The sequence below is a fragment of the Schistocerca americana genome, chromosome 4 (assembly GCF_021461395.2).
Source record: "Schistocerca americana isolate TAMUIC-IGC-003095 chromosome 4, iqSchAmer2.1, whole genome shotgun sequence".
Taxonomy (NCBI): Eukaryota; Metazoa; Arthropoda; class Insecta; order Orthoptera; family Acrididae; genus Schistocerca; species Schistocerca americana.
In genome coordinates, this window is record NC_060122.1 from 739,676,628 (window position 1) to 739,748,716 (window position 72,089).

Consider the following 72,089-nt stretch of genomic DNA (forward strand, 5'->3'; position numbering starts at 1 on the left):
CAGACACACTACAGGAACCTATGACTAATGAACAGTTACAACACACTTAATGAAGTGTGTGTATTGTATAAAGTTCCTCTTCATCAGCACGACAACTTTGCATACTTTGTTTACATAATAATATATCTGCAAATGGCAGCTGACGATGAGTAATTTGAAAGCAGGCTCAAATGTGGAACAAATATTTCAAGAAAATAAACTGCACTTGGTTGTTTTGTGAAATATGTTTCAGGAAATATGTGTCAAAAGTGGGAGATCGGTTGTTTCAGTTCGACACACATTCCTGGCACAGTTGCTTGAGTCATGGTGACATATTTTGTAGAAATAAGTTAAAATTAAATCAATAACATTAGCTGCTGATGGGCCTTGGCATACATCAGCGGGGACTGTTGAAAATATGTGCCCCGATCGGGACTCGAATCCGGGATGTGTTGCTCACATGGCAGGCGCTCTATCCATCTGAGCCACCGAGGGCGCAGAAAATAGTGCGTCTGCAGGGATTTGCCGGCAGCAATCTCCCCGTGCGACCCACATTCTCAACTTGTAGTCCACGCACTACATTCGTAGTGCCCCTGCCATTATACCCATTACTCGCAGCAGACAATCCATGTCCGAAAGAACTGATGCCATCTTCATATCGTTTAAGGCTAACCGGCTGATCACCTTCGTCAGTGCGGATGCACAAGATTTTCCTGAACTCTCACGGGACTCAGTGGATTGTCTGCCGCGAGTTAATGGTGGCAGGGGCACTATGAATGTAGTGCGTGGACTATAAGATGAGAATGTGGGTCTCACGGGGAGTGTGCCGGCGATAAATCCCTGCAGTCGCACTATCCTCTGTGCCGTTGGTGGCTCAGGTGGATAGAGCGTCTGCCATGTAAGCGGGAAATCCCCGGTTCGAGTCCCGGCCGCGGTACACATTTTCAACTGTCACCGTTGATGTACATCAAAGCCTGTCAGCAGCTAATGGTATTGATTTAACTTCAGTTTCATTATAGAGACCTGGACGGTCACCAATGGTATCTGTTTTTTCGGACATGTCTTATTCATATATTTCGTAGAGTCTTGTACTGTAGGAAGCAAAGGAGAGGATGTTATTATGGATGGCCGGTATCCTCTTTCTACAACACAAATGCACACGAGGATTAACATGATTCTTTACTTACATCAACAGACAGCTGCTACTTAACTTTAATAGAGTCCATGTGTTGTGGTACAAGCTCATCCGTGATAGTACTATTGCAGAAAATGTCAATAATACTTACATGCAAACTTTAATCTCGCTGCTAGTCTCAACCTGATCGCTATGCACTCGAGTGTGAGCTAGGGACTGAACCTTCCGGTCAGCGGCGGCGGCCTAAATACTTGCTGTCGACAGGGCGTTGGCAGCGTGTTGCTTGTCGGTGTATCTCTGGCCTCTCTCGTGATAGGCGCACTTGATCCACCGCCTATTATCGATCTTCACACTCCATCTTTGCCGACCGTCGAGCTGGCGACAGCCAGCGCAAGCAGATAGTTTGTTCCCATGGTTCTTTTGTTTGCAGCAGGAACCAGTGTAAATATGTTTTTATATATTTGGTCTGTAAGATACTCCATTGAGTTACATTGTTATATAGCCTATGTTATGAATGAGTGCACAGCCACTGCAAATTTCTCATAATAAGCTGTTATGTACTTTTCTCTAGCAGTCTTTTGTATTTATGTGCTTGACAAATTTATATCGTAGATATGGTTTATATGTAATATAAATGATTTCACTCTCTCATAAATAATTTACTTTACATAAGCACACATCTTGTGCCATTCAGAGGTGGGGTAGGATTGGGGGGGGGGGGGGCAGGGGGAGGGGACAGAGAGTACCGTAGGGCTCAGATCGAATCCACTCGACACTTCCGACAAGGTGAATACCAGAATGTTACCTACGTCCCCCCCCTCTACCCCCCCCCCCCCAAGTTACGTGATTCACAACTGTTCTGTCCAGAATACATATGTACCCCTTGAAGACAACGAAAAAAGGACACGTAGATCCATGGTGGAGCTTCTCTTCACCGGAAGGAACTTCGCTGTCAGTTATTGGTAACCATATCAAACATAAAACCTGCATTCATGTTCTGTAAGAAAACCTCAGACATCATGCCTCAAAGCAAATGTAGACAATTACGCGTCAGAGAGCGTACAGCTGTAAAGAATTAATTCTGTCATTTGCCCGCAGAAACACAGTAGCGTATTGTCTACATAAGAGGACGCAGAGAACAAAGATACCAGATCTTGAATAACCAGCAGAGGAATGCAATATCGATAAGGGAACCAATAGTCAGAATTTTTTCACAACGGATTGCTGATATTTGGAAATATATGGTTCGGTGAAGAACTTTGTTTTCTTAGCATGCGTTATTTCAGCTGACAGTGGTCGATGACCCCTGTTACGGAGAAGTACTGCTGAGCTCACACCAAGATTATCAAAGCTCACTTTTCCTGGTGTACAGCAAGTAGTAGGCTCCCGTTTATTATGCGGTGGCAGTATAAAATTAGAACCAATGTCAGTGATACCGACAATGAAACACTGCAAAGTACGTAATTACAACAAAAATTCCGTTAAGATGCGAATGTTGATCGGTGTTCGTTCAGAATTTAGCTATGTACCAAAACGAATTTTCTTATTTCCTTACTTATTCTTTGTCTGTTCACGAATTGCACGCTCCTCAGATATAAATCTGTATGCAGAGTATATTTCGTTACTCGCTGATGTATCCACCATTTGTGGTGTAATACGGAAATTAATATGTGCGTTTGGTTGGTGATGACGTGGAACACCGACCTACCACAAAATTCATTTTCTTTCGTTATTAATAACTTTTTGAATCGACAGTCCTGTATCATATGTTACTCTTTTCCTTACATTAACTGAAATGGCATTTTTATTTCGTTTGTATACAGTGGTGTTCGATAAGAAGTTAACTGGTCTGAATTCTTGTTTCAGATGTAATTCACTTCTATGCCAGTTAGGGGAGGGACGGTGGTGGCGTAGAACTTTTTATCGCGGCATATGCGCTAGTGTCCTAGGTAAAACCATAAAACACCCTATTCTTTAAAGAATCTAACTCTATGCATAAAATTGCTCCAAGCGTCTGATCACAAATTGATCAATGTGTTAAGAATTAAACATTAAGTATGCAAGCGAGAAAGAGATTAGAAAAGTTTAATTTACGTTTAAAGGTTTTATCAAACAATGCATGAGTATAGTCTAAGTTATTTGCACTTCGTTTTAAGTAAAAACTGTTTTCCACGCATCTCAATGTTGATGACGTCATAGATACTGAACTACGTGACGTACAATGATTCAGTTTTGCAGGTACATTCGGTGATATATGTGGATACTCCAGAATGAAAGTTTCACTCTGCAGCAGATCATGCGCTGATATGAAACTTCCTGGTAGATTAAAACGGTGTGCCGGATCGAGACTCGATCTGAGGACCTTTGCGCACACTCCGCTGCAGAGTGAAAATCTCATTCAGAATACTAATCGTTACTACAGGAAGCTCTGCTTCCTTCTGGAAATCATGGAAAACAGTCCAGAACCGCTTCCTCGAGCTCTTCACTCAAAAAGTCCATTTCCTTTGCAAAAACAGACATAATGACTGATAGGATAGCCGCAATCAGTGATTTTACAATGTCACTTATAACCCGTCTTGATTGCAAAATTTTTATTCATATGACCGGTTTCGGTTCATTTAGAACCACCTTCAGATCTGATATTTCGGTTACAGGAGTAACCCGTCCAAATACAGCAACTTTCACATGCTGCATCACATCAAGGTTCTAAATGAACCGAAACCGGTCATATGAACAAATATTTTACAATCATGAAGAATTATAAGTAACATTGTAAGTCCATTTCCACTTGACTTCCGTAGTGTTCTGCCACTGTCTGCTTTTACATGGGCTGAAGGCCATTCCATCAAAAAATACACCATTCTAATGTTCACAGACATGATTTGACTCGACCACAGACGCGCGGGATTACCCGAGCGGTCTAGGCGCTGCAGTCCTGGACTGTGCGGCTGATTCCGGCGGAGGTTCGAGTCCTCCCTCGGGGATGGGTGTGTGTGTTTGTCCTTAGGATAATTTAGGTTAAGCAGTGTGTAAGCTTAGGGACTGATGACCGTAGCAGTTAAGTCCCATAAGATTTCACACACATTTGAAAATTTTTTTGACTCGACCATTTCCCAGACTGTACTAATATACTACAACAGTATTGAAAAATAAAGAAATGGTATAAACATTTGGTCACACTCACACCACTCACAATAAATATAAATAAATATTTCTCCATAAATAAAATAAGCGATTATTCTTGCTCAAGTATGCTTGTGATAAAGAACAACATATTGTTAAACTTTATTTAAATAATTATTTAGGACTACTTGTCAGAAACGTCTTTGACACTCTTTTTCAAAGGTGGAGTCAGCTAACACATACAAATTGACCACTTCGTAAATTAACATTTTGTTGTTTTATCAGTTGTGACTAATATTTAAATAAAATTACTGGTAAAATAGTAAACTGTTAATTAAACAAATACCGAAGTATGACAAAATGTGAGATATTCATATTCTGTGTAAATGTGGAAGATACGATGTTCTGACAAATATTTGCAGAATGAAACAGATGTAAAAGACGTAATAAATCAATAAAAATAGTAGGTATAGATACATAGCTTTCAGGGATGACAGCTATAGTGCAGTGCTATCATCTGAGGTACCATTTGTTGAAATTAGATGAAGCAAATAACAGTTGTTAATTCAGAGGTTCATTATGTAAATGTTTATTCGCTGCGAAATATTAACTTCTGTAGTTGTAAAGATATTGAAAATACTATTGTCTCAGTGGATGTGCATCATTTTTCACCCTGCCAATTCTTGGAGCACTGTCTGTCCCCCTAAGTGATCGACGCGTCTGAATTCGCTGTACCGGAACTTTCCACATTTCCAACCCCACCGCTTGTCTCTGCACCTGGCTGGTCCAAATCGGTCACCAAGCCGGGCTGGACACGGCGTACCCTGAGCCCTGGGCCTACTACCACCCAGCTGTGCAACAAATGCACCTTAACTGGTACCATTTCTGGGCGGCCGAATCTATCTCCTATATATGTTTTAACGTTATGACATCTTCTCCTCTGCAGAAGGTCTAAACTGTATGTTATTCAACTGATATCACAAATACATCTTTTCGAACTTTTGAGAATTATCTTATTATCATTTATTAAGTTCTGCATCTGTCCCTGATGAGATTCTATTTCTGAAGCCTTTTGAAGTTAATGCAGAAATTGCTGACAAATTCTCCTGTACCGGAATATAACAATAAGCATCAGAAATTGTAGGTTATTAAACCGAATCTAAGGCTATTGGTATCAGTATTAAGAGAAATATTAGTGGAGGTAATAACTAAAGTATATTGGCGTTTTAAAGCAACCCTATATTTTATATTCTTAAATAGTTATAGTGCTAACAGTAAAAGAGAGGACATCTCCGTGGGCTGTGACAGCGGCATGCACGAAGAAGGCTAAATCAGTGAACAAGATACAATATACAAAAATATGTGCTAAGCTATAATGAACGACTCTGAAAGAGAAGAAGAGAGAAATAAAGGGAAAGAGAGAGAGAGAGAGAGAAAGGGCAGATAAAGGGCAAGCGACAAGGAAGGAAGGTTATAGGAGAAAAATAGTGGGAGAAAAAACTAATATTCCCATCAACGTTCGTTTGGGAAACAAGTATTTATCGATAATAAGGTGACCGACTTATTGTGTTGTTAGATGATAGCTCTGCAGTGTGCTCTTCAGTGCAATAAATAGTGGGTCGACGCCATTGTTAGTGGGAATAAACACCGCGCGGAGTGGCCGTGCGGTTTGAGGCACCGTGTCAGAGACTGCGCGACCCCTCCCGCCGGAGGTTCGAGTCCTCCCTCTGGCATGGGTGTGTGTGTTGTTCTTAATATAAGTTAGTTTAAGTAGTGTGTAAGTCAAGGGACCGATGACCTCAGCAGTTTGGTCCCTTAAGAATTCACACACATTTTAAAATTTGGGAATTAACTTCATCTGAAGTCAACATCAGCTCCTAATTATCTCCATGGCCATTCTGGGAACCATATTCAGCCACATGCCAAGGTTATAGATGCGGAGAGGCAGGAGGACCTTTTGCCCCACACGCTCAGCAGCCAGTGACATGCAATGCAGTAGAGAAGCTGTGATCTGGTGATGTCACAAGGATAATTTAGTATTTAACGCCAACGTAAGTGCCAGATATGATAAAGTATCTGAACTGCCTAAAAGATCAAGAATTTTGTCAACTTTGTTTAAGAACTGGCTCATAAGTACTCACATTTGTAAAATTCGTTTGAAGCTGTATAGTATTCGGCATGGAATATTGGAGCGAGCAGATAGCATATTTCTCTATAAATAATTAGATATCATCAGTTGCTTGTAAAATATAAATAATAAAATAGAAATTCCTAATTTTTGAACGTATGTTTTACTTTAAATACAATCCATCAAATGCGGAAAACGAAAAAGAAAAACAAGTGCTGTTTCACTTCCCAATTGCTTACTATCACCAGCAAATGCTTGTACTGTAGTTAAAAGAGCCTAGTTCTATCTTTGTATGACAATTTATTACTGGCACCAAGAGATGACTGCACTGTAGAAAATTTTGGTTGTTCATCTGTTGTGCTGTGACTTCACACTCTCATCAACAAATGACTGCAATGTAAAAAATTATGACTGCACTGGTAGAAATGATAATTGCTCGTTTCTAAGTATAAGCTGAAACAGAGCTGTAAATTAATTATTTTCCACATCCATAATGCCTCACCGTACTTGCAAGGTGTGCGAAACCTCATATATAATAAAACTTTATTTTTGCTCTAATTCCTGTTGAGGTCTTGCTTGTATTGCGATAAACATACATTTTATTGCATTATAGAAACATTTTACTCTATAGCTGTGACAGTATTTAATTTTTGGAGCTACATTATGCTTGCAAAGTGCGGGATGGCTCACAGTATATGGTAGATAATTTTGTTTATTTCTGAGCTACCGACTATGACAGTGTATTCTGAAATATCACATCAGTCACTGTTACCATCTTTGGTCAGCTCTTTTATGAGTGTGTGTTTTTAGAGTCCTTGTCGTTCTGGAACTTCAGTTATTTATTGTAATAAAGCACCTTATTATGTCCTTCCCTAATAAGACAAATGCATTGTGCATGTGTGGGTGTGTGTGATAGAGCTTTAATTAAATGTTGGTGTGGTTGATTACAGGTCTAATTATTTCCACAAGCCATAGTGATCGACGCGTCTGAATTCGCTGTACCGGAACTTTCCACATTTCCAACCTCACCGCTTGTCTCTGCACCTGGCTGGTCCAAATCGGTCACCAAGCCATAGTTTCACCCCGGGCGTAGTGACCGAGCGGTTCTAGACGCTTCAGTCTGGAACCGCGAGACTGCTACGGTCGCAGGCTCGAATCCTGCCTCTGGCAGGAATGTGTGTGATGTCCTTAGGTTATTTAGGTTTAAGTAGTTCTAAGTTCTAGGGGACTGATGACCTCAGATGTTAAGTCCAATAGTGCCCAGAGCCATTTGAACCATAGTTTCCCAAAATGCATCTTCATAGACTGAATACAGACATTATGTATTTAGACACTGCTGCAATGTAAACATTACATTTTCAGATACACTTTAGTATGATGACATCATATATGTGGTAAAGTAATTGATTTGAACCTTACGACGTTTATTGTTGTACTTAACCTCAACTAGGTTCTAGATAATCAATGTAAATATCATACTTTTCATATTTTCGACATATTTTGAAGACTTTTGGAATATCGTGGCATTATAGATGTGGAAAATAATGTATTTAATACAGTCCGTACAGCTTTTGGAGAGCCTTTCCTCTATATTTCTGATTGCAAATTTTGTCGAAAGTTGTTATTGCACACAGCCACCAGTAGACCTGTCACATTCATAATAATAGGAATAATTGGCAATCAATATCACTGATTGTATTTTTTCTAGTGAATAACATGATGCATTATCTTTGCCCCTCCTAAAATGGTGCTTGAGAACACTTTAAATGCATAAATACTTAATTAGAAGTGTAGTGTAACTTACATTAAGAGTAGCCCTAATTAGCTACATTCAGACTATGAATTTGCTTGCGAGTTGCTTGCTAAGCATAGTATTTTAGCTAACACGCCTTTTCTGGAGTTGTAAACCTACTCAGATTAATTTGATGTCATTGATTCCTTGGCCCTACCTTCTAAAATATCAACCGTTAATGGACACGGAAAACTAGCATTTGAGTACATGCTTTAGAGTTTTGGGCACTAATTTGACGACTATATGTATGTAAGGAAATTAACATTACGACACTTGCACATTCTTTACATTGTATACATAGTTCTGCAGATATTTTAAAATATTGTGACACTTAACAAGCATAGGTGATGTGGAGAAAGGATGGAGAGAATACTGCAGTATTTGATAATCATCATGGATGTTGAAAATAATTAATATGCAACTGTGTTGCGTCTTAAACTGAGCGTTGGTCTTAAAAAGGAACAAATATTGTTTTAAACCAATGGAAACATCGTTTCCTACAGAGCTCATCTGTTGGTGACAGTATGAAATCATGGAATAACATTATTTTCTACAGTGCAAGCCTTTCATGGTGAAATTGTCGTTAAAAGATCGAACTAGACTCCTTTATCCACAATGCAATCATTTGATGGTGACAGTAGGCAACTGTGGCGTGAAACATGACTTGATGTCATTTCGCGTTTTCTAGGTTTGTGGGATAGTATTAATTTAAGGTAAGAGACATGTTCAACAAATATCAATTGCTAATTCATTATTTGTATTTCATAAGCGGCTGCTGATTTTGAATTACGTGTAGAGAAATACGCCATCTATTCGTTCCAGTAATCTAAGGTGAATAATATATAGCTTCGAACGAATTTTGCCAATGTAACTGGTGTGCCAGTCCTTAAAGGAAGTTTTGGGAGTCAGTAATGCAAACACAACTGTCAAAATGTTCGGTATTTTAGGTAATAAACGCATTATATCTACATTTGGCGCTTACATTGACGTAATGTATTAAATTATTCTTGTGACGTCACCAGCTCACAACTTCTCTACTGGGGAGTGCAGTGCCCTTCCCCTGTATTTCCCCCTATCTCTCCCTTCATGCTCTTGTCGCCTGACCAGAAACAGTTCCAAGTATGGCCTTTGTGACAAGGCAAAAGTGACGTGTTGCCCGATTTTTAGTCCCCCAGAAATGGCGGTGACCCACTACTGCAATTTTATGGTACTCACTCAAGAAACGCGGGAAAATTTGTGCTAGAGGCTTGAGGGCTTAATGTAAAATTTCTGAAATACGGGGATCACTCCAAAAAAAATGCACACTATTTTTTTAAAAATACAGTTTTCATTGTGCATGTTCAACCTATTCCCGTGAGTGGCGCCGTCAAAGCATGTCTTCAAGATGGCTGCTACACTTGGCGTTCGTCAGAAGCAACGTGCTGTCATAGAATTCCTGTGCTGTGAAAACGAGACAGTGGGAAACATCCACAAGAGGTTGAAAAAGGTGTATGGAGATGCTGCTGTCGATCGCAGTACAGTTAGTCGGTGGTCAACCAGGTTACGTGATGAAAGCGGGCACGGCAATATTGAGGATTGTCCTCGCAGCGGCAGGCCTCGTACTGCACACACTCCAATGTGCAGAGTTAACGAATTGGTGACTGCTGACAAACGCATCACAGTGAACGAAATATCACGCTATGATGGGATAGGGGAGGGAAGTGGTTGCAGAATACTGGAAGTGTTGGCGTTAAAAAGGTTTGATCCAGGTGGGTTCCCAAGATGCTGACAGTGGCTCACAAAGAAACAAGAAAAACGGTATGCAGAGAACTTTTGGAACAGTACGAGAATGGTGGAGATGAATTTCTTGGAAGAATTGTGACAGGTGATGAAACATGACTCCATCATCTTTAACCAGAGACAAAGAGGCAATCAATGGAGTGGCATCATGCAAATTCATCCAGGAAAAAAAATTCAAAACCACGCCTTCTGCTGGAAAAGTTATGACTACGGTTTTCTTCGATTCCGAAGGAATGTTGCTTGTGGACATCATGCCAAGTGGAACCACCATAAATTCTGATGCATATGTGACGACATTGAAGAAACTTCAAGCTCGGCTGAGTCGTGTTCGACCACATCGGCAAAAGCAGGATGATTTGTTCTTGCACGACAATGCACGGCGCATGTCAGTCAAAAAACCATGGAAGCGTTCGCAAAACTCGGATGGACAACACTGTATCACCCACCTTACAGTCCTGACCTGGCTCCATGTGACTATCATCTCTTTGGGAAACTGAAAGACTCTCTTCGTGGAACAAGGTTTGAAGATGATGACTCCCTTGTGCACACTGCCAAACTGTGGCTCTAACAGGTTGGTCCAGAATTTTACCGTGCGTGTATACAGGCGCTGGTTCCGAGATGGCATAAGGCAATTGAGAGGGATGGAAATTACGTGGAGAAATGAAAATATTGTTCCTAAATGATGTATATACACAGTAAAGCTTTCAAACATGGAGAATAAAAGATGGATTAAAAAAAAACAGTGTGCATTTCTTTTGGAGTGACCCTAGTACATTTACGTATGGAGAAGTGTGGCCATAATGTGATTATATCGAAACTTGTATTGAAGCTATGAAAGGCCGTTGACATATTTGCGGCTTGAGGTTTTGATGGCACGGCACGATGAGAAACAGCTATATTACTTTCCGACCACCAGAAGTCTCGAATAAAGAGTTCTTGTTTAACTTTCCGCGTCAAATTTGGATAAAACCAAAACCTTCCTGTCACTGCCGCCATCAACTTCGTCAGCGGAAAAGTCCGACTATCGTGAAACTCTGTTTCTTTGTTATTTTAAAAGCCACCCACTATTTATAAAATATCGAAAATATCAGGCTGGCAAACCTAGCCAGCTTCGAAAAACTGGTCTCAACAGTTGTTCCCTGTCCCTACTGCAAAGGTGAATTAAGGAAGTCCACTTGAATTCATCAGTGTGTGTGCGTTTGCAATTACATCCACAGTCACACAAACTAGCAAAAATCCATTTTTAGGGAAGGTGGTTAAAAAACATCGAGTGGTCAATTTCAAGTGAAATAAAAACGAAAATAGATATCTTTCACGACCAGTGAGGTCTTGTCGGCCCCCCCCCTCCCCTCCCCACCTGGCATGATAGGAACATGAGTAAACATAGGTACACAAATTAAAATAAATACAAACAAAATGCAATAAAGTATTCTTTTTAAAAATAGCTATTGCTGGACAATATTTAAAGAGTTTTACTTAAGAAGAGGCGACAGTAAACGATATGTATGATTTTTAAACGTTTTTAGGTGTTATTATGTTGCAGGTAAAATATAATCACTGACGGTAACGTGAATGATGCTATGGTGATGCTGGTTTTGCATATAAATGATCAGTGCCACGATGGAGGTGGGTTGGGGGCCCTGTGGAACCACAAGTAGGGACTAGAAGTCATTGAGGTGGATAAAGGCGGAGGGACGGAAGACGATGGGTGGTGTAAGGTGAACCGTTATGATTAGAATTGGAAGGAGAGGTTTATCTCTGCACGGATTTCATCGCTGGGGAGTGGGAGCTGGTCAGAGTTGCAGCGGGATAGGAGGCTTACGGCAAGAGGTGCGTGGAAAGTAGAATACGGTGTAGTGATGGAGCAGGATACCTAGATTGACGATTACTGAGTTTGACACTGGGTTCCAGGATTGAGTTTTGCGATTAATGTATTGGAAGAGAAGAAGAATGTGTGGGAAACAGGTGATCTGGTATAGGATGCGAGTTTGGGACGGCGAAGCGAAGTCAATGTCTTCCCAGAATTTCAAGTGACTGTAGAATTCAGGGGAGGCGAAGATCAAGGCAACACTGGTTGAGTTAGGATGAGATGGACTAGGAGTTTATAGGTGGGGATAATGGTAGGCGGATGTTGTCTCCAAGTGCGGTCTGCTAGTAATTTTAATAGGTTTAGTCGTTTCTCGCTTTGTAGTGGATGGTTTAGCCACGTGCAGCTACCAAGGATCCCACTACTACTCCCAGAGGACTGCAACTGATTGGCTAGTTTACGTTACAGAAATGGCGCATACTGAGGTGGCACCCTTTGCGTGCACAGACTAGATTTAGCCTCGCTGTGCAGCGTCACTCGGTTACATCAGGAGGTGACTACGAGAAATTGTCCTCTGTGCTCTTTCTTTATCATGTGCAGACTTTAGTGCAAATCCAAGCTCATAGCCGGTATGTCTACTGCGGTTGTTTTCACAGAGTCTAATTTCGCTGTTTCCCTAACTGCAGGGTCCCAATAATTCTACCCGCGACCCAAAATTCTTTTATTTGCAATCATAAATTTGTGTCTATTGAAAATGCTGTGCTCGGCCACCGCTGTACTTAAACTGACGTTGATGCTCAACACTGTTATCTGCAATAGTACCTACAGACATTTCCACACTCTCCACGAATATTAGATATCCTTGGTACTCTCAGACCGAGATTATTTTCAACAGATCGAAAAATTTCTTTAATTCTCCTGGATGGCTGGAAGGCTGGTCTGATTCTATGCCTATTTGGGACACTGAGCAAAAGTATTAAAGGATCACTTTAAAGAAACAGTCATTTAGCCTCAATTTGACGGTGGAGTTTGAAATTTGGCTCAAAGACGCCTACACCCATCCTCTGCAATGGTTCAGAAGCGTGGCGCCCTGTGACGGCATCATTGGGCGTCAAAAAATGCATGGTCGACACATACGAAAGGAAAAGGCCAGGGCTCAGAAATTTGTGGGACGTATATGGTGGGTTAATGATGTCAAGTAAACACCCAGTTTCAACGAAATTCTGCCTAACCTCACCGTGCACGATGGGAAGATCGTCATATCCCCCTCCTTACTCACATCTTAATCTTCGATGCTGCCTCGGCGGTGGAGGTCAGAACCGCGACGCCAAGTGGTGAAATCACTGCTGTCTTCTTAATGGTGACAGAGGAAAAGTATTTTAAGAGATACCGCCGCTCAGAATCGACACGAAGAGGCCTCAGAAGTGACATAAAAGGCGTCAATGAAACCACCATTTTCCTTTGGGGCGTTGATTACTACACATTTCGATGTCAAAAACGAGAGTTCGCAGTGCATTGGGCAACAGGATGTCGTGCTTTACACTTTTGACACTGCTGACACCCTTCTACCACTTAAACCCCTCTCCCTCCCTTCCCCCCTCTCCCCCCCCCCCCCCCCCCCCCCCCCACCGACGATTCAGCTCTCCTCCGAGGACATTGTGGACCTAAAATCCCAATGAACATGACCACACCCCTTTGCAGTGTAGCATGGCAGATGTTTTTGCTCTGGCGTACAGGGTGGAACCACTAGGGATTGTTCAAACCCATTTGACGAAATTTGAACGCGATCTGAAGCAGAAAAGGGTGTTTATGCTTCTTCAGATCTCCTGTTTCTTGCTCTCCTGTGGCGCACTTATGGGATGTGCCACAGAGGTATAAGTCAGATCGAAATGGCATAGGAATCTTCTAAGATGATACTGGTTCGGGAACATCCTTGGTGCCACTTGCACACTGTTGAACTGTACTTATAAAATAAACCTGTACAGAGACAATTCTTTAACGATTCCTAGGCACCTGCGGGCAGACAACCCTATTGACACTCCTCAGGCCTCACATCCTCACAAGCAGACGCTAGAGCAACACCATACTGCCACTTACCTGAAAAGTGTTGAAGGGTAGTCACAGATTCACTTAACACGTAGTTTTATGCCACTGAACAACGCCTCTGACTCTTGTGTATTTGTAAATGAATGTGTTGAAACGACATTGTTCCAAGATGACTGGGATGATCCCAGTGGCTTAAACATAGTAGTTGAATAGTTTGGCGATTGCCACCTTCCAAAGGGTATGTGGGGGGAGGGTCATGTTCTGAAGAATGTCAACTCACTATATATCCGTATTCAATAAATTTATTGTCTTTTGCCTCATCCTTATTGGACAAATAGTACACAAACTGAAGTAACGTAACAGTATTGAGGGGTTGTGGCTTTAATTTCGGTGGGCATGGCACTCCAGTGGCGCCACCAACAATCTGGGCTGCCGATATCGATCTTGATCAAACGTCGGGATCTAGGTACGTGTTTATGGCGGGCTCTGGGATTGACGGCTAGAGGGAACGTGACTGGCTCGTTGTTGGTTTTGGGGCTACTGCTATCCAGTACGGGGCTCGAGAAGCCGCGGGTGGTTAATACGGTGGGACGCAAACTTTGTAATTTTGATTAAGGATTGATAGCGCGTGTTGCGGGAAGAGCAGCGGACGTTACGTGCAACCTGATCAGTAAGTTCCCCACCAACTCTGAAGCTTAAATTTTACGCATCTCGAAGATCATCTGTACCGATTGGACGCAATAAGACCCCTGCTTGGAATCCTGGTAGTCACAGCTCATTCACATCTGAGTGGAGTAAAATCTTTTTTTTTTTATCGGTACTTGTCATCGTAAGGTCGCGTCTGTGATAATGGATAATTAGGCATGTAATATTAACGCGCCTCCGACTGACTATATGCATGGTCATTGCTCAGTGTAACTGATGATAGTATGTTGTTCGAGGCCATATTCCGTCAAAGTGCACGAGCATTCACTATTATAAATTGAGTTGATAAAATTGAAATTGCATCATAGTATGTGTTGAAGGCAAGGCACTTTTTATTGATAAGTATGCCCTAGTAACTGGATTTGCAGGCACTGATATTTTTCCTTGTTAATTTTCAAGTAATTTTAAGGATTGTTAAGCTCATAACGTGTATGTGTAGTCACTTCCAGAATAAGTTAATATTGCTTACATTCTTAGACAGTCTCGTTTGTCGCCTTATCTGGGCAGATTACTGTTACCTTCTGATGTGTGTTGGCAGGGTGACTCTGGCAGCAGACAGCGCCTTCCTGTTTCCTGGGCCCGGAGCAGACGTGTGTTTTCTTTCTACCTCGGCAGTACCTGTGCCGTCGCACGACGCCTAGGTTGGCCGCGTCGTGTTGGTTCAAGTTGAGTAAATTTGATAGTTTAATACGTGCCACGGCAGAGTTGTTGTTGTGGTCTTCAGTCCTGAGACTGGTTTGATGCAGCTCTCCATGCTACTCTATCCTGAGCAAGCTTCTTCATCTCCCAGTATCTATTGCAGCCTACATCCTTCTGAATCTGCTTAGTGTATTCATCTCTTGGTCTCCCTCTATGATTTTTACCCTCCACGCTGCCCTCCAATACTAAACTGGTGATCCCTCGATGTCTCAGAACATGTCCTACCAACCGATCCCTTCTTCTAGTCATGCCACAAACTCCTCTTCTACCCAACTCTGTTCAATACCTCCTCATTAGTTATGTGATCTACCCATCTAATCTTCAGCATTCTTCTGTAGCACCACATTTCGAAAGCTTCTATTCTCTTCTTGTCTAAACTATTTATCGTCCACGTTTCACTTCCATACATGGCTACACTCCATACAAATACTTACAGAAACGACTTCCTGACATTTAAATCTATACTCAACGTTAGCAAATTTTTCTTCTTCAGAAACGCTTTCCTTGCCATGGCCATTCTACATTTTATATCCTCTCTACTACGATCATCATCAGTTATTTTGCTCCCCAAATAGCAAAACTCCTTTACTACTTTAAGTGTCTCATTTCCTAATCTAATTCCCTCAGCATCACCCGAGTTAATTCGCCTACATTCCATTATCCCCGTTTTGCTTTTGTTGATATTCATCTTATACCCTCCTTTCAAGACACTGTCCATTCCGTTCAGCTGCTCTTCCAAGTCCTTTGCGAACCTCAAAGTTTTTATTTCTTCTCCATGGATTTTAGTTCCTATTCCGAACGTTTCTTTTGTTTCCTTTATTGCTTGCTCAATATACAGATTGAATAACATCGGGGATAGGCTACAACCCTGTCTCACTGCCTTCCAAACCACTGCTTCCCTTTGATACCCCTCGACTCTTTATAACTGCCATCTGCTTTCTGTACAAATTGTAAATAGATTTTCGCTCCCTGTATTTTACCCCTGCCACCTTCAGAATTTGAAAGAGAGTATTCCAATCAACATTGTCAAAAGCTTTCTATAAGTCTAGAAGTGCTAGAAACGTAGGTTTGCCTTTCCTTAATCTATTTTCTAAGGTAAATCATGGGGTCAGTATTGCCTCAGATGTTCCAACATTTCTACGGAATCCAAACTGATCTTCCCCGAGATCGGCTTCCATTAGTTTTTAGATTCGTCTGTAAAGAATTCGCGTTAGTATTTTGCAGCTGTAACTTATTAAACTGATAGTTAGGTAATTTTCACATCTGTCCACACCTGCTTTCTTTGGGACTTGGAATTATTATATTCGTCTTGAAAATTGAGGGCATTTTGCCTGTCTCATACATATTGCTCACCAGATGGTAGAGTTTTGTCAGGACTGGTACGGCAGAGTATCGCCAGTTAATTCCAGAACTCTTGATCTATTCGGTATTGTGAATTCAGCAAGCACATAAGCTACCAAGCGTGTTCTGCAAATCTGAAATTTCTTGTCACTATATTTACTCTTAAACTACTTGTTTAAACCTTGCACCGTTATTGGTACTTTAGGAGCGTGTTAAGTTTTAAAGCCTTTTAGTTATGAGTGTGAACTGTTGAGTTTTCCTTTTTTAATCCACAGCCATTAGCTAACTCCATTCACTGTGAAACTTGCCTACTTGTTGCCTGTTGGCTGTGATGGCAGTTTGCTGTAATTTGCTAGCTTTTCTTATATTTTGGGGGACTTAATTTTTACGAGTGTTGGAACTTAAATAGTGGGGACTATTTATTTACAGCTCGTACAAAATAGATACGTGTTTCAAAGTTTTACTGAACTTCAAAGTAGCCACCAGCATTGTGTATAACCCGTTGCCACCGATGAGGAAGGTGCAGGATACTCTTAGCAGTGCCAGTTGTGTTGACAGTTCTAGCGGCACGGTCTACTTCCCGACGATTTTGTAGCAGTTCTGAAGCGATTGCCGTGAAGTGTTTCCCTCAGTTTAGAAATCGAGTTGAACTCACGAGAGCTTAAGTCAGTGGAGTGCAGTAGGTGGTACAGCACTTAGCAGCCCCATCAGTTAAACAAACCAGTAACAGCTTGCACTGTACGTGCTTGAGTATTGTCCTGCAAAATGATGGTAGGCCCTGAAGAAAGTGTCATCACTTCTGTCTCTATGCTGTTCATTTGTGGAACACAACCTACGACCAGCTTAGAGACAGAAGTGATGACACAGGTAATTATTGTTTCTTCTGCTGTGTATCAGTTGGCAATGACATTTAAATTGAATGTCTTCCCAGCTTATCTTGTATTTTGGGGGATTTTTTATTTATTTAAAGGCCGTTGTCAATGTTTCTGTTGGTTTTTACCTGCTGGTAGTCACATCTAAATTGTATGGCTTCCCAGCTCTACTTATATTTTAGGGGATTATGTATTTTATTGCTTAAGTGTTTTATTAACGTTATAAATTAAGGGGTTTCCAGCAGCCACAGTCCGTGGTGTGACTTGTTAGACTTACTGTATTTTGAGTGGGCGTTGTCTATTGTTTAATTTTTTACCAATGCTAGGGAATTGTTACTGCCTTTACTGGCACTCATTAAATTTAACTACTGGTGAACTCAGTTTGTTTGAATCAGCTTGCAGTCTCGTCTGGCTGATGTGACTTCTTACTTGCATTTGCACACTTATGTATATTCCTGTTCTTAAGTCCTGTTCTTAATGGTGTAGATTGTTAAAGTTTCTTTTAATTGTTGTGGGCCATCTTATACTTTTGAAAAGGTTTAAATTTGTAATTAAAATAATTGGTAAGCAATAAAGTGTATTTCATAAAATAACAAATGAAGAAATACGTGAGTTCACCTTCCATGTGCCTTTCCTTAAAATTATGGAAATCGTTATTGTGAGGCATCAAGTATAACAACATTCAAACTATGCGTGTATCATGGGACGTTAGTAGTCTTCCATTCTATTTGCAAACATATTGTTTTCCCTCCCCATCCACCCCTCCCAAGTCCCTCCCCCTCTCCCAAAGGGGAAAAATTTCCTGGAATTAATTACCCGGACTCTTTAAGCCTGGAATTAATAAAAATAAAGCTAAAGTAATGTTCCCGGAACGAAAAACATGGCTCTGAGCACTATGGGACTTAACATCTGAGGTCATCAGTCCCCTAGAACTTAGAACTACTTAAACCTACCTAACCTAAGGACATCACACACATCCATGCCCGAGGCAGGATTCGAGCCTGCGACCGTAGCGGTCGCGCGGTTCCAGACTGAAGCGCTTAGAACGAAAAACATACTTTCCTATTTCTGTTATACAGAAGCCTCAAATGAACATTGCTGTAGTTTTCAGTACCAAGACCTACAAGTGTCATATTACTAAATATAGTTACACACAGGAGGGCCCGCAGTATTTTATGTAGGTTGGGGCAAAAATATTTTCCCAATACATGTGATTTAAAAATTCTGAGGATATTGTCATCACACCACATTTTTTCCTATTGGTTTCAAAAGTACCTTGTCGATGTTATAAACACAAGCAACCTGACAGTGCAAATATGGTAAAATCTGTTTTTAAATTCCTAGATTTTACATTTTCTCACCGTTTACGTTATTTCGTCAGCCCTATTCTCGGAAACAATGGTTTCCTGCCATTAAAATTTTCTCACGTTTAGTGCTTTTAAGCAATTACCACATCGATTTCAAATCGATTTATCTGGAAACTACATCACGTTCCCACTCACACACAACCTGTGGGTTAATCCATAACATAAAACTTTACAGTTAGTTTCATAAACTAAATAATTTTGTATTCGTAAAGAAATATATCGCCTACGTGGCATTTTAATGGGAACTTCCAAAATATTTCCGCAACGTTCCGTCAACTGATTCTTCTCTAAACGGCTACAAATCATCGCAAACAGCAGTTGAATATGTTTTGCTTCTCAATGGCAAGTGTTTTAACTTAGCGCATTAAGTTTGCACTAATTCCCGAAGATTCTCATTAATGAGCTCTCCTGCTCTCTTAGTTTAGTCTGTTATAATATTAGCAACATTGCTTGGTTGTTCACGCGCATCAATATGCCATTCGGAATTCATGTGCATTCTTTGCAGATTCTTGAAACTTTTTCAAAAATTGGTGAATGGACGGCTTAAGAAGGCGCCATGGTGAATCCTATGTGTTACATGTGGCCGTAAAAACACACACACCTTGCAAAACACACCTAAAACTGTTTTGGATTAAACCAAAGATGGGTATAATAACAGCGAGTCCAGTCTAAATATTCTGTTTATGCCACCTGCGCTATTCTTGAAATTATAACCTTGTCAGTTTCCTTTCCTTTGACGTGATTTCCGACATCGGAAATACTGACCAGCAGACTACTCTCCTTTTCATCAAAACGGTTGAAGTCAGCAGAGGTACAGGCTAGACCTACATATTCTCCATCAGTACAGTTACTGGGAATTTCAGTAAAGATGTTTGAGTTTGACTCACCATTTTCCTGTGATATTTAATTTCAGGTAATACATTCTTTTTTGTTTTTGTTTTAGGCCGCTCTCACAGCCGAACTCATGAGATTACTGATGGAGGCTCTGGTGCCGTCTTCACTTGACCCTCCGGTGGCGGTTACTGAGATGCTAGTGCCATTTTCTATTTTGGGAGGTTTTATCTGGAGTATAGCTACCCACGGGGCGTTCTCCCTGTCTCTCGCTTGCCAACGGCCAGTATTGTCTACCGCACCCTACTTCGCCATCGGTCGCCTAATGTTGTCGAACTGACATGATCTACCGTGCATTGGAAGGTAATATGGCGCAGTGTCGATGCGGTAACGCTAGATTCAGACGTGGTACATGACAGTGAACAAAAACCAGGTTACTCGAGAGGGACTCCGTGGATCCGTCTTGCCGATTCGTCTTTACTTATGAACAGCGTTCAGGGCACAGACGAACACCGGCTACATTGTGGGCCGGCGGGAAGAGATCTGGTATTTCGTGCGTCAAATTTTGACACACTTTTTACGCTGTCGTCCGCTTCTGTTGATTCACGCACTCACTTCTACCGGGGCACTGTTTATTACCCGAGGACGAAACACAAAGCCGCACCGTGGATCAAAGGCCATAGGATTCATTATTTGTTTGGATGTGGTACCAAAGGTCTCATGGACTTTTAGAAGTATTTAAACAATCGCCAATGCGCTATTGTGAAGAACGCTAAGTGCTGCAAATACTTTTCGAACTTCTTGCGGAACATCTTCTACGATTCGCCCCACAGCCAGCTCATCCATCGCAGAAGATGAGTTTAATACGTCCACACGTAGTGACTGAACAGATAGTGGTACCTACACGACATTACGAGTAGGCATGCCATGAAGAAGGGGCGTCGGCGTTCGTGGAATATCGACGCCGCATGTATGGTTCCACAAGTGTTACCTTGTGTTTGTTTCTTTTTTAATACTTTTTCAGGCAATTAGTACGTGTCCCTTCTTCTTCTTTTTTTTAATGTTGACAACAGTGACATGTCATGGAAAAACAGGACTTATTTTTTGTCGATAAATAAATGGGTATTCTCCTGTGGCCGTGTAATCCTTCCGTTTCTTCCTGTTTGGCGAAAGAGACATTGTGAAACTTCCTGCCAGATTAAAACTGTGCGCCGGACCGAGACTCGAACTCGGGACTTATGCCTTTTGCGGGCAAGTTCTCTACCGACTGAGTTACCCAAGCACTACTCACTACTCCTCCTCACACTTTCGTATCAGCTCACACTCCGCTGCAAGAGTGAAAATCTCACTCTGGAAACATCCTCCAGGCTGTGGCTAAACCATGTCTCCGCAATATCCTTTCTTCCAGGAGTGCTAGTTCTGCAAGGTTCGCAGAAGAGCCTCTGAGAAGTTTGGAAGGTAGGAGACGAGGTAATGGCAGAATCGAAGCTGGGAGGACAGGTCGTGAGTCGTGCTTGAGTTGTCGGTAGAGCACTTGCCCGAGAAAAGGAAAGATCCCGAGTTCGAGTCTCGGTTTGGCACACAGTTTTAATCTGACAGGAAGTTTCAAATCAGCGCACACTGCGCTGCATAGTGAAAATCTCATTCTAGAGGCATTGTGGTCAGGCCTGGTGAAATGGCTTCTGACCACTTTGACTCCAGGTCCTCCCCTCGCCCCACCCCGTAAAAAAAGTGAGATGAGGCAAAAGAAAAAGTAGATAAGCATAGCTGTCTTAAATGTACAAGGACCCAGGTTCCATTCCCAGTGTCTCCTCCGGGTTTTTCTGAGGGACGGAGGTCTGGAATGGGGTTTGCTCAGCGTTGTGACGCCAGCTGAGGAGCTGCTTGAACAAAGAATGAGCTGCATCATCAGGCAAAAATGGTTGGATGGAGTGGCTACACGCTGATCACATGTCCCACGATCATTGATCGCTCCTCGTACTGCCTTACTGGCAGCAGTCGGCCAGTCCTAAATCCTAATGCGTGAATATATTTTTCGATTCACCCACTTTCGTTTTCGGTTTTCATTCGTTTTTGTAGTACAAAACACGTATCAATATCAGTTATGTTTTCACTTTTCTCACTCTGCATTTACATGCACAAAATTCTAAGTGAGCCATATTTCGTGCACCCCTGCTAGTTTGCAACTCGTTGTTGACTATGGAAAAACAACTCTCGTGCTGTACAGATCACCTGACTTTGGTGACAGCGCATTATAGAGACGCTCGTATTCTAGTGTGATGCTTATTCGCAGTAGTGACTACGAAAATAATTAAATGGGGACCGTTGTACAGCAGTTACTCAAAGAGTGCCACACACTGTTAGATCGTATAGGTTGTCAGTAATTCCAACTACGACGAGTTCCTACTTCTACCATCAAGTACTTATCAGCAGCCACAAATTATACAGAATAACACCACCTTCAACAGACGAAAAAAAAAAAAAAAAAGAAACAGTATGCTACTTTACATTAGCGCCTGACAGGTGTTAACCATTATTTAAAATCTGAAGCAATAAGTTTTTGTCGAGCGTGTTTTGTTGTGCAAATATTTCGTTACGAGTCGTACAATTTAACTTGGCACCTGTATGGTAGGTGAGAGTCGGCTGACTTTGTGCCATTCAGGAATGTTAACGCTCGTTGCCAACGTTAGCTCCGTCCGAATAGGCCTCAGGACCAACTGTACCGACCGACCACCGTGTCATGTTCAGTCGATATGCGTCACTGGATGTACACTCCTGGAAATTGAAATAAGAACACCGTGAATTCATTGTTCCAGGAAAGGGAAACTTTATTGGCACATTCCTGGGGTCAGATACATCACATGATCACACTGACAGAACCACAGGCACATAGACACAGGCAACAGAGCATGCACAATGTCGGCACTAGTACAGTGTATATCCACCTTTCGCAGCAATGCAGGCTGCTATTCTCCCATGGAGACGATCGTAGAGATGCTGGATGTAGTCCTGTGGAACGGCTTGCCATGCCATTTCCACCTGGCGCCTCAGTTGGACCAGCGTTCGTGCTGGACGTGCAGACCGCGTGAGACGACGCTTCATCCAGTCCCAAACATGCTCAATGGGGGACAGATCCGGAGATCTTGCTGGCCAGGGTAGTTGACTTACACCTTCTAGAGCACGTTGGGTGGCACGGGATACATGCGGACGTGCATTGTCCTGTTGGAACAGCAAGTTCCCTTGCCGGTCTAGAAATGGTAGAACGATGGGTTCGATGACGGTTTGGATGTACTGTGCACTATTCAGTGTCCCCTCGACGATCACCAGTGGTGTACGGCCAGTGTAGGAGATCGCTCCCCACACCATGATGCCGGGTGTTGGCCCTGTGTGCCTCGGTCGTATGCAGTCCTGATTGTGGCGCTCACCTGCACGGCGCCAAACACGCATACGACCATCATTGGCACCAAGGCAGAAGCGACTCTCATCGCTGAATACGACACGTCTCCATTCGTCCCTCCATTCACGCCTGTCGCGACACCACTGGAGGCGGGCTGCACGATGTTGGGGCGTGAGCGGAAGACGGCCTAACGGTGTGCGGGACCGTAGCAAGTATGGTGGGTCTGAGACACCGGTGTCAATGTGTCCTTTTTTCCATTTCCAGGAGTGTAGATATGGATGGGAATTTGGTCAGCACATTGCTCTCCCGGTCCTTGTCAGCTTTCTTGGCCGGAGCCGCTATTTGCCAGTCAAGTAGCTGCTCGATTGGTCTCACAAGAGCTGGGCGTATCCCGCTTGCCAACAGCGCTTGGAGACCAGGACGGTTGCCCACCCAAGACCGACAACAAGAACTTCGGTGATGTGACAGGAACCGGTGTTACCATTGAGGCAAGGCACTTGACTGGCAGCCTGAGCTACCTAATAGTATTATGCGTCGTAGCAGTGAGTAGCCATTATGAATCTAGTGTTGATTCGTGTGCGGTGACGTGCTTACTTACAAAAATGACCGAAAAAGCTGTACCTGGTCCTTCTAGAGACTCATCAAGTTTCGTGGAGCTGGGAAGATGTTCAAGAATTCTGCAGCAATTCGATGTTATGGAAATTGGTCTGTAATTCTGTCGGTCCGTTTCTGTACCCTTCTTACTTACAGCTGGGCTTTTATTCAGTCGCTTGGGACTTTGTGCTGGCCGAGAGGTTCGCTATAATTGTAAGCTAAGCGAAGGGCCAATGCTGTAGAGCACTCTTTGTAAAATCGAATTCTGATTCCATCCAGACCTGGCGACTTATTTTGTTTTCAACTCTTTCATTTGTTTCTCTACGCCAGGGACGACTATTACTGCGATGGTCAAACGACAGTACGTTTTTGTGATCCTCCTGAGTGCATGATTTTTGTACGCGAAATTCAAAACTTCAGGTTTCTTTTGGTGTCCTCTACTGCTAGAACAAACTGGTCGACGATTGACAGGATAGAAGCTTTCGGTATGCTTTGGGATTTTACACAGGACCAGAATTTTCTCAGGTTCTCGGCAAACTCTTTTTATAAGGTGTGACTATTATAGTAGCTGTATACTTCGTGTATCGATCTTTTCACAGCCGCACGCTTCCTCAAAATTTTCCAAATGTTGTTATTGAACCACATTGGGCCTTAACGCAGAAAAGCGCATAAGTGCATCAATGAGTTCTAAATGAACTTTTTCAAAATAATAGGTAATGGTGACTGCAAAAACTGTGCAAAATGTGTGACAGATGGAGGACTAGCAAATCCTCGCAAGGCAGATTTTGGGCAGCCGCCTTAATTTTCATGAAAATTTAGTTGGCACTGAACTGAGCAGATTGTAGCTGGAATGGGCTATTTGGATATTTCCAAGCCGCTTCAGTTCGACTTCGACTACGGACATACATAAAAAAAATTCTGGCAAATCCTGTAAAACTGTCCTACGCAGGCACAGATAGTCTCATATATCAGATTACAACTCTGCATATCTACGAAGATCTCAGAAGTGATGTGTATTCAGGTTTTCCAGCTAATAACAAATACGATACTTCGCAGAAAAAAAAAAAAAAAAAAAAAAAAAAAAAAAAAAAAAAAAAAAAAATAAAAAAAAATAAAAAAAAAATTTGGCTTAATAAAATGTGAAGTGAATACTGAACCTAATGCAGAATTTATTGACTTCCTAGCAAAAATATGTGGTCTCGAGACCGGGTCTGGATGCATAACGTGCAGAGCAAAAGGCGTAAAGTAATCTTCTGTAAATAGATTGACTGTTGTGCATGCGGTTTTATTTCTGTTCAACAACACATACTTTCCAGAATGAACTTTCACTCTGCAACAAAGTGTGCGCTGACATGAAACTTCCTAGCAGATTAAAACTGTGTGCCGGAGCGAGACTCGAGTTCTGGACCTGGTAGAGCACTTGCTCGCGAAAGGCGAAGGTCCCGAGTTCGAGTCTCGGTCCGGAACACAGTTTTAATCTGCCAGGAAGTTTAAATACATACCTTATCAGCAATCTGCAGGGGATGACAAACGTCATATACTTCTGGATAAAGTAAATACTGTTACCTGGAGTCACTACCGCATTCAAAATCATTCCTGATTGTAGATAACGTAAATATCTGAGAAAATGTAAATTACACATTCTTATTTGAGAGGACTACCATCTTCGCCCTTTACAGGCCTCCATACCTCAGATTAACCTGACGAGATTCTGGGAATCGAAACAGAGTTCTTCTGCACTGAAGGCAGTGACACTAACTCTTCTCGTCACTTGGCATGGCTGGACGTCACATGACACCCCTTCAGGTTCATCATTGAATACTGAACTGAGTATTTTTTTTTTTTATTACAGAGGGCAGCCAGCCCTCTGAACAGATATAGTAAGCTACAGTGCCGTCAACCAATCGACTATAATGTTGACCAGCTTGTGGAGATATCTCAAATATTTACTCTAATTGTAACAACCTACTGTTTACAATTGATAATATCTAAAGAGTGCTGAAGATGAAGTACAATGTGTGCCACAGCATAATACGGTGACCCTGTTTCAGTATAATAAAATGGTTGTAAGGATACTATAGTAGTTTTTAGCGTTAAAAATGTAAAAAACATTAAATGCGTAAAAATTTTAAAAAAACCGAATGTAAGAAATACTGTACAATTTAAACTCTGAATATTTCTTGCTGTGTGTAAATGTGCACAGTCACTCGAGTCTAACGTTGGAATGTAATAAATTTTTTAATTACACAATTTTCTTTCCCAGTCCCTCTGTAATATACTTTCTGTTGTTGTGGTCTTCAGTCTAGAGACTGGTTTAATGCATCTCTCCATGCTACTTTATCCTGTGCAAGCTTCTTCATCTCCCAGTACCTACTGCAACCTACATCCTTCTGAATCTGCTTAGTGTATTCATCTCTTGGTCTACCTCTACGATTTTTACCCTCCACGCTGCCCTCCAATACTAAATCGGTGATCCCTTGATGCCTCAGAACATCTCCTAACAACCGATCCCTTCTTCTAGTCAAGGTGTGTCACAGATTTCTCTTCTCCCTAATTCTATTCAATACATCCTCATTAGTTATGTGATCTACCAATCTAATCTTCAGCATTCTTCTGTAGCACCACATTTCGAAAGCTTCTATTCTCTTCTTGTCCAAACTATTTATCGTCCACGTTTCACTTCCATACATGGCCACACTCCATGCAAATACTTTCAGAAACGACGTCCTGACACTTAAATCTATACTCTAAGTTAACAAATTTCTCTTCTTCAGAAAAGCTTTCCTTACCATTGCCAGTCTACATTTTATATCCTCTCTACTTCGACCATCATTAGTTATTTTGCTTCCCAAATAGCAAAACTCATTTACTACTTTAAACGTCGCATTTCCTAATCTAATACCCCCAGCATCATCCGATTTAATTCGACTACATTCCATTATCCTAGTTTTGCTTTTGTTATTGTTCATCTTACATCCTCCTTTCAAGACACAGTCCATTCCGTTCAACTGCTCTTCCAGGTCCTTTGCTGTCTCTGACAGAATTACAATGTCACCCTCAAAGTTTTTATTTCTTCTCCATGGATTTTAAACCCTACTCCGAATTTTTCTTTTGTTTCCTCTACTGCTTGTTCAATATACAGATTGAATGACACAGGGGGTGTTATTCAGTACAGCCCTGTCTCACTCCATCCCAACTGCTGCTTCTCTTTCATGCCCCTCAACGCTTATAACTGCCATCTGGTTTTTGTAGAAATTGTAAATATCCTTTCGCTCCATGTACTTTGCCCCTACCACCTACAGAATTTGAAAGAGAGTATTCCAGTCAACACTGTCGAAAGCTTTCTCTAAGTCTACAAACGCTAGAAACGTAGGTTTGCCTTTCCTTAATCTATTTTCTGAGATAAGTCGTAGGGTCAGTATTGTCTCACGTGTTCCAACATTTCTACGGAATCCAAACTGATCTTACCAGAGGTCGGCTTCTACAAGTTTTTCCATTCGTCTGTAAAGAATTCGTGTTAGTATATTGCACCCGTGCTTATTAAACTGATCGTTCGGTAATTTTCACATCTGTCAACTTTTGCTTTCTTTGGGATTTGGAATTATTATATTCTTCTTGGAGTCTGAGGGTATTTCACCTGTCTCATACATCTTGCTCACCAGATGGTAGTGTTTTGTCAGGGCTGGCTCTCCCAAGGCTATCAGTAGTTCTAATGGAATTTGGTCTACTCCCGCGGCCTTGTTTCGGCTTAGGTCTCTCAGTGCTCTGTCAAACTCTTCAGGCAGTGTCATATCTGCCATTTCATTTTCATCTACATCCTCTTCCCTTTCCATAATACTGTCCTCAAGCACATCACCCTTGTACTGACTCTCTATATACTCCTTGCACCTTTCTGCTTTCTCTTCTTTGCTTAGAACTGCGTTTCGATATGAGCGCTTGATATTCATACAAGTGGGTCTCTTTTCTACAAAAGTCTCTTTAATCTTCATGTAGGCAGTATCTATCTTGCCCCTAGCGAGATATGGCTCTATATGCTTACATTTGTCCTGTAGCCATCCTTGCTTAGCCATTTTGGACTTCCTGTGGATCTCATTTTTGAGACGTTTGTATTCCTTTTTGCCTGCTTCATTTACTGCATTTTTATATTTTCTCCTTTCATCAATTAAATTCAATATCTCTTCTGTTACCCAAGGATTTCTACTAACCCTCGTCTTTTTACCTACTTGATCCTCTGCTGCCTTTACTATTTCTTCCCTCAAAGCTACCCATTCTTCTTCTACTGTATTTCTTTCCCCCCATTCCTCTCAACCGTTCCGTAATGCTCTCCCTGAAACTCTCTACAACCGCTGGTTCTGTCAATTTATCCTGATCCCATTCCCACCTTTTTGCAGTTTCTTCAGTTTTAATCTACAGTTCATAACCAATAGATCGTGGTCAGACTCCACATCTGCCCCTGGAAATGTCTTACAATTTAAAACCTGGTTCCTATATCTCTGTCTTACCATCATAGAATCTATATGAAACCTTTGAGTATGTACTTATGACGATGTAATACAACATTGGGGTACGGAAATATATATATATATATATATATATATATATATATATATATATATATTATTTCTCCTAAGGTATTACAGTATCTTAAGCAAAGCATAAAAGTAACGAAATCTACTGACAAGGCTACTGTATTGTGATACATACACTGGGGCCGAAAATTAAAGCAACAAACGTAAATTCTGCAATGTTGCTTTTATTTAACCACTAACAGTATTGACAGGTGATAGTAAAACAGGAACAACTCAGAGCATAAACAACTTCAACATGCATAATGGTAGACAAAAATGTTCTTCGTTTTCTCCGACTTACCGGATTTGCACACACATTCCGACAACTGGTTAATGTGCACAGTATGGGGTGCTACCCCCTCTGGCAACAATTTAGGCCTAACAACGATGGGGCAGACTGTGAATGATGTCACCAGTCTCATGTTGAGGCAATAACACCCATTCTTCCTGCAGAGCTGCTCGCCGTCTTGGAGAGTGGTTGGTGGAGGCTGACAGAATGCAATTCATCTCCCTTGTGCATCGCAAACATTCTCTATGGGATTAAAATTGGGAGTGCGAGCAGGCCACGTCTTCCATTTCCAAGAAAACATCAAACACCCGCGTTCTATAAGGCCGAGCATTGTCGTCCATCAGTACGAAGTCTGTGCCCACAGCACCTCGCAACAACTGCAGATGAGGTCCCAAGGTCTCGTCACGATACCTGACAGCAGTTAAACCTTGCTGATTCACCTGTACAATTTCATGAACAGTGGTCGAGTGGTAAACATAATTCCTGACCACACATTAGGGATCCTCCTTGATATCGGTCTCTTCCACAATTTTGGGTTCAAAAATCGTGTTGCACGTTCCCTCCAGATGCGAATCCATCGAGACTCACTCTCCAGAATGAATTGGGATTCATCTATGAGAACATTGGCCCATTTTTTTACCGCCCAGATGGCTTGTTGATGAGTCCACTCTAGACGTTCCCTTCTGTGAAGACGCGTCAGAGTTAGACATACAGCAGGCCTTCGACAGTAACGGCCACCCTGCTGAAGCCTTGTGCACACCGTTTGCCTCGATACAGCGTGTCTAGTGGATGCTGCAAGCTGACATGCCTGTTGCCAAGCACTACTAAGACGGTACCGTCATACCCTTACGGCCAAATGACGCTCCTCACTTCTGAAGTCACACTTGGTTGGCCCTGTCCTGGCTTTCGAGATACCGTTTCGGTCTATGTAACTGTCGCCACATCCGAGAAACAACAGAACGACTCACACTAAGCCATCGTGCCACATCAGTTTGCGACTGTCCAGCTTCCGTTCTTTCTATGGCCCTCCACTGCAGAGAGTCTGGTAGGCATCTTCTCTGTACCACACTGCACCGTCTGTGACTGTGTACACAGCGATTGTGGATATGGGACTGCCCGGCAAACACTACCTCGTTTCATTGGTGCTCTGGCCTCATCATTGGCATGATTGTCCATTGACTGGAATGCCATCTTCCGTGCTGAACAAGATCGCATGGACATCTGGTTGACAGTTTGTATGATTATATCATGAATTAGACACAGGAAGGGGAAATAACGGTATATACACTCCTGGAAATGGAAAAAAGAACACATTGACACCGGTGTGTCAGACCCACCATACTTGCTCCGGACACTGCGAGAGGGCTGTACAAGCAATGATCACACGCACGGCACAGCGGACACACCAGGAACCGCGGTGTTGGCCGTCGAATGGCGCTAGCTGCGCAGCATTTGTGCACCGCCGCCGTCAGTGTCAGCCAGTTTGCCGTGGCATACGGAGCTCCATCGCAGTCTTTAACACTGGTAGCATGCCGCGACAGCGTGGACGTGAACCGTATGTGCAGTTGACGGACTTTGAGCGAGGGCGTATAGTGGGCATGCGGGAGGCCGGGTGGACGTACCGCCGAATTGCTCAACACGTGGGGCGTGAGGTCTCCACAGTACATCGATGTTGTCGCCAGTGGTCGGCGGAAGGTGCACGTGCCCGTCGACCTGGGACCGGACCGCAGCGACGCACGGATGCACGCCAAGACCGTAGGATCCTACGCAGTGCCGTAGGGGACCGCACCGCCACTTCCCAGCAAATTAGGGACACTGTTGCTCCTGGGGTATCGGCGAGGACCATTCGCAACCGTCTCCATGAAGCTGGGCTACGGTCGCGCACACCGTTAAGCCGTCTTCCGCTCACGCCCCAACATCGTGCAACCCGCCTCCAGTGGTGTCGCGACAGGCGTGAATGGAGGGACGAATGGAGACGTGTCGTCTTCAGCAATGAGAGTCGTTTCTGCCTTGGTGCCAATGATGGTCGTATGCGTGTTTGGCGCCGTGCAGGTGAGCGCCACAATCAGGACTGCATACGACCGAGGCACACAGGGCCAACACCCGGCATCATGGTGTGGGGAGCGATCTCCTACACTGGCCGTACACCACTGGTGATCGTCGAGGGGACACTGAATAGTGCACAGTACATCCAAACCGTCATCGAACCCATCGTTCTACCATTCCTAGACCGGCAAGGGAACTTGCTGTTCCAACAGGACAATGCACGTCCGCATGTATCCCGTGCCACCCAACGTGCTCTAGAAGGTGTAAGTCAACTACCCTGGCCAGCAAGATCTCCTGATCTGTCCCCCATTGAGCATGTTTGGGATTGGATGAAGCGTCGTCTCACGCGGTCTGCACGTCCAGCACGAACGCTGGTCCAACTGAGGCGCCAGGTGGAAATGGCATGGCAAGCCATTCCACAGGACTACATCCAGCATCTCTACGATCGTCTCCATGGGAGAATAGCAGCCTGCATTGCTGCGAAAGGTGGATATACACTGTACTAGTGCCGACATTGTGCATGCTCTGTTGCCTGTGTCTATGTGCCTGTGGTTCTGTCAGTGTGATCACGTGATGTATCTGACCCCAGGAATGTGTCAATAAAGTTTCCCCTTCCTGGGACAATGAATTCACGGTGTTCTTATTTCAATTTCCAGGAGTGTATATATATATATATATATATATATATATATATATATATATATATATGAGGAACCGGGAGGGGGAGGGCGGAAGGAGAAGTGTGTGGCTTGTCACATGATTTTGGCATAGATAATACGGCTGATGTCACTGATAAGAGGGATGACGTGGTTAATAAAGAGGGATGAGGCATGAGGGTCTCATTTGTTGATGTTTATGCTGCAAGATATGTGTCAGAATACCAGTAGTCCTACTACTCACTATAGTTTTGTTGCCTTATGTTTCAGGACATGAGTTTAATACTTTCAGGGCAAGAGTTTAATTCTCATTCTGTTACTCCCAGGCTCCCTTTACCTATCTTATACCTCGAAGCTCTTCAGTATCATTTGCAATTATAGCAGTAAGTACAAGATAGGGATTATTAATAAATGTGTGCTAAAATTTGTGTAACGATTTTCTTTGTGTTTCCGAATCTGAGGCGGAAATAAGGTATACTGTCTGTGTATGGAAATAATTTTATGCTATTTTAATTCTGATGAAACTTCTCTCAATCTAGAATTATTAATTTTTACCAAGACTTACAGATATGATACAGCAGAGCCTGTGTTATTCTGATGACGATGCACTACGGCGACCACAGCCGTTACGGGACACATAAGATGAAATTGCAATTACGAATAATGACTACCATCAGCTGTAGAATGGAGTGAAGGCAATGAAAATATTGCAATATCGTATATGACTGCCGATACCGGGCGTGCGACTTTCAAGCACAACGTCTGTTCTGTACGGGAATACTCTTAAGGGATGTGCGAGTACAGATCGTTGACGTATGGTTGACGACATATGGAAATTTGGGTCTAGCCGTGAGTCGCGCACGGATAGCCAAATGGTAAGACTACCTCTCGCGATAAGCGGAAAATCCGGGTTCGAGTTCCGATCCGGCACAGATTTTCGCTGTCGTCATCCCATTCTACCAGCTGATGGTAGTCATTATTCGTAATTGCGAATTTATCTGAAGACTTATATCAGAAGTAGTCTTCTGTAGGAACTTCGAATTAAGATCGTGGCAGAAAATAGTGCTAACCAAGACAGTTCACTGTTCTCGTTGTAGGACTGAGGCCCGCCGCTGTGGCCAAGTGGTTCTAGGCGCTTCAGTCTGGAACCGCGCGACCGCTACGGTCGCAGGTTCGAATCCTGCCTCGGGCATGGATGTGTGTGATGTCCTTCGGTTAGTTAGGTTTCAGTAGTTCTAAGTTCCAGGGGAATGATGACCTCTGATTTTAAGTCCCATAGTTCTCAGAACTATTTGGGACTGAGGCTTTAAACGGGACCACGTGGAATAACTCGCTTAATCGGTTATCTGAAGAAACTAACACGTAATGTCTGCGCCGTACAGTCAGTTTCCACCTCAAAGGAACTTGTGTTTGCACCATGCTGGCGAAAGTCTTATACTGACATTCAGTGTAGCAATGCGACCATCTTCTACAAACCACAACGTCTGCTGATTTGGAGGAGTAAATTACCTTCGAGATGAACACGATCGGGAACTTAGCAGCTGGCCAGCAGTTAACAGCTGCACGTAGAGGTGTTGGCACGTGCAGGCTAAATAACACGTCGTCATGTTCTACAGCCGCTTTTCACCGCTTGGATGTCTCTCTGTACTTCTCTCATCCGTCTCAATATTATAGTGCATTTCTAGATGACAGAGGGCATTTGGTAGCCATTTCTCAAAATTGGTGTTTTGTAAGATCTTGACCCGCCTAAATAGCTGCCTTCCCGAACCCTGCTGGATAAATACCTTGCTCAGTTGCACGACTCGCAAACATTTCTAAAACATTCTAGCAGTTTCCCTTGCATAACGCTAGATGCAAGCAGCAGGGTATACAATTTCCGTGCGAGAGATATGGAAGGGGGAGGGGGGGGGGGGGGAAAGGGATGACTAACCAGGTCACCCGACCACCCTATACCACTAACAATGCCAAATACATATTCACATATCGACAAGCCGACAGCGTAACAATACGGGATAAAGGGCAGAGAAAATAGGGAAGCTGTTTTGTAAGATCTTGTTATATATCCTTATTGGCGATATGGACTGCCTATGCGTGCTAATTACGGTCGAGGCGTTGATAGTTCAAGAAACAAACCCAGTGTAATCCTGTCGCATTTGCCTCTCTTCTTGTTCTCAATACACAACTATATTTAGGAATATGAGCTGTTAACAAGTTTTGCACTAACAGAAATACATCGATCCACCCATGGTAGAGGATATAGTGAGTGGCAGAGCTACGGGGAATGAGAAAAAAACTGTCATTATTCTTGGTTCTCAGCTCGCATATTGTGGTTAAGTCAAGGACATCGCTTGGCACTGGAGTAAACATCTGTTATTTTCTTGCACGTACTAACACGAGACCAACGATGTTCTCTGGGAACACAGTGAACGCCTCTTACGTACTTCAGATAGCCGTGTTGTGCAGGTTCTCCACCACCAAGGCCGTGTACAGGAAAACCGCGCAGTTCGCGCTCCTTGTCTACCGTAGTAACCAGTTTCGTGCCCAATCATGCAATCTGGAGATGTGTGACGAAGCTACATTTGCGCGAATCGTTGGTTTGGCTGCTGCGCCTAGCTTGGGTTTAATCTGTACTGCGTCTTGTATTCAATGTCTTCTAAAAATATCGATGAATGGTGTTCTAAATCAAAGAAACGGAAGTGTAACACCAAAATACCTTCATTCACCTTCGAATTAATCTCACTGCAAACACAAACTTTTTCTGAAAAATGTCGGCGAAACTTTCTGTTGAATGACGTCGAAATTGTGTCACTCGTTGTCGGGGGTCCGCCGTAGAAGCTGTAAACAACTGTGCCTTCGAATGTGATTAATGCCTACCATTCCCTCGACATCGATTTGCATGAAACATGGATATCGGTCACACGTGGCAATGATGCTTCAGTTATTTCTATTTGTGTTGCGTTCTGTTTATCAGGCAATGTCCGCAGTACAAATCAGGAACAGATTGTCCATATCTGTGTGAATGATGCAGGCAACACCGTCTCCTGCTGAAATGGATCTTTCATTCTGTACCACAGTGTTTGTGTTGTGAAAATTTCGGACAGACTGAAATTGTGTGCCAAAGGCGTCGTCTAATAGTGTGGAGGAGTGGACAGAGTCTGGAGGCACCCTCCTGCTCTTGGGGTCGGAAACTGTACCTAATAGTAGAAAGAATTAGCAATGATCAACGACGTGGGGGTCCACAGGACATGACATGTAGTCCATAACTGAAAATGTTTCATAATAAACTCTCCACTGATAAAAAATTCCGAATTAGTCGCCCCCCCTCCCCCATTTCGGATGTCCGGAAGGGGTCTGCCAGTGGGGAGATGACCATAAGAAAAAATATTCAGTAAAAGCTACGAAAGCGTAGTATGCTACGAGTTGAAGTGTGGAATGTCAGAAGTGGTAGGAAAATTAGACAATCTGAAAAGGGAAATATTAAAGCTCAGTTTAGATACAGCGACGGCCAGCGATAATGGAAAGAAGATAATGATTTAGGGCCAGACAAAATATAGGGTAATACCAATAGCAGCAGAAAATGGTGACATGGGGTAAGATTGCCGGCCGCGGTGGTATAGCGGTTCTGGCGCTGCAGTCCGGAACCGCGGGACTGCTACGGTCGCAGGTTCGAATCCTGCCTCGGGCATGGATGTGTGTGATGTCCTTAGGTTAGTTAGGTTTAAGTAGTTCTAAGTTCTAGGGGACTTATGACCTAAGATGTTGAGTCCCATAGTGCTCAGAGCCATTTGAACCATTTTTTTTGGGGTAAGATTAGTTATGAATAGAGACGCAGGGCAAAGTGTGAGCTACTCTGACATTTCAGTGATGGGATTATTTTCTTCAGAATCTATAGCAAACCAACTTCAATAACAACAGTTCAGGTAAACATGCCGAAGTGAGAAGCAGAAGGGTGAAGAGGTAGAGAAAGTGTATAAGGGTATTGAAGATGTAAATCGGTTGTGAAAAGAGGGGAAAATCTTATAGTCATGAGAGATGTGAACGCTGTAGCAGGAGAAGAAACAGAGTTACAGGAGAATACGTGCTTTTAGTGGGAATGAGAGAGAAGGAATATCTCTGCAGAAAACTTCGGCAGGTAATAGCGAAAACATTTCAAAAACTCGTATGAGTAGGAGATATACTTGGAAAAGGCCTGGAAACACAGGAAGATTCCAGGTGTGTTACGTGATAATCAGGTATTGGACTGTAAGATGAACCCAGGAGCTGATATGGACTCAGATCACAATTTAGTAATGATGAAGAAAGAGTCACAAGTCTGCAAAAACCTTCGGAAGAATCAGTGTCGAAAGAAATGAGGTGCTGAAGTTCTGTGGAGTGATGGAGTGGTTTTGAACTTCTATAAGTCTGCAGATACTGCGAATGAATACCACAGTAGACAGTTCAGTTGAAGACGAATGGACTTCTCTAAAAAGGACAATGACATGAGCTGGAACGGCGAATACAGGTACAAGGAAGGTAAGTGGGAAGACATCCTGGGTAATAGAAGAAATACTTCAGTTGATCGACGAAGGAATGAAGTACACAAATGTTCAGGGAGAGACAGGTATACAGCAATATGAATCGCTTAGGAATGAAATTTTCGTTTCAGAAATGCAGGAATACCAAGGCGATATGCCTGCAGGAAAAAAGTGAAGGAATCGAAAAGGAATAGTCGTCGGAAAGACAGTTACAGCTTATAGAAAAATCAAAACAAGCATCAGTGAAACTAAAAGCAGTTATGTAAACATTATCTGTGCAATAGGAAGTCCACTGTGAAGCCCAGATGAGAGTAAACATAGTTGGAAAGATTTTATTGAAGACTTCTATAAAGATTAGTAAGTGTTTGATAAAACTATAGAAGTCGATATGGAAGGAATCCAGTATCTGAGTCAGAGTTGACATCAGATAAGACGGAAGGCATAGATAATGTTCGTTCAGAATTGGGGGGGGGGGGTACAGGCAACCAAACGACTGTTCAAATTGGTATGGAGAGACACAATCAGACTTTCGGAAAAATATCATTGAGACGTGCCAGCACGTCTCTGGCAAACGATATCAGAGAGGTTTGCCGCGAGTACCCTCTAGCGCTGGTAACCTGTAGCCAACGGGAAAATGGAGGCAGCTTTGGCTGGTGCGTCGGGGGTCTGTCTACGAACGAGGAAGGGAACACGTGGTCGCTACAGTGCCTTGTCCTGAGGTGTGAGCTCCGAATACTGACTGTTTTCTTGCCAGTTCTTGCTTCTTGTGCAAGAAGGAGGGGAGCGCATGGTCGTTATGGAACAACAAGCATCTACATCTACATCATACTCCGCAGGCCACCTAATGGTGTGTGGCAGAGGGTACTTTCAGACCACTGTCTGATCCCTCCAACCCTGTTCCACTCGCATTTAGTGCGTGGGGAGAAAGATTTTCGGTAAGCCTCTGTATTGGCTCTAATTTCTCGAGTTTTCTCCTCGTGGCCAATACGCGAGATGTATGTGGGGGTAAGTAAAACACTACTGGCCATTAAAATTGTTACACCAAGAAGAAATGCAGATGATAAAAGGGTATTCATTGGACAAAATATTTACAAGAATTGACATGTCATTACATTTTTAGGCAATTTGGGTGCACAGATCCTGAGAAATCAGTACACAGAACAACCGCCTCTGGTCGTAATAACGGCCTTGATACGCCTGGGCATTGAATCAAACAGAGCTTGGATGGCGTGTACAGGTACAGCTGCCCATGCAGCTTCAACACGATACCTCAGTTCATCAAGAGTAGTGACTGGCGTATTGTGACACGCCAGTTGCTCTGCCACTATTGACAGATGTTTTCAATTCGTGAGAGATCTGGAGAATGTACTGGCCAGGGCAGCAGTCGAACCTATTCTGTATCCAGAAAGGCCCGTACAGGACCTGTAACATGCGCTCGTCCATTATACTGCTGAAATGTAGGGTTTCGCAGGGATCAAATGAAGGGTAGAGTCACGGGTCGTAACAAAACTGAAATGTAACGTCAACTGTTCAAAGTGCCGTCAATCCGAACAAGAGGTGACTGAGACGTGTAACCAATGGGACCCCATACCATCACGCCGGGTGATAACGCCAGTAAGGCGATGACGAATACACGCTTCCAATGTGAGTTCACCGCGATGTCGCCAAACACGGATGCGACCATCATGATGCTGTAAACAGAACCTGGATTCTTCCGAAAAAATGACGATTTGGCATTCGTGCACCCAGGCTCGTCGTTGAGTACACCATCGCAGGAACTCCTGTCTGTGATGCAGCGTCAAGGGTAACCGCAGCCACGGTCTCCGAGCTGATAGTCCATGCTGCTACAAACGTCGTCGAACTGTTCGTGCAGATGGTTGTTGTCTTGCAAACGTCCCCATCTGTTGACTCAGGGATCGAGACGTGGCTGCACGATCCGTTACAGCCATGCGGATAAGATGCCTGTCATCTCGACTGCTAGTGATACGAGGCCGTTGGGATCCAGCATGGAGTTCCGTATTATCCTCCTGAACCCATCGATTCCATATTCTGCCAACAGTCATTGGATCCTGACCAACGCGAGCGGCAATGCCGCGATACGATAAACCGTAATCGCGATAGGCTACAATCCGACCTTTATCAAAGTTGGAAACGTGATGGTACGCATTTCTCCTCCTTATACGAGGCATCACAACAACGTTTCACCAAACAACGCCGGTCAACTGCTGTTTGTGTATGAGAAATCGTTTGGAAACTTTCCTCATGTCAGCACGTTGTAGGTTTCGCCACCGGCGCCAACCTTGTGTAAATGCTCTGAAAAGGTAATCATTGGCATATCACAGCATCTCCTTGCTGTCGGCTAAATTTCGCGCCTGTAGCACGTCAACTTCGTGGTGTAGCAATTTTAATGGCCAGCAGTGTATGTTGTCCGACTCCTCCTGAAAAGTGCTGTTCCGGAATTTCATTAGTAACTCTCTCCGTGATGCACAACGCCTCTCTTGTAACGTCTGTCAGTGGAGTTTGTTTAGCATCTCCGTAACGCTCTCTCGCCAACTAAACGATCCCCTGACGATACGCGTCACTCTTCGTTGGATCTTCATCTCCTCTGTCAGTCCTACCTGATAGGGATCCCAGATAGATGAACAATACTCAAGAATCGGGTGAACAAGCGCCTTATAAGCAACTTTTTTCGCGGATGATTTACATTTCCTTAAGATTCTCCCGATGAATCTGAGTCTGGTGTCTGCTTTTTCCACTATCTGTTTTATATGTTCATTCCACTTAAGGTCGCTCTGGATAGTTACGCCTAGACGTTTTACGCCAGGCGCTGTCTCCATATGTTTGTGATCAATAGTGTAGCTGTATAGTAGAAAATTTCTTTTCCTATGTATGCGCAATATGTTACATGTATTTACGTTCAGGGTCAACTGCCACTGCCTGCACCAATCATCAGTTCTCTGCAGGTCGTTCTGCACATTCTTACTATCTTCTGGCGTTGCAACTTTGGTGTAGACAACTGCATCGGGAACAGGCTGCCACCCTGCTGTTACGTCGATACCGCGTCCAGATGGATGCTGTGAACTCACCAGAAACGGGTCTAAGCTGCAGGTTTGCCATTTCTTCGCTGCTGATGTCTGGACTTCGGCCTCGGGAACATTAGTATGAAGCTCAGCTGAGGCAGCTTCAGGTGCGCGATGTTCGTGAGCGATGTTGTTCTACGTGTCATTGTACTCCGTACGGTGTTGTGCTTCTTTAGGGTTTTAGCTGTCTTCTATCTCTTGTTCGTGTTGCTCATAGAGTTGTGTTCTCATTGCCTACAGCACGTGAGTTAGTGTCCTGTGTATCTTAGTTCGTTAGTGTCTCGTATAAGTCACAGGTGGGGAGGGCTGTTACGACAAGCTTCTTTCTCGTTCGCTGCTGTTTGTTAAAATCAATGTTACGTACGGACTGCTTTTTTGTTTATGTCTGCAATCATGTGTTCGAGTGCTGCATATAAATATGCTTCATTGAGATGTGAAGATCTTCATGAATCTCAGGTAAACTGGTGGACATGCCACGTTTGCTCTCGTGTAAAGTTCTGCGTGACTATTCACATTAAAGAATTGGCTGGAGGCATTTATTTGTTTTAAAATTTTCCGTTTTAGTATTGGCCCTCTTTTTCAGTCACCGGGCTGGTTTCATGTTGCCTGCAACGGAGTAGTTTCAACTTACTTCCTCAATTGTTTGCTGTACGTGTATGTCTACCAATCTCTGTCTTCCTCTGCACTTGTTTATCTCTACAGCACCCTCTGGTACCTGATGTCTTAACGTATGTCCTTCAAATCCTGTCCTTCTTTTCAGCGTTTTCCATATGTTCCCTTCTTCAACCGATCCTCCTCATTCCTTACCTTAGCTGTATGCTTCAATTTTCTTCTGTTCCGCTTTTCCATGATTCACTACCGGACAATGATGTGCTACAAACTTACGTTCTCTGGTTTTATTCCTGAAATGGAGGTCTATATTTGACACCAGAAGACTTCTCTTGGCCAGGAATGCACTCTTTGCCTGCGCTAATCTGATTTTTACGTCCTCCTTGCTTCCAAGGTAGCAGAATTCATTGACTTCATCAACTTCCTGACCACCAGTTAGATGCTAAGCCTCTTGCTGGTCTCATTTCTGCTTATTCTCGTTACTTTTGTCTCTTTCTGCTTTGCTCTCAATCAGTATTGTGTGCTCATTAGACTTTTGGTTTCATTACACATATCCTGTAATTCTTTTTCACTTTCACTGAGGATAGAAATTTCATCAGCGAGTTTTGTCACTGGTATCCTTTTGCCCTGAAATTATTTTCAATCCCCGAACCTTTCTTTTATTTCTCTCATTGCTTCTTCGATTTATACTGAACAGTAAGCGTGAAAGGCTGTATCCATACCTTACACCCTTTTTGATCTGAGCACTCTGTCGTGGTCATCAAGTCTTATTGTTCCTTCTTAGTCCTTGTACATAATGTATATTACCCGTCTTTCCATGTTGCTTATGTCAGTTTTTCTTATAACTTCCAACGCATTGCCCCATTTTACATTTCCGAATGTATTTTTTTGTCGACAAATCCTATGAGCATGACTTGACTATTCTTCAGTCTTGATTTCATTATCAGCTGCAATATTAGCCTTTACCTGTCCCAAAGCCAAAATGATCGTCAGCTAAAAGATCCAAAATTTTTTTTTCCAGTCTTCTTGTCAGCGACTTGGACCCATAAACTGTTAAGCAGATTTTTCCGAAATTCTGGTGGTATGTTGGCAGTCTCTACACACCAACGCTAACAGTCGTTTTTTTCCCAGTTCCATCAAAGATTTTAGGAATTCCAATGGAATATTATCCGTCCCTTCTGCTTTATTTGATCTCTTGTCTTCCAGAGCTCCTCTAAATTCTAACAGTGGATCCCCTATGTCTTTCATATCGAACGCAATTTCTTTTAAATCGCATCGTCACACAAGTCGTCCTGCTCATAAAGGCTTTCAATGTAATCATCCCCCTCCCCCCTCTCCCCCAATCCATTCTCTCCTCTGCGTTTCCAACAGCTGAATTCCCATTGGTCTCTTAATATTATCGCCTTTTCTTTTGATTTCACCGAAGTGTGCTTTGATTTTTCTGTATCCGTCAGTCCTTCTGATGATAATTTCTTTTTCGATTTCTTCAGATTCTTCATGCAGCCATTTAGCCTTCACTACATTCATTTCTGTGTTCCCGAATTTTTCTGAACATTTTTGTACTTCCTTGTTTCGTCGATCAACTGAAATATTTCTTCTGTTACCCATGGTTTCTTCGCAGCTACCGATGTTTGTCTGTCCAGCATTGTGATTGCCCTTTTTATAGAGGTCCATTCCCCTTCAACTGAACTCTCTTCTCTGGTATTCCTTACCGCACAATCCGCTTCGTACGCGTCTCATCGTTCAGCATCCCACTTCCGTCCTCACTGATTCTTCCTGTTGATTCCCTCAAACTTCAGTCTACACTTCATCATCTCTAAATTGTGATCTGTCTCTATGTGCCCCTGGGTATGCCGTACAATGCAGTACATAATTTAAGAAATTCTGTCTGACCAGATATAATTCAACTGGAATCTTCCCGTTTGCCTAGGTATTTTCCAGGTACACCTTCTCTTCTTGTGGTTCTTGAAAAGAGTATTCACTATTATCGTCTGTAATGTATTGCAGAAAACAATTAGTCTTCTTCCTTTTTCGTACGTAATGCCAAGTTTATCTTCTTCCGTAACCGTTCCTCCTATTCCTTCTCCTACCACTGTTTTCCAATCCTCTATAATTGGATTTGCATTTCCCTTTACATACTGAATTACCCGTTCAGAATCCTCATAGACTTTCTTCATCTGTTCGTCTTCTGCTTCTGACGTCAGCATGTATACCTGAACTATCGTTGTCGGTGATGGTTGGCTGTCGATTTTTGATAAGAACAACCCTGTTACCTAACTGTTCACAGTGACACACTCTCTGCCATACCTTCCTATTCATGACAAATGCTACTCCCGTTATTCCATTTTGTACTGCTGTCGATATTACTCTACATTCATCTGATCAGAAATCCTTGTCTTATTTCCATTTCACTTCACTGTCGCCTGGTGTATCTAGACTGAGCCTTAGCATTTCCCTTTTAATTATTTTCTAGCTTCCTACAACCTTCAAAAGTTTGACATTCAAAACCCTATTAATAGAAAGTGACCCTTTCGATGGTTATAGAATCTTTTCCTCATGTTCACCTTCTCTCTGGCAGTTTCTTCCGGACATCCGGATGGGAAAGTAGTTCGGAATTTTTTTGCCAATGGAGAGATCATCATGACACGTTTTCAATTACAGGCCACGTGTCCTTTGGATAAACATTATATGTAAGTATTGCAGTGGTTTCCACTGCCTCATGCATCCTCATGCGTTAACCATTGCAGACTGTTCTATATTTTAGGCGCAATTTCCCACATCAAGAGCAAGAGAGTGCTATGAACCTCTCTCCGCTCCTCCGCCCTCTTTGACAAGGCCGTTCAAAGGAAGAGAATGACTTCTTATGTTGGAAGTCTTCAGCCACCATTGTCGATGATGTCTGCTCAGAATTTAAGCAGTGGATTAAAGACGCTACTCCTAGACCACGGGTGACTGTATTCGCCGTTAGTCGTCAGTTATGGTCTTCCCTGTATCATCGTGCTTTGATAATATATGTATGCGTGAGGTTGTTTTAATATAATGTGCATGAGGGATTACAGCCATACGTTTTTATATCAGTTATAGGATTAGCGATTATGTGTCTTACATTTAAATGGCTAGAGGACAAATGTAAGTACACTCCTGGAAATGGAAAAAAGAACACATTGACACCGGTGTGTCAGACCCACCATACTTGCACCGGACACTGCGAGAGGGCTGTACAAGCAATGATCACGCGCACAGCACAGCGGACACACCAGGAACCGCGGTGTTGGCCGTCGAATGGCGCTAGCCGCGCAGCATTTGTGCACCGCCGCCGTCAGTGTCAGCCAGTTTGCCGTGGCATACGGAGCTCCATCGCAGTCTTTAACACTGGTAGCATGCCGCGACAGCGTGGACGTGAACCGTATGTGCAGTTGACGGACTTTGAGCGAGGGCGTATAGTGGGCATGCGGGAGGCCGGGTGGACGTACCGCCGAATTGCTCAACACGTGGGGCGTGAGGTCTCCACAGTACATCGATGTTGTCGCCAGTGGTCGGCGGAAGGTGCACGTGCCCGTCGACCTGGGACCGGACCGCAGCGACCCACGGATTCACGCCAAGACCGTAGGATCCTACGCAGTGCCGTAGGGGACCGCACCGCCACTTCCCAGCAAATTAGGGACACTGTTGCTCCTGGGGTATCGGCGAGGACCATTCGCAACCGTCTCCATGAGGCTGGGCTACGGTCCCGCACACCGTTAGGCCGTCTTCCGCTCACGCCCCAACATCGTGCAGCCCGCCTCCAGTGGTGTCGCGACAGGCGTGAATGGAGGGACGAATGGAGACGTGTCGTCTTCAGCGATGAGAGTCGCTTCTGCCTTGGTGCCAATGATGGTCGTATGCGTGTTTGGCGCCGTGCAGGTGAGCGCCACAATCAGGACTGCATACGACCGAGGCACACAGGGCCAACACCCGGCATCATGGTGTGGGGAGCGATCTCATGCACTGGCCGTACACCACTGGTGATCGTCGAGGGGACACTGAATAGTGCACGGTACATCCAAACCGTCATCGAACCCATCGTTCTACCATTCCTAGACCGGCAAGGGAACTTGCTGTTCCAACAGGAAAATGCACTTCCGCATGTATCCCGTGCCACCCAACGTGCTCTAGAAGGTGTAAGTCAACTACCCTGGCCAGCAAGATCTCCGGATCTGTCCCCCATTGAGCATGTTTTGGACTGGATGAAGCGTCGTCTCACGCGGTCTGCACGTCCAGCACGAACGCTGGTCCAACTGAAGCGCCAGGTGGAAATGGCATGGCAAGCCGTTCCACAGGACTACATCCAGCATCTCTACGATCGTCTCCATGGGAGAATAGCAGCCTGCATTGCTGCGAAAGGTGGATATACACTGTACTAGTGCCGACATTGTGCATGCTCTGTTGCCTGTGTCTATGTGCCTGTGGTTCTGTCAGTGTGATCATGTGATGTATCTGACCCCAGGAATGTGTCAATAAAGTTTCCCCTTCCTGGGACAATGAATTCACGGTGTTCTTATTTCAATTTCCAGGAGTGTATGTAGAGGCTTATGTCACTAGAGGTAAGATAGATACGGCCTACAGGGAAATTAAAGAGACCTTTGGAGAAAAGAGAACCACTTGTATGAATATCAAGAGCTCAGATAGAAACCTAGTTCTAAGCAAAGAAGGGAAAGCAGAATGGTGGAAGGAATATATAGAGGGTCTATACAAGGGCGATGTACTTGAGGACAATATTATGGAAATGGAAGAGGATGTAGGTGAAGATGAAACGGGAGATATGATACTGTGTGAAGAGTTTGACAGGGCACTGAAAGACCTAAGTCGAAACAAGGCCCCAGGAGTAGATAACATTCCATTACAACTACTGACAGCCTTGGGAGAGCCGTACCTGACAAAACTCTACCACCTGGTGAACAAGATATATGAGACCGGCGAAATACCCTCAGACTTCAAGAAGAATATAATAATTCCAAATCCCAAAGAAAGCAAATGTTGATTGTGAAAATTACCGAACTATCAGTTTAGTAAGTCGCGGCTGCAAAATACTAACGGGAACTCTTTACAGACGAATGGAAAAACTGGGAGAAGCCGACCTCGGTTAAGATCAGTTTGGATTCCATAGAAATACTGGAACACGTGAGCCAATACTGACTCTACTATTTACCTTAGAAGGTAGATTAAGAAAAGGCAAAACCTACGTTCCTAGCATTTGTAGACTTAGAGTAAGCTTTCGACAGTGTTGGCTACAAGACTCACTTTCAAATTCTGAAGGTGGCAGGGGTAAAATACAGGGAGCGAAAGGCTATTTACAATTTGTACAGAAACCAGATGGCAGTTATAAGAGTCGAGGGACATGAAAGGGAAGCAGTGGTTGGGAAGGGAGTGAGACAGGGTTTTAGCCTCTCCACGATGTTATTCAATTTGTATATTGAGCAAGCAGTAAAGGAAACAAAAGAAAAATTCGGAGTAGGTATTAAAACCCCTGGAGAAGAAATAAAAACTTTGAGGCTCACCGATGACATTGCAATTCTGTCAGAGACAGCAAAGGACTTTGAAGAGCAGTTGAACGGAATGGACAGTGCCTTGAAAGGACGATATAAGATGGACATCAACAAAAGCAAAACGAGGATAATGGAATGTAGTCGAATTAAGTCGGGTGATGCTGAGGGAATTAGATTATGAAATGAGACACTTAAAGTAGTAAAGGAGTTTTGCTATTTGGGGAGCAAAATAACTGATGATGGCCGAAGTAGACAGGATATAAAATGTAGACTGGCAATGGCAAGGAAAATGTTTCTGAAGAAGAGAAATTTGTTAACATCGAGTATAGATTTAAGTGTCAGGAAGTCGTTTCTGAAAGTATTTGTATGGGGTGTGGCCATGAATGGAAGTGATACATGGAAGATAGATAGTTTGGACAAGAAGAAAATAGAAGCTTTCGAAATGTGGTGCTACAGAAGAATGCTGAAGATTAGATGGGTAGATCACATAGCTAATGAGGAGGTACTGAATAGAATTGGGGAAAGAGGAGTTTGTGGGACAACTTGACTAGAAGAAGGGATCGGTTGTTAGGACATGTTCTGAGGCATCAAGGGATCACCAATTTAGTATTGGAGGGCAGCGTGGAGGGTAAAACTTGTAGAGGGAGACCAAGAGATGAATACACTAAGCAGATTCAGAAGGATGTAGGCTGCAGTACTGCGAGGTGAAGCAGCTTGCACAGGATAGAGTGGAATGGAGAGCTGCATCAAACCACAACAACAACAACATTTAAATGTAAAAAATGTATTTCGAGAGGTAACATGAATGCGCTCTTGCAAATATGCAGAAAGTTCAGTCTAAATTTCTATTAGTAAACGAATTTAAATTTGTCCAATAAAACAGCCAGCACCTTTTACTTCCCTCTCTTCCATGTTTCCTGCCGTTCCCATCGACAGAATCCAGAAGATAGAAAGGGCAGATACGTGCGAGAACTATCGTAGATTCTACTTAAAAACTCATACGTCTAAGTTGCTGAAAAAACAATATAAAAAAAACAGAAAAGGAAATTGAGGACCTGTTACATGATTATTTGGGCTTTAGGGAAGCTAAATCCACCACAGAGACGATTCTGACATAGTATTTGATAATGGAAGCAAGAATAAAGAACTATCGTGCCACGTTCATAAGACTGGTCGACCTAGGACAATGAAAAATGCTGCAACATGTTTGAAATTCTCAGGAAAAACTTTGTAAGCTGTGAGGGAAGACCGGGAATATACAGTATGTACAAGAATCAAGAGGGAAAATTAAGACCGTGAAGACCAAGAACGATGTGCTCGGATTAGAAAGTATTTCAGCCTTACTGTTAGTTCTGTATGTCAAAGAAACAATGTCGAAAATAAAAGGAACATTCAGGAGTCCCTCATGGAAAGTGAGGAAGATTCACAGGACCTTCTGAATGGAATGAACAGTCCATGCAGGGTACATTTCAGACTTTCGCCCCTAGCTAGCCCTGTAATAGAAATTTAACGTATTTGTTCACTCCATTTTTAAATGATGGCACTCACTTTTTATGTGCGACTGTCTTTTTCTGAAATCACATAAATTACTGCGGAAAACAAAGGTTTTTTCAAATGTGAAAACACGTTCCGTGGTATAATACGATCACGTATCTGGGAACAAATATTCGACTGAAATTTAAGATCGTTGCAGTACAGAAAATTTGTCAATGCTGTATTTAAAAGTCTATCTGTTACATTAACACTCTGTTACATATCAATAATCAGATAGTAAAATCACACTAAGCAGAAGTATTATTAACAACCAATTACAAGTTAAATACTTTTCTTAACAGAAGCTAATCGAAACTAACACACTGGGCGAGGTGGTGCAGTGGCTAGCACACTGGACTCGCATTCGGGACAACGACTGTGGAAACCCGCTTCCGGCCATCCTGATTACCGCAAATCGCTTCAGGTAAATACCGGGAAGGGTCCTTTGAAAGGACAAGGATCATTTCCTCCCCCATCCTTCCCTAATCCAATGGGACCGATGACCTCACTGTTTCGTCCCCTTCCCAAAATCAACCAGCCAACCAAACTACCACAAATTTCCATTTTGAACACACGTAAAATTGTCGAGACATTAAAGAAACTCTGTTCATTTGCAACTGTCACATGTGGCATGGTAAAAGACCTTCTGTTTCAATGTACATGACGGTGCACGACCTGGGTTTCCAGATGTTGAGCTTTTTACCGAACTGATCGGTATTTGAGCCCCGTGTTCGTGACGGAGGTATGACTGGTTCGACATTTTTAGAATTCCATTCATGTCACTACTGTATGTACTGATCTGCGAATTTATGAAGAACGTAATTCCGGTTACATGCAGCAATGCCTATCTGGAAAGAGTCTTGTATCACAAGAAACATTTATGATCTGACGCTAGAAACAAACTGATTGTCGATATGGTAAAATAATTATGCAGTCGTTGTAATTTGAAGTTTGAAGCATGCAGTGGCTTTTACCAAAAAATGAAATGTAACACAAATTTGTTGAAAGATGGAACTTGCAATAATAAGCACAACCTTAAATTTTACTAAGTGTAATATCCTGTTAACCCTCAGCTCAGCAAATTCTTTCGTCAGGCAATGCTCTGTAATTTTTTCACTTTAATCTGGCAACCTGCCAACCTACACGACCGACGAAATGTGGATTAACTGTCCAAAGTTATGTATATAGTTCTAAAAGTACATAGCACTTTAGTCAACATAAAATTCTGTACCTGAAGAGTTAACAATGTATCCCAAATAGCTTTAATATATTATACAGCCCTTAAATGCTTACAACGCTAAATATTTAGAAATGCTCCGCATAATCCAACTTCATGTCTAACAACTACAAAAACTGTAAAAAATTGATTTTGCTGATAGCGGTTCCTAATGAACATTCCTTTTGAGTGCGTATACTGAAGCACCGACCATAAAGTATCTTGAGTTCCTAGATATCGTATCTTCTAGGTAGAACTCTCTTCCTTAAAAATATCTGTTGAGGGTAAACCGAAGAAAGACGAACTTAGTGAGTAGCAGAAACAAGATAAGCAATAAATTAAACATAAGCGACGAAGTGAAGGAATTCTGCTACCCTAGAAGCAAAATAACACACCACAGACGAAACAAGAAGGACAGGAAAAGCAGATTAGCATTGACAAACAGGTCAATAATGGCCCAAAGAGGCCTTCTAGTGTCAAACATCGGCGTTAATTTAAGAAAGAAATTTTTGAGAATGTACGATTGGAGCACAGCATGGTGTGTGGTAGAATCGGAATATAAGAAAATCGAAGCTTTTGAGATCTGGTACTGTAGAAGAATGTTGAAAATTAGGCTTAGATTTTTTTTGTTTTTTTTTTAGGCCTGACGTGGCATTGGAGCCAAAACCTCAGAAGCAGTAGGGGGTGTAGCAGCGCTGGGCGGTGCACAAGACTGGACCCGGGAAGGGGCAGGAATGTCCATGATGTCAGCTACCACGGCCTGGTCAGAAGGCCGGGGTGGGGGGAGCAGCAGGCTTCACACAGGAACAGCAGCAGCACACGTACATTGACAAGCGCAGGTGCTAGTGCTGACAGAAGCAACCTCCGTTTGTGTAGCGGCATCAGTTTTCAAGACTGGCTCTTTCGGAACAGAAGAAAAGGAGGCAGCGAACGTGGGCCGCTGCATGGACTTGTATATTTTCTTTGCCTCACCATACGGGATGCGTTTTGTGGTTTTAAGTTCCTGGCTCTACCGTTCCTCAAGGAAAATTCTGCATTCCCCACCCCACATAGGGTGATCCTCAGAGCAGTTGACACACTTGGGAGGAGAGGAGCAACCAACTCCCTCATGGGCGGCCTTTCCACATTTCCCGCAAGTGGCTCCCAAAGTGTTGGCATTTAAAACACCGCATGGGGTTGGGGTAATAAGGCCGTACACTGAGACGTAGCAAACCTGCCTTCACATGCTGTGGCAATTTGGTGCTGTTAAACGTAAGGATAAATGAGTCAGACTTCATGAGAGCACCATCCACCCAAATTCGGTCTCTATCGCAAACTGCTCAAGAAATTGTGCTTTCTGAACGTTCTGGACTTGCTGGAAGCTAGATGTTTCAACCAATTCCATTTCGCAAGCGCTTGACAGATTTTAAGGTCCCAGCAATGTCTTCTAAGCCTTTCTGTATATAAAATGGTGAAACTTTATCGAAACTCTCCTCCTTTCTTTTAATTATGAGAAACACATTCTGCGAAGCAGTTTGCATTCTGTTACTAGTAACTGAATCAGGAGGATAGGCTACACGAGCCCTCTTGTTGGATTGGGTGTTACAACCCACCAGCGGTCCACCCTTTCTGCTGGGAGGAGAAGAATAAAATTTCGAGGGTTCCATCTCGGTCCCACGAGCAGCTAGGGAACTAGAAGTCCACCTAGGCAGAGCCCCGCGTGCCTAGGTAAGCCTTACACAACTGAGGTGCGGCAGGTTCCCCAGAGGTTGCCCGCTAACGACTGTTCTACCTCAACAGCCATGCATCTCATCAGCGCGCAGCACACCTTGAGATTGAGGGGTTGTTTATAGAGGTTTATTCCAATTCCACCGCCGCGCCGCACGGTGATCGCTGAAGTATGCTCAGAGCTTACGGTGACAGGGGACTGGCGGCGCTTACCAGTTCCCAGCTCAGGAACCCCGGGGTCGCCAAGCCCGTACCCAGCAAATGAATGCTGAGCCCCTGGGGGCGAAAATTAGGCGGACTGACAAGAAATAAGGAGGTTATCCACAGGATCGGAGAGCAGAGGGCGGAAAAATTGACAAGAAAAAAGATCAGGACGATAGGACATTTCTTAAGACATCAAAGAACAAATTGAATGGTCCTCGAGGGAGCTATAGAAAGTGAAAACTGTAGGAGAATATTGGGATCCATATCCAATTAATAACTGATGACAGTGACTGCGCCTGTTACTTTGAGATGAAGAGATTGGATTGGCACAGGAGAGGAAGTCGTGGCGGGCCAAGTAAAGCGAGCTGGAAGGCTGATGGAAAAAAAAGAAAAATTAATAGATATGTGAACGGTGACTATTTTGTATCTGCTTTGTCGCTCTTGCTCATGATTGTATTTCGTGAAGGATATTAGAGTTCAGTGTGTCAGTGAAAAACTGGTGTCATCAGTAGCCTTTGTTTCGACCTAATATGATCGAACCAGTCGTAGATTCATTTTGTGGTCACAGTACCGTTCTACATATGTCTATGTATTGTTCTATAGCAAATCATTCCTGGTCACGCCTGTGGGCTCGTCGTCATGGCTACAGTGTTTCTGGAATCTACTGTCTCCCGAATGGTTTAAAGCGGCCTGCCCGGAATTCCCGAATTCCTGTACTGTACCAGCCACTTCATTCAGAGTAGCACTTGCAACTTAACGTCCATAAATATTTTCTGGATGTATTCCAATCCCTGTATTTCGCTGCAATTCTTACCTTTACGACTCCCTCAAGTACCATGTAAGTTATTCCTCGATGTCTTAATAGATGTCCTCTCACACTGTCCCTTCTTCTTATCAATGTTTTCTATGTATTCATTTCCTCTCCGATTTTGCACAGAACCTCCTCATTTCTTACCTTATCTGTCCACCTAATTTTCAGCATTCTTCTGTAGCAATATATCTCAAACGCTTCTGTTGTCTTCTGTTCCGGTTTCCCCATAGTCCATGCTTCACCAAAAAAATATACAATACTGTGCTCCACACGCATATTCACAGAAATTTCTTTCTCGAATTCAGGCCTATGTTTCTACGTCTGATACTAGAAGTCTTCTCTTGGTCAGGAACACCCTTTCTGCTAGTGCTAGTCTGTTTTTGATATCCTCCTTGCTCCATCTGTCATGGGTTTTGCTGCTTAGGTAGCAGAATTCCAACATCATCTACTTCGTGACCATCAATTCGGATCATGTTCTCATTTATGCTACTTGCCATTAATTTCATCTTTCTTCGATTTATTTTTAACCCATATCCTGTACTCATTAGACTGTTCATTCCATTCAGCAGATCTTGTAATTCTTCTTCACTTTCACTGAGGATACCAATCTCATCAGCGAAACTTATCATTGATATCCTTTCTTCTGTCTCCATCATAGCTTCTTCGATGTATATATTGAACAGTAGTGGCGAAACACTACATACCAGTCTCATAACTTTTTTAATCCGAGCACTTCGTTCTTGGTGTTCCATCTGTACGTATGACGCAAAATTTTTAACGGAGCAACAAATGTGATTTCATTCATTTTTGTTGTATTTTATTTCGACTGTGACTGGTTATTAAAGGCACTGCGATGCCGCTTATTTAAATCGATGCACCCATCGGCCGTGGACGCGTAGGTGAACATGAAATGCTTCTCTTATGCTCAAAATGTAAAAGCGTACTCGCACCACTATCATCTATATTTGTGTATTACATGTACATTTGCCTTTGCCATTTATTATATTAATGGGAAGATTAACAAAGGTGCTCCGACGCATACACATGGCTGCGAAGTTGCGCTTGCACATGAGGCGTGACACTAGCGTCATCGAAAGTTTCCTGATACTGTTGGCTATGTTGACCTCCAGTTTGATTCTGGCTTGCTATGCAGGCACATGTTGATAGTGACAATCATTTGTGGTACCCGTATAAAGCTTGTATTGCCATTTTGATGTTTGTTACTAAGATCAGTCGCTTTCAGTGCAGACATGTCTGAATTCGAATAATCAATTTTCGTTACATTTGAACTGTTTATGTTGTAATTCCACATTTGTATTGAATGTTCACTGACAACTATGTATTGCTTTTGTAGCCTGAGTAGGTCAGGCTTGAGAACGAACCAGCTGGATCGAAACTAGTTCCCAAACATATGTACTGCGAGTGTGACAGATCTGTTAATCAACGCTTCATGAATTTCTGAATGTTTGGAGGTTGTAGAGGGTGAAATCTTCAGTATCTTTCACCAGGGAAAATATGAATTAATATGATAACTGGAATATCAATGATATTAGAAAAGTCTGACTTCTTATCCATTCGGTAGTGCCCTTTCCATTCATTTGTATTATGTTACTGCTGTTGATAGAGGGATGTAAACACAAGGAACGATAAAGGCACGTAACCAAGCTACCAGAGTCGTAGTGTAGTTTAGCTGCTGTGCTTTAAATGGACTTTGTACGTACAAACTTGAGCTCGTTTCAGCTGATTTGTAAGCAATCTGTCTTCATTTAGGGTAATTACACATCTGCAGAACCAGCTCGTATGCTTTGGCCTTGCGGACAAGTTCACTGGATCGTCAGTGCAGCTCGTAGATCATGTACTGAAAGCTTCCAGGTCGAACGACTTCCTACAAACCAGCATTCACGAATGTTGATTGTCTACTGAACGAAACAGGAGTCGCGTCAGGTTACAGACGTTGTACGACCTAAAGTTGACATGTATAACTAAGAAATTAGCAGCGAAGACGTGGGCTGCAGTTGTTGCAGACCACTTTATTGGATAGCACTTCGTAACAGATTGTTTAATTTTGTATATTTCATTCCATTCTATAATTGTAGATGCAGCAACAGTAAATAAATGATGTCAATCAGTGAAATTTTTGGAGAATGTCTTACCTGAAGATGTACACTTGTAGTTGTGCGCTAGTACGTGGTATCACAACGGAGATGCATCATATTTTAATAGCCTGTCTTGGCTGTATCGTAAAACAAACTCCATGCAGAGAGTAATTGGAAGGAAGTCCTCAATCGGTGGCATCTTACCCTGATCTCATCCCTCCTATTTTACCTACAGAGGATACCTAAAAGTCATTGTAATCTCAAAACTGTTAAGAACGGTTGATGTAATAGTAGTAGTAGTAGTAGTAGTAGTAATCGCTTTATTCACCATCACAAGGACACTGGACATGTTTATTACTTTTTATGAAGGAAAAAAAGATTCATATATATAGTCATTTCTATACATATCGGCCTACTTTGACGGGCATGGGATGGGAAGACAGCTTCTTGCGCTTCTTCAGTACTTACCTACATCGTCTGGTACCGTCAAAGGGAAGCATGAAATACTAAAAAGAATACGGCAAAACATGGTCCGACGTTGGAGAGTTACTGTAAAGTGAAAACATGGATTTGTCATTTTTATTTTATTGCTATTGTTAATAAAGTTGTCCAAACTACTCAGGTGTCTGATTTAGCCTACCAAACGTGTAAAAGGTTTATCACAAGAATAGGAGAAAATTATCTGGTATATCTTTTCATAGATAGAAAAAATTTAAAAATATCATACTTTACAGCATCAAACATTATGAAAAATTCATTCAGTAAATCCCACGTATCATTTACATCAACTGAACCATACTAGTTAGTTTAGAAAGTTCCTCTTTCCCCGGAACGAAACAAAAGAATCCATTATGCAGACTTTTCCCCGAGGATGTGGAAAATAGTTTCCGTAAATTAATGCCAGCTTATCCACCTGCTTTTCAGAAGGTACACCTTCTTTTTGGCTAACTGACGGCTGGTCCCGGCGGAGGTTCGAGTCCTCCCTCGGGCATGGGTGTGTGTGTGCGTGTGTGTTTCTCCTTAGGATAATTTAGGTTCAGTAGTTTGTAAGCTTAGGGACTGATGACCTTAGCAGTTAAGTCCCATAAGATTTCACACACATTTGAACATTTGTCTAACTGAAAGTCATGTCCGAGAGCAATTCTCAGTATGCTTGAATTGGAAAATTTGCACTGTCTACTGTAACTTCTAGCTGTAGCAAACATTGGCTATATCCAAAAGGTATTTAGTGCCTTGTATCTGACGAATGGGCAGTGAACATTTGTGATAAGTGGAAAAAGGGCGTGGGAAACAAGGAAAACATCACGAAAAAAATTCCGACATCAGCTAGTATCAGGCTCTGAAAGAAATCTAATGGCGACAAGTGAAAATTTGTGATGGACCGGGACTCATACCAGGATTTCCCATTTACCGCTAGCAGTTGACTTAACCAAGCCCGTTGTCTTTTCTTTTTTTCGTTGCATTTGCTCGAGGCGGTGGACGTCACATGACATCCGTTGATGTTCATCATTGATCTCTTCACTCAACTTTTTGATAATAGAGAGTGACAGCTCTCTGACCTAGCACACCGAACTACCATACCGGCATCCACTTCGGCTATGCAAGTACGCTTCCAGCCTAACTCAAATTCCCATACGACGCACACTACATACATAGTGTAGCCTACCCACTGTCATCATACATACATTCGAAGGCACAGACACCACATATAAAAATAAAGACAATTTAGATAAAGAATTGTATTAATAATAACTGATAAGATAGTGATTCTTATGAAATTGGAAATTTATGTGCGGTGGGTGCACAGGAAATGACAATGATGCAACATGAACTGAAGAAACTATTTACTCCATCTTCCGCGAAGAAAACCTATAGATGAACAGCAGTAAATAAATAGATACCAAGAGAAGAAAAACAAACTAGGGTACATGAAACTCAATCAAACAATGTGTGGCGAAGTGTGTGAAAGATCTTTATCCGGTAATACACGAAAAATGGCTTACGATGACTTGTTGATTACGATGACGATTCCAGCAGTAGATGACGTTTATGAAAACTACAATAACGATGATGAAATGCAGATATTCATAGTCAAATGTCTCGTAGTTCGTGCAGATCACAGATTCTTCTTAGCTGGACCCGATTAAGAAAAAAAACAGACGTGTTTGCGAAATGCACCACGACAAAAGCTACCTGAAGAAGAAAAATTTTCACCTTACGTTTGTAATGGCGTTTGAAACGTCCCCTTTTGAACAATTATACACGACTGTCCTTAAACTGACACACAATATTTTGTTAGCGCAACGCAATCTGACTTTCAATAATCCGTACAAAAGAATGGGCCCTGACTAACATTAAACTATACCTTTCACAAATCACTTACCTCACAAAAATCTTCGCTGCTCAAGCTACTGCAATACAGCTAGCGCCACTACTGCCAGCTAAATAAAAGATTCAAACTACTGAAGGCACTAACTACTGATAGGGATAGTTAGCAAATGAAAGATATTAATAGAGAACAAACAATGTATTTACCTTGATATCATCATGTATAAATATAGCAGTTCATGACAAATTACAAATCTCCGCCATCTCTCTCCCCACATCCACCACTGCTGGCGGCTCACCTCCAACTGCGCAACGCTACGCGCTGTTCACAGCCAGCTGCGTAACACTACAATGGCGAGTATTACAACAATCCAAAGCAGCCACAGACTGCACACAGCACAGCCAGCGATTTTCATACAGAGGTGGCGTTACCAATAAAAAAACCTAAACAGCCTACTTACACGTTCGATGACAATTTTCCAGCTGGATCAACAGCAGGAGACAAAAAATTAAGTGAAGTTGCTGGAAGGAAAGTGTTCAACGAAGTATTATACTTTCCAGTTTCAATACGTAACGATAGAGTAAGTTGTTAGAGTTTGGATCCACTGTATAATCTGGGTGTTTTCAGGCAAATACCAGTGGCGCTGGCAGTGGGGCGTAGATCATCGTGTTGGGAATATCTCGGAGGGGATTTCCAGTTCCGTCATATGCATTACAACCAAAGAAATCTGTGCAAAATCTTGCTCGGAACCAAGGGTTGGGACCTATTTTTTACTTTTATTTATTTATTTATTTTTTTGTACGATGCGACCCACTCAAAAATATCAAAAGTTTGTGTGTGTGTAAGTATGTCTGCTTACGCGTACAGATGCGGTGGAGTCGATAACCTGTTCGACATGTGGAGTGTACGTTTGTCACTGCAGGTCGCAGGAGATGCGATGGACGCGACCGATTATCTACATCTACATTAGTGCTTCGAAAGTCACTCGATGGTGTGTCGCGGAGGGTATTTCTTCTATCACTGATTCCCTCTTCCCTGTTCCACTCGCGAATGGCGTGTGGGAAGAATGATCGTCGGTAAGCCTCTGTATAGCTCGAGTTTCTCGAATTTTCTCGTCATGGTCTGTTCTGGAGATGTACTCGTATGTGACGTACAACACCTCTCTGGTACTGTCTACCATTGCCGTTTGTTGAACTTCCCTGCAAAGCTCTAGCACCGGATAAACGATCCCCAGACGAAACACGCTGCTCTTCGTCGTATCTTCTGCATCTCTTCTATCAGTTTTACAGGGTAAGGATCCCGGACTGATGAACAATATTCAAGAACCGGTCGAACAAACGCTTTCCAAGCCACTTCCTTTGTAGATGAGTTACATTTTTTTTTAAGATTCTTCCTATGAATCTCAGTCTGGTTTCAGCTGTTCCTAGTATTTATTATGAGCTTATTCCACTCAAGGTAGCTCTGTATAGTTATTCCTAGATATTTTACGTTACGGTACTTATCGTTTCCAGCAATTTCTCATCAATACTGTAGTGCTACAGTAGTGAATTTCTGTACCTAACTGCGAAAGTGTTTAAACTCAGAAGAGTGTTCCTGGATCCACACTGTAGAAATTCTGCACTTGATGAGGTGCTGCATTGTCCTGCTGGAATTGCTCAAGTCCGTCGGAACGCACAATGGACATGAATGGATGGAGGTGATCAGACATGATGCTTACATACGTGTCACGTATCAGAGTCGTATCTAGACGTATCAGGGGTCCCATATCACTCTAAACTCACACGCCCCATACCAATACATAGCGGTTCCAGCAACTTGGAAAGTCCTTTGCTGACATGCAGAGTCCATGAATTCATGAGGTTGTCTCCACAGCCGTACACGTCCATACAATTTGCAACGAGACTCGTCCGACCAGGCAACATGTTTCCAGTCATCAATGGCCCAATATCGGTGTTGACAGATCCGGAAGAGTCATAAAGCTTTGTGTCATGTAATCATCTAGAATATACAAGTGGGCCTTCGGCTCCGAAAGCCATTATCGATGATGTTTCGTTGAATGGTTCGTATGCTGACATTTGTTGATGGCCCAGCGTTGAAATCTGCAGCAATTTGCGGAAGGATTGCACTTCTATCACGTTGAACGATTCTCTTCAGTCGTTGTTGGTCCCGTTCTTGCAGGATCTTTTCCCGGCCGCAGCTACTTCGAAGTTTTGATGTTTTACCGGATACCTGATTGTAATAACCACAACCAACAGCGGGAACGCCTTGGGCTGCGGATCGGAGCCGCCAGGCGGGGAAGCCGCCAGCGGTGGAGCATGCACCACAGGACGAGTCGGACAACAGACCAACGACAACTGACAACAACCGACCACGACCGACTATAAGCGACACAACGAGGAAGAGATAACCAACGGAGGCTTGTGGAAACCACAACACCAAACGTAAATCCACTCGGAACCAGAGCCAGGCAAATGTCAACAACGAGCAACGACCAGAACGCAGTACCGCCGCGATAGAAACGAAATCCAGAGCGACTACCAGACTGGCTGGACTAGGTTTTTTTTTTCTTTATTGTATTTCAATTCCCCATCGGGGCGGGCTGGCAGCAGCATATGCGCTGCTCTTCAGCCGTTTTTAACACAACACCCAGTCATCACGAGGCAGAGAAAATCCCTGACCCCGCCGGGAATCGAACCTGGGAACCCTGGCGTGGGAAGCGAGAACGCTACCGCACGACCACGAGCTGCGGACCTTGACTAGGTTTTTTTTTTTTTTTTCTTTATTGTGATTTCATGCCCCTGCCCCATATGGGCAGGGGACGGCTGTCAGCAGCACAATCCGCCGCTCTTCAGCCGAGTGACATGACAACTAACACAAGAATAAAATAAGACATACATAAGGAGGTAAAAAAAGGGGAACATAAAACAGAGTAAGGGGAGAAAATGGAGGTAAAAATCACTGACATGTAGAAGTTCATTGGGGACAGTGAAAATAGTCACCAGAAAGTTAAAAAACACAGTTGGCGATTCTTAAAACACAGAGAAGACACTGGATGCACATGCACAGTTTAAAAGTTGGCCACAGTATTAAAAACACTCCGAAAACAACACACTTAAAACCCATTTGGAGCACACACGACGAAGAGTAAAACTACCAGGTGGGACCTGCCGAGGGAAAGGGCAGAGAGGATGGAAAAGGAGGGGAGAGCATGGGGCAGCTGGGGAAGCGGCGGGAGGAAGAGAGGAGGGGCTACTGTGGGTTCACGAAGAGGCAGGAGACACATGGGGCGGGAGAGGAAAAGGGAAGACAGGGCAGGAGGGAGCGCAGAGACACTGAAAGAAGGCACAAGAGATGGACGGGGAGTAGGAGGGGAAATCCGCTGAGAAGGAGGGAGGGGGAGGAGAGGGAGCCCTGAGGAGGAGGCAGGAAGAGGGGGTTAGAGTTGGTAGGAAGGGTAGATGTCAGGGCGAAGCTCATCATCCGGGAGTGGTAGACGGTGGAAGTTGTGTTGGGAAAGGAGATGGAGGGTGTGCAGATGGAGAGAGGGAGGGACACAACGGTAAAGGCGCGGCAACTGGTTGGGAGTGGAGAGGAAGGGAGACACCAGGGGGTGAGGGGGATCAAGGCGGCGGACAATATATAGTGTGCGGATGTGTTCAAGGAAAAGGAGAAGGTGGGGGAAGGGGATGAGGTCATAGAGGATGCGCGTGGGGGACGGAAGGCGGATGCGGAAGGCGAGGCGGAGTGCATGGCGTTCGAGGATTTGGAGGGCTTTATAGAACCGGGGAGGGGCAGAAATCCAAGCGATGGTGGCATAACAAAGGATGGGGCGGATCATGGATTTGTAGGTGTGAAGGATGGTGGAAGGATGCAGACCCCACGTCCGGCCGGACAGGAGTTTCAGGAGGCGGAGGTGGTTGTGAGCTTTGTTGTGGATGGTAAGGAGATGGGGAGTCCAGGTGAGGTGGCGGTCGAGTGTGAGGCCAAGGTATTTGAGGGTAGGGGTGAGGTGGATAGGACGGCCGTAAATGGTGAGGTAGAAATCATGGAGGCGGAAGGAGCGGGTGGTGCGGCCTATGATGATCGCCTGGGTCTTGGAGGGATTAACACGGAGGAACCACTGGTTGCACCAAGCGGTGAATTGGTCAAGGTGGGTTTGGAGGGTACGTTGGGACCGTTGAAGGGTAGGATAAAGGGCTAGGAAGGCGGTGTCATCAGCGAACTGGAGAAGATGAACAGGAGGGGGAGGTTTGGGCATATCAGCAGTGTACAGGAGATAGAGGAGAGGGGAAAGGACAGAACCTTGGGGCACGCTGGCAGAGGGGTAGAAAGTACGGGAGTTGGAATTGTGGATAGTCACATAGGAGGGACGATGGGAGAGGAAGGAAGCAACGAGACGGACGAAGTTGATGGGGAGAGCATAGGTCTGGAGTTTGAAAAGGAGCCCGGGATGCCAGACACGGTCATAGGTGTTCTGGAGATCAAGGGAAACAAAGATAGCAGAGCGACGGGAGTTAAGTTGGAGGGAAAGAAGATGGGTAAGGTTAAGGAGCTGGTCGTCAGCAGAGAAGGAAGGCCAGAAGCCACATTGGGTAAGAGGAAGGAGGCGGTGCAGGTTAAGGTGGCGGTGGATACGGCGAGAGAGGATGGCCTCAAAGACCTTACTGAACACGGAGGTGAGGCAGATGGGACGATAGGAAGAGGTAGCAGAGGGGGGTTTGTTAGGCTTAGGGAACAGCAGGACACAGGAAGTCTTCCACAGGTCAGGGTAAAATCCAGTGGAGAGGAGGACATTGTACAAGGTAGCAAGGACAGACAGGAAGGATGGAGGGGATTCCTTGAGGTGACGGTAGGTGACGCCATCATGACCAGGGGCGGTGTTGCGTTTGGAGCGGAGGACGAGTGTGATGTCTTGCATGGTGATGGGAGTGTTGATGTCGGAGGGGGGTAGCCGATCCAAGTACTGGAAGCTAGGGGCTAGCGGGGGGACAGAGGTGTCAGTGCGGGCAAGGACAGTGGGGAAGAGGGAGTAATCAAAATGGGGATCGTCAGGAATGGAGAAGACCTCGGACAGGTGGGAAGCAAAATGGTTAGCCTTACTGAGGTTGTCGGGAAAGGGTCGATCGTCATGGAGGATGGGGTAATGCGGGGTGGGATGGCTACCAGTAAGGCGGTGGAAGGCTGACCAGTACTTGGAGGAGTTGACAGGGAGGGTGGAGTTGAGGCGTGTGCATGTCTGACGCCAGTCCTGGCGTTTCTTTGCTGTAAGGAGGTTCCGGATATGTCGCTGTAATTGCCGGTGGCGGGTGAGAGTATCCCGGTCACGAGTGCGGAGGAAGGAGCGGTAGAGCCTGTGGGATTCACGCAGAAGAAGGACGGCCTGTGGAGGAAGCGTAGGGCGATGAGGGTGGATGAGTTTGGTAGGGACATGAGCCTCCACAGTGTCAGTGATGGTCTTCTGAAGGAAGGAAGAGGCATGGGTGATGTCATCAGGGTGGTGGAAAGTGAGGGGGTGGCTTTCGACCTGTAAGGCAATGGAGTCCCGGTAGGCATCCCAATTGGCACGGTGGTAGTCATGGACAGATTTTGGAGGGGCAGGTGGGCAGGTGGCTGCAGGGGCAGGACGGGTAGAGGAGATGGTGAGAAGGACAGGGAGATGGTCACTACCGACGGGATCGAGGACATCAACGGCAATGCGACCAAGGAGGTTGGGGGAAGCGAGGATAACATCGGGGGTGGAGTTACTGTCAGAACAGGTGTGCTGTGGGAGAGGAACAAGGTCACCATGGAGGGTGGCAAGGAACTGATGCCACCGCCGAAGGGTGGCAGGGTCACGGCTGTGGATGTTGAGATCAGCGGCGATCACATAGGTGGAGAAGGTACGATCAACATGGGAAATAAAGTCAAAGGGGAGGGGAGCTGCGGGGCGAATATAGATAGTGGCACAGGTGACGGTGAGGGAGGGAAAAAAGAGGCTGAGGAGAAGGTGTTCGGTTGGGTCATTGAGGAGGGGTTGTGGCCGGACAGGGAGATGCCTGAGGTGGCCGATAGCGACCCCGCCTCGAGCTGGGGAAGGGGATTGTCAGTGCGGTGAAGGAGATAAGGGGAGATGCGGACCACATGGTGGGGTTGGAGGAAGGTTTCATTAAGGATGAAGGAGTCAATCTCGTGCTGGGAGAGGGTATGCATGAAGAGGCATTTGTTTGCAGGGAGGTAGCGAATGTTGAGGTAGAGGAGACGATACTCTTGACGAGCCATGGGTGTGGGAAGGGTGTGGGAAGGGGAGAGAGGGGCTTAAACGAGGGTGTCTAGGCGGGTGAAGGTAAAGTGGGCCTGGTTGTGGGAGTATGTGGCGTAGGTGTTTAAGTGGAAAACAGAGCGGGCAGCTAGGGAAATCTGCTGGAGTGTGTGGGGGCGTTGGAAGGGGTGGATGTTCTGCAGGACGACGGTGAGGAACCGGATGATGTCTTCTGCTGTAGGGGGAGGGCGGAGGGAATTGTTAGGGTGGATAGGTGGGTCAATGGGGCGAACGGGGACAGTGAGTTCAGGGTTGGTGGGAGGAGGCTTGGCTTTGCATTTGGAGGAATAGGTGGGGTGAGGTTCATTGCAGGTGTTGCAGGATGGGGGGAGGCGAGGTTGGGACACTGTTTGAGGAAGTGGGAGGCTTTACAATGGGGGCAGGTGGGTGGGTTCTTGCAGTTTTGGGTGAGGTGGTCATTGTACAGAAGACAACGCTGGCAGCGGTAGGATTGAGGAGGGGAATGGGACGGGTCAACAGGGCGGCGGCGGTTGAAAATCAGGGCTCCCTGCGTGAGGAGGTGGTCGATGGAGGAGGCGGACTCTGTAAAGATACGCAGGAGGAAAGTAGGGTCAGAGGAGTTGTAAATACGGCAGCCAGAGCGGGCTTCCAGGGAGGGGTGGGCATTCAGTTCCGCCAACACCTCAGCCTCCGTGATCACAGGGCTGAGTTTTGTGATGATGGCAGTGAGGGTCGGCGGACGACGAGGCGGTTGGGGTTGACGAGGAGAGGAGGATGTAAGGAATGGGGCGAGGGATGCGTGGGGCCCAAAGGTGATGCGGGGAAGGCGCCGAAGGAGATCAGTATGGAAGGACGGAGAGGGAGACTTGATGAGGACAGAGTCTCTGCGAGGGATAAGTTGGGTGATGGGGAAGCACTGGGGATGTGCTTCCGGATTTCAAGGGTGAGGGTGCGGGCATCTAGGAATTTCGGATCAGGGTTGGCTAGGACAAAGGTATACAGGGAGGGGGCTGGAGAGGAGGGAGGTGGGGTGGTATCCATAGCGGGATCAGTGGGAGGTGGGGCGGGCAGTGGCTTTTTGGAGGAAGGAGTAGAGGAGAGGTCGCCACTGGGCCGTTTGGAAGATTTTTTGGCAGGTGTTGCCTGGGAGGAGGGATGAGGGACTGGATGGATGGGGAGGTGGTGGGAGGCAGGGCCCTCCTGTGAGGCAGAAGAAGCGGATGAGAGGGTAGGGCGCTCTGTGGTGGCGACTGTGGCGCGGCGGGCGGAGACTCTGGCAGGGGAAGCAGCGGTAGTCGCAGGGGGGAGAGGGGGAAAGTCGTCTCGGCGGGCGACAGGAGGGGGAGGGGGGTTGGGAGCAGGGACAGAGGCAGGAGCGGGAGAAGCAGCAGGGGCAGTAGCAGGGGTAGGAGCAGGAGTGACGTACAGGTGGGGATACATCGATGGAGAGGAGATAGATGGGGAGGAGACTGTGAGTAGGGGAGGTGCATGAGACGGGTGAATCCCAGAGGAAGCACTCCATGACGTTACAGTGGGGGCAGGTGAAGGAGAGGTGTAGATGATGGTGGTAGTTGGGGCGTCCATGATCGCAGGCGGCAGCGAACACCGAGAGACGGCGGCAGCGGCGAGCACCGAGAGACGGCGGCAGAAGAAGCGGCGAGCACCAAGAGACGGCGACAGCGGCGGCGGCGGCGGCGGCTGAAGAAGCGGCGACCAGGTGGTGGCGGCAGAAGAGGAAGCGGCGAGCACCGACAGACGGCGACCAAGCGGCGACGGCGGCGGCGGCGGCAAGCACCGGGCGGCGGCGAACAGACGACGACGGCGGCGGCGGCGGGCAGCAGCGACGGCGTGCAGACGGGCAACAACGCGACAAGCACGATTGGGGCTCTTCCACGTCGAAGATACACCCTGAGAGTAGCCCAGGCAGTGCGAGTCCTCGATGAGGAAGTGAGGGAATCCAACCCTCGAATGGCTTGACTAGGGCAGAGCGGGTCCCTATATACGAAACGGGAGGTAGCGGCTATTGGCCGCTGTCTGCACGTGGCTTAGCGATGACGCCCTCGCTGCGCGAGAGCCGCTGCGCGGAACAGCCGCCGCGGAGGCGGAGCCCTCTATGGGCTGACCGCGTGTTCGACTTGCGCGCCGGAAGGTACTAGACTGATATTCACGGTACACTCGTGAAATGGCCGCACAGGAAAAAAGGATATGCCGTGTGGCTAAGGCCTCACGTCGGGTAGACCGGTCGCCTGGTGCAAGCCTTTTGAGTTGACGCCTCTTCTGCGACTGACGTGTCGATGGGGATGAGATAACACAACGCAACACAACACCCAGTTCCTGAGCGAAGAAAATCTCCAACACAGCCGGGAATCGAATCCCGGCCCCTTGGCAGGACAGTCTCTCGCGCTGACCACGCAGCTATCGAGGCGCACGATCGTACGGGAAGCTCCCCACTTGATCGCTACCTGAAAGATGCTATGTCCCATCGCTCGTTGTAGCAGCAATACCCAATCTAACAACTGGGCCAGACACTTGTCTTATACAAACTTTGCCGACCGCAGTGCCGTATTCTACCTGTTTACTGATCTTTGTATTTGAATACGCATGGCAGTACCAGTTTCTTTGGCGCTTCAGTGTATATACATTGTAAACAGCAACGGTGCTACGTACCTCACTTCCTTGGGGTACTCTGAAAATTATCTTTACGTCTGTCCATTTCGTTCCATGAAGAGCGACGTCTTGAGTTCTAATCTCCAAGGAAGTCCAATCCAGTCGCAAATCTGGTCCGAAACTCGGTAAGCTCGTATCTTTTCCACTAAACGCTAGTGAGAGGCGTTGTCAAATGCTTTCTTGAAGCTAAGGAATACGGCGTCAACCTGAGTGCCACTGTCTACAGTGCTGTTGATGTGGAGGAGCAGAACGAGCTTAGTTTCACAAGATCTTTGTTTGCAGAATCCATGTTGATCTTTTATAGACGAGATTTTCGTTCTTCAAAGATGTCATAATTCCTGAGCGTAAGACATGTTCCATAATTCGACAATAGATTGACGTCAACGATACAGGTCTATAATTTTGTGTATCTGTTCTATGACCTATCTTGAAAACGAGTATGCAGTCGCTAGGTAACCTTAGTTGCTCCAGCGATCTACGGTATGTTGCTGCTAGAAGGGGAGCAAGTTATTTCGCATAATTTTTGTAGAAGCTTATAGATACCTCATCTGATTCTGAGGCCTTTCCACTACTGAGCAATTGTAGATGCTTTCCATTCCGCGATAGGTTGTCTCAAATCTGCCATTTCGAGGATCGTCCGATGACTGAAAGGAGCGTCCGTATTACGATCTTCCCCGGTGAAACAGTTTCGGAAGACCGAATGCAGTATTTCGGCCTTCTCTCTGTTATCTTCCGTTTCAGTATGGTCATTGAGTCACTGAATATTTGCCTTGGAACAGTTTACTGATTTTACGTAAGACCAAAACCTCTTAGGGTTTTTAGTCAGATTGGTTGACATGTTTTAATTTAAAGGTCTCTGAACTCTCTCCTTATGCTTATTTTCGCTTCGTTCAGCTAGTATTGATTGGTTTTGACTTCTCTGGAATTTGTAATGAAGCCCTCTTTGTTGATGCAACAGTTTCCTGACTCGGCTATTAGACTAGATGGGTCTTCCCATCCCTTAAGACCTTGCTCGTAACACATTTGTCGAAGGCATATCGTTCGATGTTTTTGAATTTCTTTTCTCTCTCTGCTTCTCACCTTCGCCCTCAGCACTGTGTATTTCATGATGACTACGCAGGTGCTCTACAGTTTGTATCCTGTCACTCCTGCTAAGCAAAAATATTTTCCTACTTTTCTTAACGTTCCTTGTAATACCCGTAGTCATAATTCCTCTAACAGCCTTATGATCACCAATACCTTCCTCTGCGTTAATTGATTCGATAATTCCTGGTATGTCTGTTGCTAGAAGGTCTAACAAGTCGCCTCCTGGAGTTGATTCCCTAACGATCTGCTCAAAGTAATTTTCGGACAAGACATTTAGAATAACGTCACACGAATCCCAGTCTCTGGCATCAGTTTCGATAGCATTGCTCTCCCAATCCACGCCTCGAAAGTTGAAGTCACCCCCTCCCCCCAACCGTTACAATAGCATGAACAGCATGATTAGGAAAGCTACTAACGATATTCTACAAGTTCTCTCCGAAGTGCTGTAGCTCTACAGGTCCTGACGCAGGTCGTCTATAAAAGCATCCGATTTCCATTTTTGACCAACCTTTGATGCTTAACTTCAGGTTAATTCTCATTCAGAATCCGTGCTAACCTCGCTAGATATTACCGAATTCATCAGTGCAATAAATACGCCACCACCACTGGCTTACTAACCTATCTTTACAATAAATATTCCAATCTCAACTTAGTTGAAACTGCCAGTTTCAACCAACTTTCTGTTGCAAACACTAGCAGGGCATTATGGTCTGCAGTGTGCGATCGTAATTCTGGGAGCTTTCCTTGGGAGTTCCTGCAGTTCACTGATACCATATTAATCTATTCTATATCCGATCACTGAGCACGAGCATTCTCTGAGTGTCGCGCGGAGTATCCGCATGGTATGAGGCGCCTTGTAACGGTTCGCGCGTCTCTTCCCGTCGGAGGTTCGAGTCCTCCCTCGGGCATGGGTGTGTGTGTTGTCATAAGCATAAGTTAGTTTAAGGAGTGTGTAAGCCAAGGGACCGATGACCTCAGCAGTTTGGTCCCATAGGAACTTACCACCATTCTCTGAGAACATGGTGACTGACGTATCTTCGATTTTGATAGGCTTTTCGTCCGATCCCAAACTGAGTCCCGTAGCTTAAAAAATTCCCCTGAGCATGCCACATGTACACCGCTACTAGTAGCCACTTTCTGCCTGTCCTGCAGGGCTGACCTATTAAGGGGAATCCTACGATTCTTCAATAGATAGCGGGGGTCAAGAGATACGCTTTCCATACTGCCGTAGAATCATCCGAGCCTCAGGTTTAGACCATCTGCTCTGCTCCAAACTAGAGGATTGTGATCGATATCGGGTATAATACTACAGACAATGAGCTTTAAAGTGCACAGTTCTAGTTGTCTCCATCAGCCATCCATTGAAAGGAACTGAGTATGGCCTGAGAACACAAGCAGCAAGGGTCATTCGTGCTGACCTGTACCATTACTTGTAACAAGTTGCACCCTGCGCACACGATAGCGAGGGCATGGTGTCCTCCGCGTCTCGAATGAGACCTCCCACAAACAGACTCACGCTTGCATTCTTTCCTGCCCTGCCTGCTGCTTGCCCTAAGGTCTCCATTACCTGCCTAAAGTAGAAGCTCCAAGTGACTAGTACACCCGGCCTCTGCACTTGTCTGGACTGGGCAGGGATATGAGTTGCTGCACCAACAGATGAGGCATCCTGTGCTGACTCAGACGTGTTGTCAACCCTGGGTAGCACCTCGTAGCTGTTGCTAAGGCGTAAGGTGTTAGCAGTGTGGCCCGTTTCGCCTTACGCCTTACCCACTACTATCCGCCACTACTTTCGCGTGAAGACAGATCGGTCAAATGTTGTATGTTTGAATATGCAGCAATGACCAGATCACCATGGGATTCCAATGGCACCAAAGGTGGCGCAGGTGTTGTCCCTGGCGCCACAGAGTCGCTGCAGCTTTGAGAAGTAGTCAGTGAGCATCACAGCTTCCAGCTGTCTACAGACTGCAGCTAATTCTGCTTGCGGCCATTTGTGTCGCAATGACTTTGACAAGCATGTGCAAGGCTACAATATCTGTCCAGACTAGTCCTCATTACAAAAGAAGAGACAAAAATAAAACTATTCCTTTAATTCTGATCACAGATTCGAACTGCATATAAAATTCTGAGTAAACCGATACCTAACTCTGACCAGTCGAATAATCAATTAACAATTCATCAAACTTGATCATTGAATTAGTACCACTAAATTAATTTTCCCAAGTCCATAGACACTGCCGAGGCATTGTCTACACAGAGGACCGCCGGTTAGAGGGGCAGGATAAATTTAACATTCCCCGTTTAATTTATATAAAAAAACGCCCAAGACGGCGAAATCTAGCTCGCTGTTCTGGCCGTTATTTCAAATCGTAGTTGGAGCCACACGGTGGCGGAGGCGCACACGGTAGTCCCGCTTGCGAGAATTCTCGCCAGTTCAGGGCATCCAACGTGAAGGGCGCAGCTCTAATACTGCAGGCTGCCAGAACAACAGGAACTGTTCCACCTGTCAGCCCTGTCTGGTTGGCTACGAGGACCATTACGCGTATGGTGGAGGTGCACTGTAGATCATCGACCGAGCCTTTAAATAGCCTGGAGAACAGCCCTTCAGCCCATTCCGTTGCAGTCCTACAGGAGTCAACACCGCGAAGTTCAGTGTAAGGCAGTTACAGTCATTTAATGACTAGTACTTTCCGTTGCCCTGGGAACTGCAGAAGTTTAGTCATCCAGGAATCACTCGTATTGTTTCTGAAGCACTTGGCAATTACGATGGTCGCGACTGCGTTAGTTCTACGTCTGTACCGCAAGATATTAGCGCTGCAGATCGGCATGTAGCATGTAGCGTAGTGAGCTGTTTCGGCCGACCCCTGTTGCTGTTAGCGTGACCCATGGTTAGTTTCTCTGGCTTTAATGTTAATCGTTGTTTTATTTCTGTGCTTTCTCTGGGGACTAGTCTTCATACTGAAGACGGGTTTGTGAGTGATCTGCCAGCCGGGGTGGCCGAGCGCTTCTAGGCGCTACAGTCTGGAACCGCGCGACCGCTACGGTCGCAGGTTCGAATCCTGCCTCGGGTATGGATGTGTGTGATGTCCTTAGGTTAGTTAGGTTTAAGTAGTTCTAAGTTCTAGGGGACTGATGACCTCAAAAGTTAAGTCCCATAGTGCTCAGAGCCATTTGAATCATATTTTTTGTGAGTGACCTTGTGTACTTCCAACTTCCTCTACAGCAAGCATGCTCGCACATCTGCTGCCTCCAGTGCGTAACAATTTATGAATACTTGTGACAGGGCTACCTCTGAATTTGTGTGTTCATTTCTGAATACATGTTTCGCCAGTTTACCTCCACCTTCATTGTATGTGTCTTCCTTATTGTCCGTTTTGTAAACCAATTTTATTCTAGGTTACGAAGTTCGACGCCTGGGATAGAAGATCCTCAGGTGAGTGATCTGCTAGGGAACATCGTCAGTCGGAGCTCCATTTCTAATTTGCTACAGTTACTTCCACCAAAAACCCAAACGCTATACATTCATAACAACCCCAGTTCCTAACCATGCCATACTCTGTAAGAATAATGGATGGGATCTCAAATAAAACAGGCAAAGCAGTCAAAAGTAATTAGAAGCGTGTTTACGTATCTAGTGACAACTGTGAGATATTTCTAGAAATGCATTTTTGTTTGCCACGATTAAGAATAAATATTACAGATAGAGCTGACGGCAAATAAAAGTGCATTTCTACAGTCAGAAGTAACTTACGAAGTACAAAAGACCTCCACAAAACAAAAAATTACCCGACGGTGACGCTACTGAGGGTGATACAGTATGTATGGAAAATATAAACGAGGAGAATACACACGCAAACCTGCTCTGCAGAGTTCTCACTATGGCCTAAGATCGCAAGATCCACAAGCTTTTAAGACAGAAATAAATTTCTTTAGTGACGGTGGTTGTATCGCCAGTCACTTTTTACTAGAAACTCTGCTTGCATGAAAGCTACTGCAGGAAATAAATGCGCAAAAATCTAAAGAACTTTTTTGATGTATACGCTGTGTCTTACGAGATTTAAATGGAGTCACGCGACGTGAAATTACTGGCGCCAGGGAGCTGCACGAGGAAGTTGTCTCACACAAATTTATGCACTGAAATTTACACACAAAAGTAGAGTTAGTTAGTAAACGCTAGTCTACTTATAAGTAATTTGGAATACCACTAAACTAAATGATGTGCAGAAGCTACGCAATTGCTGCTAATTTCAGCTCTGCTAGGGGGCTGGAGCTCCGCTGAATATTTAAGGGTTCAGATGGCTCTGAGCACTATGGGACTTAACATCTGAGGTCATCAGTCCCCTAGAACTTAGAACTACTTAAAGCTAACTAACCTAAGGACATCACACACATCCATGCCCGAGGCAGGATTCGCACCTGCGGCCGTAGCAGTCGCGAGGTTCCGGACTGCGCGCCTAGAACCGCTAGACCACCGCGGCCGGCGAATATTTAATGTTTACATCGGTCACCGAATGAAGTAAACAAAGCGACACAAACGAATGCTGCGGCGGAAAATTACGGTATAGAGTCAAGAAATTCAACACAAACGATCGAAAAATACGCTACGTCTTACAACATGACTAAATGGTAGTACTGAAAGCAGCTAAATAATCGGCTGCAGTTCACTTCTTCTCAAAAGTACATTATGGCACCACTAAACTAAACGATGTATGCAAATCGTGTACAAGAGACAAGCAGCTCCTGCTGTTATTGATCTTCGCTCTGATTGGGGGCTGGAGTTCTGATGATCATACAAAAATTGACGTCGGCCGTGTCAGATATATTGGAGTGATGAAAATCTTGGTGTAAGAAGGGAAAAAGACGAAAGACTGTTAAAACTGGCAGGAGCAAGTCCAATCAGCTACGTGTTTTTCTTCTCAAATTCCACCTGACTTACGTGAATCTATTCCCAGCGATCCTATTGACGAGATAGGAAGAGACAAACGACGGAGACCGTTCACGACGAAGGCATTTAGCAGGAGCCTCCGAAATGTCGCCATTAGTGTTTGAACCGGGCGTGGCTGCTATCTGGGCCGTAAGCCGCTGATAATGAGACGGCGGGAAAGCGGAGCTCGCGGCTTCCCGGAAGTGGGGTCAGGAGCGCCGCCGTCGCCATGGAAACCGCAGCCCTACCTGTCCCGCCCGGGGACGTCATCTCTCTTTGTTATCAGCCTCTGCTGCCTCTGAAACCTCACTCGTTTTCTTTCCAACAAATATTTCCCCTTACTGTCGATAAAGGGAAAAGGGAAGATTAAGGTTTAACTTGTCGACATCGAGCTCATTAGAGACGAAGCACAAGCTGGAATTATTTCAAGGATGCCGAAGGAAATCGAACTGCTGTTTCAAAAGAATCATCGCGCCGTTTGCCTGTGGTGGTTTAGGGAAATAACAGGAAACTTGTTACTCGGAGTCCAGTGCGCTAGACACTACGTGACCTAGCACGGTTTGTTGATCAAGCTCTACAGGAGTGACTTCTGCTGGGTGGACAATACAGCCTCGATAAATCTGAAGAATAACATCGTTTCCACCAGGCTGTTATATTAAAAATAATTCGTTATTGAGTACTGCCACCTAGTTTCGGGCTTTTGTTGTATAAAACAAACTATGCAGCGTCATATGTAACACGCACATCAATATACACGACCTCGAAAAAGTATCCGCAAATTAGGCATATGTCTGGGAAGAAACGTAACGTGATTGATAACAGAAGCAAAGATTGTTGGTAATCAACAATATCTGACTGAAATTCAACCGTGGCAGCTACCGACAAAATCTCCGTAGAATTCACGTCATATCACCACCACACTGCGACTGAGCGGAGATACAGAACGTCAGACGCATACGTTTTGGCTACCCTTGACACAGAAAGGAGTTCGACTGACTACTTAAGGAGCTAGTTAAATTTTTAATTCATTTCTTCCGCTTCCATCATTATCGTACTTGAGGAGCTAGTTAAAATGAACAAGAACTTCCTCCGAATATGTTGATTCTCTTGAAATCAATGAATGTAATCATTTATGAACTGTTCGCGGAAGTCATACAAAAATTGGGTTTAAATTATATTCGATCAATTTGTGTATGTGTGTTCGCGCATTCCTCTGTGTGTGTGTTTATTTCCATTAGTTAGAAACTTATTTGTTAACTCGTGGCAGAGAATTTTTGTCCACTTTAGAATCTTATTTGTTAACTCTTGGCAGAGAACTTCTGTCCATTGTACCTATTTAAATGTTATCATTAATATTCACGAATTTTTTCTCTTAAATTTCTCTGAAATTTGGAGAAAAGAAATATTGATTCCTTCAACGTAGAGTCAGCTGTAAGACTGAATTGGCGGTTTTTGGGCATCCTTAGACCAATAATAATAAAATGTGGTGTTTTGGAAACCATCCACACTGGCTGTAAAGTACATTTACTGAAAGTCACGAACAGTTTTGTGCTGATTGAAGACGCACCGTCAAGTGATAGAGATTCTGACTAACAACCCGTATCGGAATGGTAACTGCCTCAGAGCCACTCCCCATCATCCACATGCAGTCAGAAAAACAAGAGCGCTAAAAGTAAAAATGAAGGTGACGGCATAGGGCCTTGACACGAGCATGAAGGTGGTTGAGCGGTGGTAGACAAGGCAGTTCTGCGTACTCTGGCACAAGGCACCCACGGTCTCCGGTGATTCGTTGCAGAGTAAATGCATTTCGTTCTACCGGGTGGTAATTAGAGTACACTTACAGAGGTCCAGTAAGGGCTGTAATTATCGTATAGCAGTGAAACGTGGCAGATATACTGATGGTTTAATGCAAAACCGATTTACGCTGTAAAAAGAAGAAGTATCCAATTTTGGCCACCAGGTGCATATCTGACGTTGTACAGCATCTCGTCGACGTCATTTGTGTTCACATTGAACAAACTGTGTAAGTGAGAGTTAATAACAAAATCAGCATTATGCGTTTCTCAGTTGTTAAACGTTTTCTGCCCACATCCCATTCCTAACCCATTACTTATGGAAGCATTCCTATACGTCTCGCTTGGAATCAGAGCGCCAGAGTTGCACTTGGTGGCAAAACTTGGAACTATGTTTTCCAGCGTAAATCGGTTCCGCATTTCCGTATTAACGCATTACAATATGCAATAAGCTTCGCTTTTCTTGTCGTATGGTAATTGGTTCAAGTGACTCTGAGCACTATGGGACTTTACATCTGAGGTCATCAGTCCCCTACAACTTAGAATTACTTAAACCTAACTAACCTAAGGACATCACACACATCC